We start from the raw sequence: 72,089 nt of genomic DNA, 5'->3' as shown, positions 1-72,089 counted from the left end.
TCATAGCGCATTCGGGTAAGGTGCGCGGGTGCGCGTGCATATAAAAAAAATATATAGAAATAAGTAGGCTACATATACATACAATGATATTACATGAGAACAGAGTTATTATATGCAATTAAACAATGTAATATTTAAGAAATGGCATCTAAACGAATGTGGCAGTGTGTTGTGCGACATTTTGGGAAGCCAGGACTATGCACAAATTAAAACGAGTTTCTGGAGTGAAACTTTGAATTTAGTCAGACCTGTGTGATAGAAGAATATGGCAAGGCTCTATTTCTAGCTCATATCGAGAAGAACGCACGATGGAAATAACTGTGACTAACTGTGGATAACTTGTAGCCTAGAACATAAAGGTAAGAGTTCATTGTCCTATACGTTTAGCTATGTTGGAATGTAGGCTAATTTGTGGTTTTGTATACGACTGAAACACGTTTGCTTCGATGTTCGTTTGCAAAAATATAAAACACATCTCATGCTAGATGAAGTTCATCGCGGGATGTGAGCCTGGGTCACCTGCATGACAGTCACGCACCCATACACTAGCCTATGTCCCTGCTATTGAAATCATACTACAAATAGCGTCACATCACTCTAACTGTTAACAGTGGTAGACGGAGTTTTTAGGAAATAGACCAAAGTCTGGATTTGTTTATGTATTGTATGGTCGGACTAATGAGATGTCGGACCAATGGGCTTCTTTTTTTCGGACCAATGGGATGTCGGACTAATGGGATCTCTGGTCAATGGTTCATTTTCGGACTAATGAGATGTCGGACTTATGGGATGTCGGACCAATGATACGGAACCTGCCAGATAGCCTGCCTCCCCTGGGTAAGCCCCACTCCGGTTAACTTTCTGGTTCTGTTATTCGTGTTGGTCATCATCCATACTGTGTATTTTCTCTTGTGCAGAATAAACTGACCATCTGCTCTATTCTAAAGTTATTGCCTTTCTGACGATTATACATGTATGCTCTTGGAAAACAATAAAAGCAAGTATTTATTGATTTATAGAATTCTGTCTCTGTCTCATAATTGCAACGAACCTGTGTGCCTTTCAATCAAACAGTGTTTCCTGGCTGTATTGGAGCCAATCTTTCTTTACTTAATTCCTGGGGGAGCATAACTCCTCCAGGTGGCGTAGTCGACACCAAAAATACCATCTTTACCCCCGCCATGCTACACCTTCTTGGTAGTATGTTGCTGTGTAGTGGGGTGTAACAGTGCAACCCACGATCACAAGAGGAAAAGAATAAATCGCTACTATATTTCTGCTTCTTGTCTTGTGCATCTGAATGAATGGATATTACGTTCAGTGCGCTACCAAATGGCGGCGATATTCCTAGAATGCAAGGCGTGTGCCCGAGCCCTATTATGTAAATGTAAAAATGTGTGTGTGTCTGTGTGTGTGTGTGTGTGTGTGCGCGCACTGAACCACGAATTCACATATTAACTTTTCTTTTCAGCAGACATCGCAATCATAAAAAAATCGCAAAACTGTTTAATAAAATAATGCCTCTTGTCTTAATGGGTTGCGGAGGTTCGTAGAGTAAGTTTTGAACCCCTGTCGCTGACGTATGATTAAGATGCCTCAACCAGTTACGCCACAGTTCGAGTGTCAATTTCTTCGCACTTAGCCAAGAAATATAAAGGATTCAGTCAGTCGAGTTCATTTATTCGCGGCATGCACTTGAAACGCCGATCAAAAGTTCTGACATGTTAAACTGACGTTAGTCATTAATTCACCACATGATAAAATGCTGTTATTGACGCACAGTAGCCCACGGTAGTCTATGGCCCAATCCCAATGTCCGGACTCACAAACTCACGGACTTCGGTGCGCGTTCTCGCGAAATTCGTAAGGGTTTAGGGCTGTCCCAATGCCGAATTACAACGGGCGGGAGGGTTTGAGTACAGACTTACCGAGCCCTTTCCGTGAGTCTGCATCGGTGCAGACTTAACCTAAGGGAATTACCCACAGTTCAAAGTGTTGTGACGTTTACCGCGGAGATCATAGAAAAATCCGGAAATGAAGGTAAACAACAGCACGCACGACACACGTGCATGGTGCAAATGTTAGCAACGTCTTTGTTAGTAAACATCGCCAAGGTACATGTGATCTCGTGAAGTGCTGTCCCAAACCCAAATACCTATCTGAGCCTATGTGGCCTCACACACTCACTCACTTAGCACCTGAGATCAATTAAGTCTGTGAGTCTTTAGTTCTTAGTCTTTAGGGCTGACATTGGGATTGGGCCTATGTCTATCTCTGAATCAACATGAACATGCATAACGAGATCCATATATTCTAAGTTGCTAGAAACTTCTTTTGCGGAGCTAGGCCTACTAGTCGATGGTTACAATGAATCACACTCACTGCCCTATCGCATATCTGACCATCCATTGTTACAATGTTACAAAATGCGCGATCTTCTCCATGCATGTAGCCTACGGTTATAAGTAAAGTGACATGATAGGCATGTAGGCCTATTAAAGATATTTCTGTTAAATACATTTTATTTTCAGTTGTCAAAAGTGGTGGGGACAAAATCTGTGATAAAGTGCTGGGTAAGCTACCCAGCGTCGCCGGTTAAAATGAACATGCCTCCGTTTTAAAATAGCCTATAGGCCTACACATTTCTAAGTATTCCTAGCATAAATGTAGCCTAAATGTCCATCTTGTCCATCTCTTTCGTCTTCGCCTTGACAGTAATAGCCTATTCACAGAAATGCGGTCTTGTAACCGTAATGAATTAATGAATTAATCTAAGGTTGCCTAGGCTATATCGAGTCTTTCAGGTTGAATTGAAGGCTTCTAAAACCATTTTCATTAATTTCAACAATGGTTTATTGAAACGTCGTTTGATTATAATTTCGCCAGTCATCACCTTCATTTTAATGATTAAATGAGACGGATATGCGGAGCATTTCTCTCCCTCTCCATTGACCAAAACGTTGCTCTGGCATCTCTGCTGGACTGACTGAGTTATAGGCTACGTCGAGTGAGAGAGCCAGCTGTGAGGTACGCTGTAAAACGCTGTAAAACGAGTCCACTGACTGGAATGTACTACAGAATGGTGATTTGGAGGAGGCCACACATTGCATGACTGACTACCTGAACTTCTGTATGGATGTTGTTGTTCCCACAAGAACTGTGCGCTGCTTTCCAAACAACAAGCCTTGGATAACCAGCAATGTCAAGGCCCTTCTAAATAGGAAAAAGATGGCGTTCAAAGAGGGGAACCAGGCAGAGCTGAGGCAAGTGCAGGGGGAGCTCAAAGTCAGGCTGAAAGAGGCCAAGGAGGATTACAGGAAGAAGGTAGAACAGAAGCTGCAGGAGAACAACATGAAGGAGGTCTGGGATGGAATGAAGACCATCACTGGACTTAGGAAAAGCAGCAGCTCTGTGGAGGGCGATCTGGACAGGGCAAACCAGCTAAACCAGTTCTACAACAGGTTTGATTGCCCTGCTTCAGTGGACAATGGTCGTCCATCATCACCATCACCAGCACCATCAACTGCTACAGTGGACAATGGTCGTCCACCATCACCATCACCATCAACATCACTAGCACCATCAACTACGGACACTGCTCTTGCTGGCTTACATGGATTAAAGTGAAAAAAAATCATCTGACTGAAATTTTTTTGTCCAAAAAAAAATAAATAAAAAATTGACACACGCAAGTGATACAAATCAAAGGGCCTTAGCATAGACCTACGTAAAATAGGGCCATACAGACTAATTGTACCCTCCGTTTACAAGTAACACATTTTAAAGTAGGCCTAGCTATTCAATACTGCAGACTGTTGCTTATTAAGAGCAACTAAAAAAGTTAAAGGGGGTTGGGGGAGAAAATTGGGGAGATTAGGGCCAGCATTATGCCTAAAATACATGTATGTCTCCAAAATATTCGTCATCTGTTATCAGACATGCATGAAAACAATTAAAACTCACAGCCATAGGTTATTTACCGTCAGATAGGCCTCTGTTATTGAAGATTTGGAATAATTGATTTGAAATGTAATATGCTAAAGAATTCTGATGTTTTCTGATGTCAGTATTAGACCGTGAGCCAGGGCCTCAAATTATGGAAACCGTTACCGAAAAGGTGGCAAAGGCTACCATACCTTTCCTGAAAGCTTGGAATCTCAGCTTTCCAGTGATGTATGATGGCCATCTGACAAATGTAGCTGTTTTGAGTTATGACACATAATGTAAACTATAGGTTGAAGAAATAATGTGTATAAATCAAGCAGAACACTGACCAATCTGATCATGATATTGGACATATAGGAATATTTTATTTTGTTATGTTTGGTATCATTTTCAAGGGGAGACTCTGGGCTTTCATTTAAATCCTTTTGTGAACATTTTGGATTAGTACAGCCAACCCTGGAGCTCTTCAAACCTTTAATCACACACATTTTCCTGCCATTTCCGCCTAAGTAATCTTTTGTCTTTTAATCCTGTGGCACCAGGGAGCATCAGAGAAACACAATCCAAACACTGAAATACTGGCATGACCCTAAGGATTCAGGAAATGTATCATTTACCCATATTTTCTGATTTGGAGGGGGTGATTTTCAGTCTTATATCAGACATGCCGTTTTTTCAAAGTACTATTATCCCTAGGCTAATTTGTTGATATGTCGAGTTGAAAGTCTGAGTAAATATTTTTTTTAAAAAAAGTTGTTATTCTGCATTTTTAGATAGTTCAAAAGGTCCTTAATACATATGTTATACAATTTTAATACATATTTACATAAAAAAATGAATGCCTTGTTCTCAGGCAAGAAAATACTGGTAAATAGGGTAATTTTTTTTTTTTTAAATATATCACCACAAAACTTTCCCAGTTCATCACAAAGATTAAGACAAGTATTGCTTGTATTGCAGGTTTTCTTAAAAGTAATGACTAAATATGCAAATGAGGATTCATTTCTGAAATAGGCTAGCCTGGGTGTTCCCGTCCTGCCTTGCGCTGTGATTTCATTCATGCTGCTAAGGCAGTCTGGAAACTACCGCCCTAATTTTTGCCTGAGATAGGGGACCAATCACAGAACAGGGGGGAAAGCAAGACGATGATGAGCTATGCACAGACGCATTTGATAGACATCCGTGGTGCCCAATGAATGGATCTGGGCATTTTTTCAAATACAAAAAAATGAACGTCTGGTTGCCAGACCAAGTCTCATTTGAGAAGTGGTAGGTGCTAGCCAGGCTAAAAATAGGCGCTAATTTGTAGAAATGTTCAAACTTGACATGTATACAGTGCCTATAGAAAGTCATCATACCCTTTTGAAATAGTTACTTTTTTTGTCTTACAGCCTGAAATCAAAACCCATTTTTAAAAAAATCTTTTCCAGTTTTATTAACAAATTTAGCTGTACAACATCAAAATAATGAAAAAAAAGTAAACAGTTCTGAAAATTAATAAAAAATGAAAAACTAGAATAACAAGGTTGGAAAAGTCATCATACCCCTGACTTAATACTTTGTAAAGCTTCCTTTTGCTTTCATTACAGCCATCAATCTGTTTGGATATGTCTGTATTATAGCTTTGCACACCTAGATAGGGGAATATTTGCCCAATTTTCCGTACAGAAATGTTAAAATTTAGTCAAATTCTGTAGGGAATGGCGATAGACTGCTCTCTTCAAGTCAATCCACAGATTTTCTATAGGATTTAAGTCAGGGCTCTGACTTTGCCACTCAAGGATATTCACCATCCTATCCTTAAGCCACTGCTTTGTTCTTTTGGCAGTATGTTTAAGATTATTGTCGTGTTGGAAGGCGAATGACCTCCCCATCCTCAGCTGTCTAGGAGAGGGACGCAGGTTTTCCTTAAGAATGTGGGTGTACTTGGCAGCATCCATTTTCCCTTCTATCCTGACCAATTGCCCAGTTCCTGCTGAAAAGAAACATCCCCACAACATAATGTTGCCCCCACCATGCTTCACACTAGGTATGGTGTGTTTTGGGAGGTGTACTGTGTTGGTTTTCGCCAAACACTGCGCTTGGAGTTCAGTGCAAAAACACATCTGGAATATTCTGCTACCATGTGGAAAAAGCTTATATGGTCAGATGAGACTAAGATCGAACTTTTTGGAGACTAAGATTGAAGTTTTTGGACTGAGCTCCAGGCGCTAACCAAACACAGTATACACACCCAAACACACCCAAAACACACCATACCTACTTTGAAGCATGGTGGGGGCAACATTATGTTTTGGGGATGTTTCTCTTCAGCGGGGACTGGGCAATTGGTCAGGATAGAAGGGAAAATGGATGCTGCCAAGTACACCAAAATTCTTGAGGAAAACCTGCGTCCCTCTCCTAAACAGCTGAGGATGGGGAGGTCATTCGCCTTCCAACACGACAATAATCTTAAACATACTGCCAAAAGAACAAAGCAGTGGCTTAAGGATAGGATGGTGAATATCCGTGAGTGGCAAAGTCAGAGCCCTGACTTAAATCCTATAGAAAATATGTGGATTGACTTGAAGAGAGCAGTCCATCGCCATTCCCTACAGAATTTGACTAAATTGTAACATTTCTGTACGGAAAATTGGGCAAATATTCCCCTATCTAGGTGTGCAAAGCTATAATACAGACATATCCAAACAGATTGATGGCTGTAATGAAAGCAAAAGGAAGCTTTACAAAGTATTAAGTCAGGGGTATGATGACTTTTCCAACCCTGTTATTCTAGTTTTTCATTTTTTATTAATTTTCAGAATTGTTGAGTTTTTTTTTCATTATTTTGATGTTGTACAGCTACATTTGTAAATAAAACTGGAAAAGATTTTTTTAAAAATGGGTTTTGATTTCAGGCTGTAAGACAAAAAAGGTAACTATTTCAAAAGGGTATGATAACTTTCTATAGGCACTGTATATTGAAAGAGAATATGGCCCTTAGGAAGAGGATAATTAATCTTGAAAAAACAACCGTTGGCGTTGGAGCTTCATGACAGGTTGTTGCAAAACAAATCCATCGAGATGTGAAGCATCTCAATTACGACCAGCCATGGTGACCTCTACCAACAGAGTTGGACTCCGATTCCTCTGTGCCTTCTTCTGTGAAGTCATTGCTATCTTGTCTTTTACCAAGCACTGATGAAAAGGAACAACGACTAAGAGACTCATTTGGCATGGATCTACTGTAGTGTATGCCATATCTCATGGCAATGTGAAGACTTCCAAGCATATCCTTTTGACTTATGCTGTGAAGTCGCTTACTGGTAATGTCAATCTCATCAGAATATTACTAATACTAATAGATTTAGTCATTGTGTACCCTACAGTATGCTAGAGGAAATTGACATCTCATTATGCGTGCACAAGCTAGGACAGGATGGTGGGGTTACTCCAGACCAAGTGAAGCCATATGTGCCCACAGCTCTAGCCTGGGACAATATTGACAGGCTGGAAGAGCCACTTACAGGCCGTGGAACATCCCATAGGGTCAATGGTATAGCAGTGCAGCCTCGGATGTTAAGTCCTAGGTGTGGTCCTCCAACTAGATCCTATGTTGAGGTCAAGACAGATATCTGTGCTGATGCTTTGAAGAACTCCTTATGGTTGCAGACTGCACTCTGTCACACATCAAAGCGTCCCTAGCTGGACAGGTTACAACATCTTAGCATCAAACTCTGTGGATGTTATTCCCAGTGTTTTCAGCTATCTGCCAACCATCAATGCCCCGGCCAGACTGATGGCAACTGTTCATGAGCTTCTCCTTCAAAGTAAAAAAAACCTTCCTTACGCATTAGCATGTCAGTTGCCTTTTATCAGGCTCTTGCCAAGACTTGGAGTCTTCAACACCATCTGTATGTTCTTGGGAGTGATTGGGAAGTGCTTCCAGGCTGCAGGCCTAAGGAATATGCATTGAATCTGGAGCTGTGGCCGAGGGATCTGCAAGTGGTGTTAGTACAATAGATCTCTGAGATTCCATAAAATCATGTATGAATCCCTCCCTAAGCTAGTCTGGAATCAGTTTCACCAGTGGCTCACAAATAACCATCCTGATGCCCACGGTCTCCTAGATATCCTGCCCCTAGACTTGAGTGTCTTTTCTGAGGTTATATCATCAACCACTGTAGAAGAATCACTTGACTGTACAGTCTTCAGAAAGGTCCGTCAGTACTTCTGTGAATTCCTGCAGCATCTCAGGTCCCAGCAAGGTCTACTGGCCAGCTTTTGGATGTCATATATTGACATGGTGGAGGTTGTACTAAACCTTGTGAGGGCATCATGTGAAGGAAACTGGGCATTGCACATGGCTAGCATTCGATCAATCATCCCCTGGACCTTTGCCTATGATAATCTGAATTATGCAAGGTCACTCACTGCTTACTACTCAGAGAAGAGCCACATTGAACATGAGAAATCAGATCTTTACATCTTCTCTAGGCTTTTCGGCCTAGCTGAGTGCAACACACACATTTGGCAGGGTTCTGATTGACCAGGCCCTAGAGGGACACTCAGACAGCTTGAGGCACAAAAGGGTTCCGCTTGAAGGCCCAGCAGCTGTCTCAAGATATTACATTTCTGCTGAGTACAAAAGCACTTACCTGTCTATATTGAAAAGCTCCCTGGGACTCCAACAAAGTGACTATTCTCACAAGGACCTTGGACAAAGCAGAATTGCCAAACAAGCACTGTGGATCTGATGGATTCTAGTTGAATAAGTCCATTTGCAGGTGGTGAGTCCCTCATTTCTCTGTCTACTGGAAGTACAGCACCAGCAGATGTTGCTGAAGACCTCCTGAATGCACACACCATTGGCAATAATGCCTACAGAACCTTCTCTGCTAAGCGTGTTGAGAATAATCCACCTGCAAAGCAGTTCCATGCACCACTCTCCAAGATGAAACTGAAAACGTTCTCCTAAATGCAGGGAAAGGCAAAGACATGCACAACTGGGAATAAAGAAGATATCCTCAAAGCTGATAATCGAATATTTGCTCAGATGGTAGCCTACTGACTGCACAGAGTAGACAGCTCACCTGTGTAATAGATGGCATGGCACTTGTACAGAAGTTGAACGGTGATGGCAAGACATTTGCTGATATTGCAGACTATGCCTTGTCCGCTGTGCAAGCTGAAGCAAGTCACAGCACCCGTGTTGACATTGTTTTTTATGTACACTATATTATATCAAAAGTATTCGCTCACCTGCCTTGACTCACATACGAGTTGAGGTCAGGTCAGGCCAGTCAAGTTCATCCACACCAAACTCTGCCATCCATACTTTTATGGACCTTGCTTTGTGCACTGGTGCACAGTCATGTTGGAACAGGAAGGGGCCACCCCCGAGCAGGGCTTGGTCCCTTAGTTCCAGTGAAAGGAACTCTGAATGCTTCAGAGTTAACTAAGAGATTTTGGACAATTCCATGCTCCCAACTTTGTGGGATGTTTGGGGATGGCCACTTCCTGTTCCAACATGACTGGCCTGGACAGAGTCCTGACCTCAACCCAATAGAACACCTTTGGGATGAATTAGAGCGGATCCTGAGAGCCAGACGCCTCATCCAACCACAGTGTGTGACCTCACAAATGCGCTTCTGAAAGAATGGTCAAAAAATCCCATAAACACACTCCTAAACCTTCCCAGAAGAGTTGAAGCTGTTATAGCTGCAGAGTCGACCGATGTCATAATAAACCCTATGGATTAAGGATGGGATGTGACTGAAGTTCATATGTAAGTCAAGGTAGGTGAGCAAATACTTTGGGCAATATAGTGTATATAATGAGGCTTCTATCAAACACTTGGAGAGAGTGGCCAGAGGTGCAGACTCCGGCACAGAGGTCAAACAGATCACTGCATGTCACAGTTCAACAATGTAAGAAATTCCTACAAAGCAACAAAACAAACCTTGCTACCTTCTTGCTCAAGGATTGGGGCAAAGAACAGTCTAGAACAAGATTTTTCGGTGAAAAGGTTCTGTACACTACAACCAAAGATTACAAGGTGACCCAACAGGAGGTGCACAAGGTAGCAGACCTGCCGTCCACTCATAAAGAGGCTGAAACCTGTATGCTACTCCATGCTTGCCATGCTTCAAGGACTGATCACAAACCTGTCATCCTTGTGACACTGATGTCTTGGTGATAAGCATGGCTACCAGTGACACACTCACATGTGGCCTGTTCCTGAGGACAGGGACAAAGAATCGCACCAGCTACATAAACATCTCACAACTCACTTGTGGTCTGGGTTCACAGGTGTGTCAAGCTTTGCCTGGTTTACACGTATACACAGGCTGCGACACTGTAAGTGCATTTGCTGGCTGTGGTAAAGTGTCAGCCCTAAAACTTCTTCAGAAGAATGAAAACTTCTGTGAGACATTTCAGAAGGTTGGGGCAGACTGGCAATGACACCTGAGTTGTATGCAGCCTTACAGGAGTTCACATGTCAAATGTACAGCTCTAAGTCCAGAATCAGGCATTTACCTCCATGCTCAGATTCTCTCAGGAAGCACGGTCTCCGAGCTAACCATCAAGGTGCTATCTGGAGAAGATGCATCGAGAACAACCCTGAAGTTCCTTCCCCAGTTGAGCATGGGTGGTCTAAAGTGGACCAAGATGGTGACTTGCAGCTCTCCATAGACTGGTTCAATGTCTCCATTGGTCCACAAGCAGTACTTGAGTTGCTGTCCTGCTCATGCAAGAGGGACTGTGTCACTCCATCATGTCAGTGTGTTGCCAACAACTTTCCCTGCACTGACCTATGGCGTGCAAAAACCCGAAGGATGACTTTGCTGAACAATCGTATTCCTCTGATGAGGATTCCGACGAGGAGTTTGATTAGTGTTGTGGCCTTGAATGATGCAATCTGTGCGAAAATGTCATAAAATGTCATTGACCATGCCTAAAGGTCATGACCTTGACCTTTTACAGTAATGGCAATGTCATAGTTGTGTTTACCACATCTCAAAATATAGGAATCCATGTCTCATTTGTTAATTGTTATGTTTTCTGCTTAATTTATAATATTATTTCCTCAAACGCCATGTCTGATATAAGACTGAAAATCACCCCTTCCAGATTGTATAAAATATGTATTAAGGACCTTTTGAACTATCTAAAAATGCAGAATAACAACTTTAAAAAAAAATATTTACTCAGACTTTCAACTCAACATATCAACAAATTAGCCTAGGGGTAATAGTACACTACTGTTTCTGTCTTTGAAAAAACGGCATGTCTGATATAAGACTGAAAATCACCCCCTCCAAATCAGAAAATATGGGTAAATGATACATTTCCTGAATCCTTAGGGTCATGCCAGTATTTCAGTGTTTGGATTGTGTTTCTCTGATGCTCCCTGGTGCCACAGGATTAAAAGACAAAAGATTACTTAGGCGGAAATGGCAGGAAAATGTGTGTGATTAAAGGTTTGAAGAGCTCCAGGGTTGGCTGTACTAATCCAAAATGTTCACAAAAGGATTTAAATGAAAGCCCAGAGTCTCCCCTTGAAAATGATACCAAACATAACAAAATAAAATATTCCTATATGTCCAATATCATGATCAGATTGGTCAGTGTTCTGCTTGATTTATACGCATTATTTCTTCAACCTATAGTTTACATTATGTGTCATAACTCAAAACAGCTACATTTGTCAGATGGCCATCATACATCACTGGAAAGCTGAGATTCCAAGCTTTCAGGAAAGGTATGGTAGCCTTTGCCACCTTTTCGGTAACGACCAACCCCTCTGGCTCACGGACTATATATAATTTGGTGTAACTTTACTTAGTGTGATTAGGCCCTAGGTGACATGTTGTTTAATTAGGTGCATGTCACTTTAAGAGGTTTTAGTTTTTGGGTAAGAACGTGATGCACGGCATGAATGTTCCATGGTTTTTCTGACCGTGTTGGTCGTGTCAATTATATGAGTATGAACTGTGCTGTTTGTTACAATAAACATTCAAGAACATTAACTGGAAGACAAGACGTTTTTATAAGAACACGCGTCAGTAATAGGACTCCTATTAGATAAGTTTCGTTAATTGGAAACGGACCTACGACTTTCTCTTTGAAGAAGACAAATTAGGCAAACTTTGGGCTAATAGCCTGCTACTGGATCCTTTTGAATTGTATAAGTTAACCTTGTTGGCTTATTATAATTATTTTTAGAGAAATTAGCAGTTAAACGTAAACAGTAGGATAGCCTAATAGTGGCGTGGCGCACCTTCCCGTAGTCTGTCTGCGTTTCGGGCGCACCCGACTCTATTAGAGATAATGACCGAAAGTAGGTTATAGCCATGTTCTTTTTGACAATTCATCTTTAAGCTCCCCAACACTGCCGATCTCTAAGTAGCCTAATTTGATGAGATCGGGGAACTACACAGCAAGTGCGGACAAGAAGTCATTGCAAACAACGCAGACCTTTGCGCGGCTAGTGCGTGGATGTCTGTCCTGATGCTATTCTATAGCCTACAATTACAACTGGCGAAACAACTGTTTATTTTAATTTTACTTTTATGAAGAACAATTAGCCCAAATCATAGACTAATTAAACTGAAAAAACAACAGCTTTCCTGAACTTCTGCATAGCTTGTTTAACCTACAAAAGCCTAATAGGCTGCGGCTCCAATGTAGGCTATAGATCAGGACTGTTCTTTCATCTGTTTCAATAGGCCTTTCTTTCGTTTATTATTGTATCATTATGATGATGATGATGATGATGATGATGATGATGATGATGATGATGATGATGATGATGATGATGATTATTAGTAGTAGTAGTAATAGTGTTAGCAGCCTAATAGTGGTGGTAGTAGTAGCAGCCTAATGTTCATCAACGCAGGTGCACCAACACACTTATTTATTTATTTATTTTGCGCATTGACATCTAGCGCCTCCGGTTGACGGAAATCCGTCGTAGCGACGGAAAACTTTAATCCATGGGCTTAACTGCCCAACTCACACCTCCCCCCTCACCCCCAGTGCAGCACGTCCCCTCCTCCCCTACCCCCCGGAGTGACCAATGCCTTGGTAACTCATCACCCCCTCCCCTCCCCTCCCCCCTCATCATAACGGCAGATCAAGTTAGAGGACAGCTGAAGAAACTCCATCCCAGGAAAGCAGCCGGACCTGACGGACTGTGTCCAAGACTGCTCAAGGCCTGTGCTGCTGAACTGGGAGAGCCACTGGAGCATATCTTCAACCAAAGTCTACGTCTCGGGAAAGTCCCAACACTGTGGAAGACATCATGTCTTATCCCCGTCCCCAAGAAACCACATCCACGTGAGCTGAATGACTTCAGGCCAGTTGCTCTCACATCACACCTGATGAAGACCCTGGAGAGACTGGTTCTGGGGATACTTAGGCCACAGGTGCGCCATGCACTAGATCCGTTACAGTTTGCATACCAGGAGAAAGTGGGCGTCGACGATGCAATCTCCTACCTCCTACACAGGACACACTCTCACCTGGACAAGGGGAAAAGTGCTGTGAGAATCATGTTCTTTGACTTCTCTAGTGCTTTTAACACCATCCAACCCCCCAGATTGAGTGACAAGCTCCTGCAGATGGGTGTGGATGCTCATCTAGTATCCTGGATTGCAGACTACCTGACAGAGCGGCCACAGTTTGTCAGACTGAAGGACTGCCTCTCCAACACTGTAATCAGCAGCACAGGTGCTCCACAGGGAACGGTGCTCTCTCCAGTCCTGTTCACCCTGTACACGTCCGACTTCTGCTACAACACGGAGTCATGTCACATGCAGAAGTTTTCAGACGATACTGCAATTGTGGGATGTATCAGGGATGGGCAGGAGGAGGAATACAGGAGCCTGGTGGAGGACTTTGTGCAATGGTGCAGACTCAACCACCTACAACTCAACACGACCAAGACCAAGGAGATGGTGGTAGATTTCAGGAGGTCTAAGCCTGCTCTGCTGCCAGTCACCATTGAGGAGGTCAATGTGGAGGTGGTGAACACATACAAGTACCTGGGCGTACATCTGGACGATAAACTGGACTGGTCAGTCAACACTGAAGCAATATACAAGAAAGGGCTGGTCAGTCAACACTGAAGCAATATACAAGAAAGGGCAGAGCAGGCTGTACTTCCTGAGGAGGCTGCGCTCCTTCAATGTCTGCAGCAAGCTCCTCTGGATGTTTTACCAGTCTGTTGTTGCCAGCGTCCTCTTCTATGCTGTGGCATGCTGGGGAGGAAGCACTAGGAAGAGGGATGCTGGGCGACTAGACAGGCTGGTAAGGAAGGCTGGCTCTGTTGTGGGAGCTGATCTGGAGGGCATCACTTCAGTATCAGACAAAAGGACCCTGAACAAGCTACACAGCATCCTGGACAATGACTGTCATCCACTCTACAGCATTATCATACAGCAGAAGAGCTTGATCAGCTGGAGACTACGCTCCATGACATGCACAACAGACAGACTGAGAAAGTCATTTGTACCCAGGGCCATACAACTGTACAATGCTTCACTGAAGGGAAAAGGAGAGTTGGACTTCTATGCATAGTATATCTGCACCTCCACCCTCTTATACACTTACATGGCATGACTTACATGTCTACCCTCATGTCTAACTCTTATATTATTACTATGTTAAGTTTATTTTAATTGTCCATATATTTATATTAGTACTGTTATTATTATTACTATGCTTACATTTTGTACTGTACATATTTATTACTGGTCACTAGAATTTTATCTTGCACTGTTGCACTGTTGGACTTATTTGCACTACCAACTTGACACACACCTCAGACTGGATCACAGTACCAATCCTCAGTACATTCATGCATACCTTATCTATAGTATTCTACTGCTCCTTTAGTCATTGTTGATTGTTGATTGTTGATTTGCTTTTTAATCTTCCTGTTTACATTGTTTACATTGTACTGTATGTTGTGTGTGGTGTCTTAAGCTGCTGGGACCTTGAATTTCCCCTTGGGGATCAATAAAGTATCTATCTATCTATCTAAAACATTCGCTTGTCACCAGCGCGGTGTCTTCGGGTTTTTCCGTGTTTTCCGGTATGAGCCGAACCTTCATTTTATTAAGGCGGTCTTATGTTGCCCCCTTGCGGTTGCAGTTTTAATTAAAGTCCCGATGCTTCGGGAGTCCCGATGTACGGGAAAGAAAGGAGCATTCTCAACCCGTACCATCTGTAATACAATGTGATTGCATTGTGTAGGCTTTACAAGCAACGATTAACTAGAACCAAAGTGTAAAAATTGGGTCAGTTGGACACAATCTGATCATGTGGGACCGATGTACACAATAAAATCATGTAAATTCAACGATTTTTTTTTTTCAGTGTACTTCGAGTGTCAGGGGTGTGTGCTGGTATCATAGTACTTCAGACATGCATCCTCTGTGATGGCTGATTTTAAGTCGTCAAAGCACTTCTGGTGGTCTGCTTCCCATATCCACATCGCATCCTGTTTCAGCAATCCTCTCAAGGTGTGCGCTTTATCTGCAAACTTGGGTATGTACTGTATGTTGCAAGGTAGGTCAGCATTCCAATGAATCTGTGCAGTTCATCCTTGTTTTGTTGCCATTTTCTGTATGTCTCTTATTTTTGCAGGGTCTGGTTTTATTCCACTGTCTGTGTACGGTTTGCCAAAGAATGAGATACAGTTCTGTTTTATCTTACATTTGTCGCTGTTAAACACCATACCTGCTTCTGCAGCTCGTTCCATCAGGTTTATCAGGTTCCTGTCGTGCTCTTCTTCATTTGTTCCGCACACAGCTATGTCGTCCGCATACTGACCACACCGTCCAGCCCTTCTAGGATCTGGTCCATCTTAGCCTGGAAGAAATCTTGCGATAAGCTCAGTCCAAATGGCAGACGTTTCCAGCAGTATCTCCCAAACGGAGTGCGAAATGTTGTCAGTACTTGTGAGTCTTCATCAAGATGTATTGACCAGTATCCTGCTTTCGCATCCAGCTTGCTGAAAATCTTTGCATTTGTGAAGTTTGGATTAAGTTCCTCGACTGTAGGTATCTAGTGTGGGCATCTTTTCAGGCTGCTATTCAGTTTTTGTGGGTCTAGGCATATCCGTAAAGATCCATCTTTCTTTGTACTGTATGACAGGCTGGAGCACCAGTCAGTGTGGTGTTCCACTTTCCGCAGAACATCTTGCTCCACGAGTTTGTTCAGCTCACCTTGGAGTTTATCTTTGATGTGGATGCTGCATTTCCGTGGTGGGTCTATGAATGGCTCGGCGTCAGCCTTCAGGATAAGCTTTGCAGTTCCTTCAAAGTTTCCTATTTTATCAAACTGATTTGGGTATGCTCTTTTGAGATCATCACAAGTAGTTATTTTCAGTAGTTTTGCTTTCGGTTTGTTTTCCTTGCTGATGTCTATTTTTCCTTTGTCCACATGCACAGTCACCAGATTCAATAGTTCACTTGTGGGTAGTCCAACTACAGCTGGCCTTGGTACATCCACAACGTAGAACTTGGCATTTATCCATTTGGACATCTTGTGTTGGCATGGAATGTTGATGGCCAAGCTGGAAGAATGTGAACATCCAGAGGATGTAGAGGATCCAGGTCATCTGTCCCCTAGCACATTTCTTCAGTGGCTAACCGGACAGGGTCACATTCCTGTTTTACCCGAAGAGAAGAAAAACAAAATCTTCATGGAGTTCAATCACAACTGTGCCATCCAGTTTAGGGAGCACACTGTTTGCTATCCCACAATTGCGGCATGCAGCAACACTTTGTGAAGCATTCCCGTGCGTCACCTGAGAACAAAGTCCTCCTGCTCCTGGACAACCATCCCTCCCACATAACACCAAGGGGCATTGACTACTGCAGGGACAATGGGGTGGTTCTTTTTTCATTTCACCCCCACTGTACGCACAAGCTGCAGCCACTGGACAGATGTTTGTTTAGGCCCCTGAAGTGATACATCAATCAGCAGATGGATACGTGGATGTTGGAAAACCCTGGGAGAACACTGGGGATCTACGACATCTCCAGTGTGGTGGTACAGGCGTTGCCAAGTGCTGCAACATTCAGCAACATAGCCTCTGGGTTCAGCTGCAGTGGAATTTGGCCATTTAATCCAATGAAGTTCACCACACACCCCACTGTCACTGACAGACCTGAAGATCCGGTCTCTGCCCAGGCTGCTGGCTCCTCCCTCTCTCCAGGTGATGCCACCCTCACCTCTGCCCAGGCTGTTGGCTTTTCAACAGGTAAAAAACATGTACATTATCATTATAGACTAATTTACATGATCTTTTCAATGATTATAGTAGTATGCATTACATGAAGATATAACAGTGTAGGCGTAACTAATCATGAAAATACTTATTTTTAGACCCCGTTGCTGGCTCCTTCCTCTCTTCAGGTGTGCAGCAGACCACTACTGGCTACCCTGCCACTCTCACCTCCCTATCCACCTGTGCCCAGGCTTATCATTTTTCAATTGCAGCGGGTAAAATAATAATAGTAATAAAATTGCACCAGTACACAGTCCATTACACTGGAAAACAACACCTGTGACCATGTAATTAATAACGTAATTAAATACCAGTTTTAGGTCCCACTGCTGGCTCCTTCCTCTCTCCAGGTGGTAGTACCGTCCCCACTTCTAACCACACTGCTGGCAACCCCTCAACCTCAAACGCCATAACTAGATGTGTCTGGAGTGGTGGGTGGGTTTCCCGGGACTCCCAACCTCCTCCACTTACCTCCACTTTCGACCCTCTAGCTGTCCACCCCTTCCCCAAAGCTGGCCCACGAAAGGCCGTTAGAAAAGGGAGAAGGAGGAAATCAGAAATACTGACGGACAGCCCTGTCAAAATACAAACATCCCCCATCGAGTCCCCCATGACACAGAAGAAGCCTGGGCTGAAAAAAACTAAGTCTTGCAAGAAGGCAGTATCTAACCAGAAGGAGGAGTACTGTCTGGTTTGTGACGAATCCTTCAAAACCTCCAAGCCAGGGGAAATGTGGGTCCAATGTTGGTCGTGTAAGGAGTGGGCCCACGAGGCATGTACAGAGGGAGGAAAAATGTATATATGCCACAACTGCTGATAATATTTAATTCCTGCAAAGTAGCCTAATGCTGTTACGTAACGTTATGTGTAAGCGACATTGAACATCGAACCTCCAGCTCCTGTTTAATGCTGTTCAGTTGTGTTTTCTTTAGCCAGTTCATCAATTTTGTTTGTGATTATAAACTGTAAACAAATAAACTTTGTTACAACAAACAACATGTCTCATTACAGTTTTTTCCAATCATTTACACACTAAAATTAAGATTAACAGACAGTTAACAATACTTAACACTTAAGAAGCAAAACGCTTGCACAGAGTAGTACAACAGTAAGCACAAATTCAGCTTCACACTTTTTGCGAAACATGACACACAGTGAATGTCAAAAAACGTAAAACACATTTTCACACCTTAGATTTTTAGATAAAGATTGTTAGGTACTTCCTTCTCATTATAAAGCCCTTGCTTGCCAATGACCACACTAATGAACAAACTGAATAATCACATCCACCAGGTGTGTAAGCACACATGTGCAAAATTGAAAATGCAGCACTCAGGTGTGTTATGCTCAATCCTCGAGGGGCGTTTCCACTGATCTATAAATAACACTGGATAGACTATCCCATTGTTTTCGCCCCATCATTCTTTATGTCGATCAGTGAGGATCGAGGCCAGAGGAGCGAGGGAGGACGTATAAAAGCCCAAATGAGAAGCACCCATAGCCTTTGATGTAGTGAACTCTTATGGCCTGATCCAGCTAGACAGAGAGATGATTAGAGTATTATGTTGTTACTTGTTTGTATTGTTGCTTTAGTTTTTTCTCCAGTGACTGTAAGTGTACAGTACTTTTTGCTTGTGTACAGATTTTTATTTTTCTACACTTTACAGTAGCAAGAACTATAATTTTGCCATTTTCTGTTGATTGACTTGTCACAGTAACTGAACATATGGTACAGTGGAAGAAATAAATATTGCCTGCAGCATCAATTTTGTGCATTGCTTGATGAGGGTTCATCAAAATATTTCTAAATTATCCTAATGTTCTCAAACAATATGTCTGAATAAGATTCACCCAGCAAGCAAATAACGTTCTGCTAACTTTAAGTAACGTTAGCTTTTGGTTCCCCTATGGTTCGTTTTTCAGCAACCTACTAATAACGTTTAGAGAACGTTATCTCCAGGTTGTCAAAACAAATAATGTTCCCCTAACATCTTTACAACTAAAAAAAGAAACGTTATATTTTGGTTGAATCCCAGCAAGCAAATAACGTTAGCCGTTGGTTCTCCTGTGGTTAGTTTATCAGTAACCTTCTAATACCCTGGAGAGAACGTTAGTTCCAGGTTATCAAAGTTCCCCGAACGTTATTACAACTAAAGAAAAAAACGTTATATTCTGGTTGCATTTCTCTTTTCACACAACGTTGCTACTTAGTTGTTTTTTGGTATCTTATTTGTATAACCATATCGGTATTCTCTGGTTATGTGCGTGGGGTTGATTATTGTTGATGAAAATCGCCCCAGAGTTTCTGAGTTCCCAATTGAACACGGCCAGCAGCCACACTGCAAAGTCGGAATAATTTGTTGCAAAATCGTCATATAGCCCTATTCTATTCTCCCCCCCTCTGTTGGATTGATATTCGGCCGACCAGAGCCAGCCCGTCAGCTAAGGGGCCAGCACGAGAAGAAGCTAGGTTGAGAAACTTCCATCTCGGGTCCGTGAAAAAAACAGCCAGTTCTGGGTTGTTGGTGTTTTAGCAGACTCAACCTCGCTAACTTTAAGACATTTGGATAACACAGAGATAAAGTTACTCACGTAGGCTACTGGCTGTATGGTATCGATCACATTCTTCACATCGTTCTCCATGCACTTGTTCCATTAAGTCCATCAGTCAACAGGCTTTTAAAAAACACTGTACAGGGCAACCGGGTGGAAGAGCTAGCTAGCCATAGTCCCAGGCACACAACAATTTCATGCTAACTAATCTGACGAATAGTGTTGGATTAATCCATTATCGATTAGAGTGGCACCTGAAATGCATTCATGTTTTTAAAGCTTTATTTGTTATGAAAATATGATGATGAGGACTCCAACGAATTCTTTCTCAAACGTTGAGACTGCATCTTAAACAGCACAATGTTCCCCGGGGAGAATTGTTTTATATTAACAGGTAGTCCAAGTTATAGCCTATTACTGTGTTGTTCACTCAGCCTATCCCACAATTCCCAGTCCCAATTTTTAAAACAAAATAAACCAAAATCCATCATAATTCTGAACCGAGGACTTTTAATGGCATACGATGCAATAAAAACAGCCAGTTTTGAATTTTGAAACAGTGTGTTAGGCTAGCGCCTGCTCTGCTGATGTTTTGATCTGACTAATCGTTTATTATAGGAAAAAGACACCGTAGACAAGAAAGTATTAGACCTAACCGCATTTAAATATTTAGCTGACACATATCAACGGGCCGTATTCGTCGCAGTTCAGCAAGTAGCTAATGGTAAGTGAAATTACATACATGTAGTACATTGTCAATGCCTTATTCATCAGTCAGGTTCGCTCTCCCAGGTCACAACTAGCCTGTCGTCGCAGCCGGCGAGTGTACAGTGGAGCCATATGTCTGGATGTCACGATAAATCTACATATTTTTTCCCTTTTACACTTTGTTGCAGGGAGGTTAGGGGAATGTTAATGCAACCAAATATTGTAAGGTTCCCTAAAGGGTAGGAGAACGTTCTGCTAACCAAAATAAATAACCAGAAAAAAACGTATTTTCGTCAAGAAAACTTTCCTGGGGAACCTTGTGGCAACTTTCGCAACTTTCAGGCAACGTTCTCCTAACCAGGAAAAAAACGTTCTAAAAACTTTCTCCTAACCAGAAATTGTTAGCTGGGTAGGTCTTGAAAGCCAGTTAGCTAATGCTAGGTGCCCGTTGCACCTGATGGCACACCTGAGTTGGAAATGGCTTGACACTTATTAAACTACATCTTTTGTATGACTTAATAGTACAGGTCACGTGGATATTACTATTCATGTTACATTAATCTTAACACCGAGAAGCAACTTTAGGTCTTGGAAATACAGTTAATTAATGCTACGTTTTTCTATTAGCTAGGGCTAGCTTCCATTTTGTTGTAACGTAAACGTTAACGTTCGCTTGAGATGTCAGTAAATCCGTGTTTTACGACTATATACATGTTCTATTTCTTAAAATACAACCCAATCCATATTGAATCAACAATGAGTTGCTAAAGAGAGGTTCACTCACCAAAAAACGGACTTCATCCTTTGGGAATTTTCCATAGATTTTTTTTCAGTCAGGACAGGATCATAAATTGGCTGTCGGTTATCTTCGCAGCAGACCAACTGTGAAGGTGAAGGTCATCCTCACGAATTCGAACCTCGAGGTGTGGCTGTTAAGTGCCTGCGCATGCGTCTTTTCATGACGCATCGTTAGACGTAGATGAACTATGACAACTAGTCGATATGACAAGAAAAAATAAGTTGTCCCAACTGTGTCGTTGGTTTTCACCACTAAAACTCAGGTTATATGAACGACATAGTTAAATTTAAGTCAACTTGACTTAATATTACAAGTTGATATAACTAAAAGGGAAAATATTTTTTTACAGTGTATATGTTGCACAAATGTGACAACAATAATGTGAATGCTTACTCGAGGAAAGTCAAAGTAGCCTATGCAGTCAGTCAGGGAAATTGCTTCAATTCACGCGCATCATCTTGTCCCATTTGTATTTTGTTTTACTGAAAACTATCGGAAATATGTGAAAACACCCAGAAAATGTTTAAGGCATGGACATATTCGTGAAGCCGACCCCATTCATCGCAGATTTCGAGGAAGGAAAGCTCTTCGAAATCTGAAATGTTTGATAAGCCAGTGAACAATCATGGAACTAAATATAGGCATTATATTTATACGTTTCACATTAGGCTACCTAATTCTTGATATCCTCTGATAGGACTACAGTTTTAATTGCAGATATAGGCTGTTGCATAGTTTGGTAGTATTAACGCACATTGCATGCCCATTTATCTAGAAACATATGCCGATTTTAGGCCCCGGCAGTGGCGCAACTGGCTGGGGCACCTGCACCGTACGCTGGCGACCCGGGTTCGATTCCCGCCCCGTGGTCCTTTCCAGATCCCACCCGACTCTCTCTCCCACTCACTTCCTATCATTCTCTCTACTGTCCTGTCCAAATAAAGGCATAAAAAGCCCAAAAATAAATCTTTAAAAAAAAAGAAACATATGCCGATTTTGAAGTGTTATTTTTAATAGCCCACATTTCACAATATGCTGTACAAATAAAGGCCTTGATTCGTGATCAACTAATGTTGTTGCGCTGCATTGCCTCTACGTGTCGCCAACTGACGATACACACTGGAAATGTGCGTACGCCAGGCATGAAGCTTGCGTGGAGGACCGCACATTCTCACGTTCAAGTCAGTCTTTGTACATCCGGACGTGAGAGTTAGCGTACACAGCATTTTAGTGCGTACGCAAGCTTTGTACATGAGGCCCCTGGTTATGTTCAATGAGATTTGTAGTATACCCCACTGGTGAGGAAAAAGGTCACAGCATTCGGTAACCTATATCGCCACTAGAACTACTCACTTTCGGCTATTAGTACTGAAACAGAGAGGGGTGTGGACTAGGATTACGGACACACTCACATACAAAGTGTAACAAAGTAAATCAACAGACAAGACAAAACAAACTGCCACACTAAGAATCAGCAGCTTTCCAGCCTCCACTTAGTGAGGACAACACAAATGAACAAAATATGTGCAAACAGAAGAGAACACAAAGAGATCAAAGTTGGCCATCAGCAGCACTAGAACAAGGCCTCCAGTCAAGCGTGTAAAGCCTACCTTACATTGACAGACTTTGCAAAAAGACTTGGAAAAGATTTTTGAAAGACTACAGTCTCAGACCCTCTCACATCTAAAGACAATTCATTGAGTTTTTAGTCACAGTCTAGTCACAGGCCAGTCTCAGATTAGGATTTTGCCAAGACTGTGGGTCACTATTTACAGGAACATTAGGCTGGCTTACATTGCACGATTTTGGTCTGTTTTAACAGTCGGCGACTAAATTTCCAAAATCTTGGGAGTTGTACTGAAATCGCAGCGCGCTCCCGTCATCTAAATCGTTTAGTGTAAGGTGCCAATCTTAGCGGTTTTAAGTCCGTCGGAGGCAGTCTTTTTCTAGTTTTGCCGTTACGACAATATCAAACATGTTTTATATTATCGGAAGTCTTTTCAGTCGTGGCTCATGCAAATAGTGACGTGAACATTAAAAACCAATAGTAACCTTGCGCGAACATGAAACAGGAAGGGGCAAAATAGGCGACAGCTGTATCCTTTATGATTATTTGTTAGTTCATTTCTTATAATTTATTAGTCGGTTGTTCTACGTGACAGAACAGCTCTATATCTGTTAGTGATGTCACACATCAAACAATGCTGCAGAAACGCGAAAAAATTACTTTGATATGAGTAGGCTATCATGTGATTTCCTGTGAATGATGACGTGTAGCCTATTGCACGATGGAAATAATTTGAAGGAATCTAGCAGCAGTCTTGTAAATAGTGACCCACAGTCTTTGCAAAATCCTAATCTGAGACTGGCCTGTGACTAGACTGTGACTAAAAACTCAATGAATTGTCTTTAGATGTGAGAGGGTCTGAGACTGTAGTTTTTCAAAAATCTTTTCCAAATCTTTGCAAAGTCAGGCAATGTAAGGTAGGCTTCACATGATGGCCTACTTATATCAAAGTATTTTTTTCGCGTTTCTGCAGCATTGTTTGATGTGTGACATCACTAACAGATATAGAGTTGTTCTGTCACGTAGAATAGCCGACTAATAAATTATAAGAAATGAAATAACAAAATCATATAGGCTACAGCTGTCGCCTATTTTGCCCCTTCCTGTTTCGTGTTCGACCGAGGTCACTATTGGTTTTTAATGTTCACGTCACTATTTGCATGAGCCACGACTGAAAAGACGTTCAATAATATCAAACATGTTTGATATTGTCGTAACGGCAAAACTAGAAAAAGACTGACTCCGACGGACTTAAAACCGCTAAGATTGGCACCTCACACTAAACAATTTAAGCCTACCTTACATTGCCAGACTTTGCAAAGATTTGGAAAAGATTTTTGAAAAACTACAGTCTCAGACCCTCTCACATCTAAAGACAATTCATTGAGTTTTTAGTCACAGTCTAGTCACAGGCCAGTCTCAGATTAGGATTTTGCAAAGACTGTGGGTCACTATTTACAAGACTGCTGCTAGATTCCTTCAAATTATTTCCATTGTGCAATAGGCTATACACGTCATCATTCACAGGAAATCACATGATAGCCTACTCATATCAAAGTAATTTTTTCACGTTTCTGCAGCATTGTTTGATGTGTGACATCACTAACAGATATAGAGTTGTTCTGTCACGTAGAACAGCCGACTAATAAATTATAAGAAATGAAATAACAAATAATCATAAAGGCTACAGCTGTCGCCTATTTTGCCCCTTCCTGTTTCATGTTCGCGCAAGGTTACTATTGGTTTTTAATGTTCACGTCACTATTTGCATGAGCCACGACTGAAAAGACTTCCGATAATATTGTCGTAACGGCAAAACTAGAAAAAGACTGCCTCCGACGGACTTAAAACCGCTAAGATTGGCACCTTACACTAAATGATTTAGATGACGGGAGCGCGCTGCGATTTCAGTACAACTCCCAAGATTTCCGCCCGATTTTGGAAATTTAGTCGCCGACTGTTAAAACAGACCAAAATCGTGCAATGTAAGCCAGCCTTTAGATGACGGGAGCGTGCAGAGATTCTAGTACAACTCCCAAGATTTCCGATTTTGGAAATTTAGTCGCCGACTGTTAAAGGTATACTATGCAACGTTTTTCAGTTAATCAATTCGTTTCATACTGTTATATATGATTAAATGAGTCAATACCGGTCAAACAATGTTTTTTTCGGCCGCCCTAGTGGTCTATAGCCGTAGAACCACACTTGCAACTTCAGGAATCCTCGGGCACGCACCCATGCTCTATTCCAGGAAGTGTCATGTAAAGTCTCATGAAAAGGCACGGCAGACTGACCGATTGAGGAGTTTTGTAAAATATACACGCTAAAGCTGTAGGGGAAGCTCTGCAGAGAAATATGCAAGCATAAAACGAGCGAAAATTAAAAGTGAAAGCGAAACCGGCGATGAAATCGCCAATCCTGCATAGTATACCTTTAAAACAGACCAAAATCGTGCAATGTAAGCCAGCCTTAAAGGGATAATCCGGAGTGAAATGCACTTTAGATCAATTTTTCGGACTATTGGGAGTACATACGTTGAGTTGAGACCAAAATCATGTCATTCGGATGTATTTTGAGAAAGTTCGAGCTCACCGCTTTTAGCCAAAACTGGAAGCCAAACCGAAGTATCCCCACGTCTTTATGTGGTCGGATAGAGAGTCCAGAATGAATTTAATCGAGTCCGTACCTTTCCGGAAATGTTAATAAAGTGTTGTTATAGCGTTGGCAGCTGCAGCAGCGACATTTCCGGAAAGGTACTGACTCGATTAAATTTATTCTGGACTCTATCCGACCACATAAAGATGTGGGGATACTTCGGTTTGGCTTTAGGGACCCTCTACTCACTACCACTTAAGTGTAGTGTTGTTTGGAACAGTAGAAGAGGTATAAAAATAGCGTTTTGTAGCGGCGAAAGACATGCCCGCGTCACTTCTAGGCTAACGAGTTTTGGCTAAAAACGGTGAGCTCGAACTTTCTCAAAATACATCCAAATGACATGATTTTGGTGTCAACTCAACATATGTACTTCCAATAGTCCGAAAATTGATCTAAAGTGCATTTCACTCCGGATTATCCCTTTAAGACGCAACGGAATGGACACATACAAAAACGTACACACAACGACATTCACATGAAACGCGAGCAATGTCTTTCTACATAATCCCGGTAGCATATGGCAAGATAGCCGCGGGACTCCTTGACCGTGGAACCAGTGTGGGTAGACTGAGCACACAAAGTTGTGAGCCACGAAAGGTGCAGGCAAGACGGACGTAGGCAAAGCAGCAGGAGTTCTATGTAGCCTATTGCCAGCCGCTCCCCAGCTAAGTAGCGATCCCTGGAACACACAACGTAGGTAGGCTACTTAAACATGACTGTCAGGTGAAATGCTATATTTTCGTAAATGGATACAACATACCCGGGGGTTGTGCTGGACGCGCACCCAGCCGGCGGGTGGCCGATGCAGCACGGGGAAGGGACTCTGCGAGAAAGCACTTTGTGTAAGTATCAGTATTAGAGACCCTATGCAACTTTTTCATAGTCATAAAATCGCTCAGAAATCGTTGTTTTGCTTGACTGACCAGTTTCATCGAAAACAGTAATATTTCCTCCCGCCCCAAGTGTCCCTATCCGCTATTGCAACCTTGCTGTTTCTGCAGGAGACGATCGTTCCTTGTTTACATCTGGAAGTCTGAGACGCGTAAGGAACAAGAAGAACCACGCTTGCAATTTATATATTTTTATATAACCTGCTGCGTTCTGTTTTTTAGTAAGAGCTTGATGGAGTAACGTGTTCTGCTGCACTTGGCCCTTTATCTCCTCCAGTATCTGGTAAAGCCTGAGTTCTTCTTGTCTGTAGCTGCGTTTCCATTACAAATATGCGCAAAAACTTTGTCGATATTGTCTTAATGTCGAATATCACAATTTTCGCAATTGCGGTGTTTCCATTACATTCGGCTAACTAAATTAAAATCTCGTGTATTCTCGCGTGCTGAAAGTCATTAGGAGACATGGTGGTTATCAACATTACCCAGATTTAGCCATAGGGATTTAGCCTACACTAAATGCATTCAAATTGCCACCACGGCACGCTGATTATCAGTCATTAGGCTATAAGCCATCAGCGGAGGAGTAGCTACGTTTTGGTGGGGCAGAAACATAAAATTAAAAATGACATATTTCACAGGAGTTTGTTGTAGTAGGCCTATGCTTAAATCATGTCACAGCCATGTCAGTGGAATATTTCGTAGATCAGCCCAGTTGATTAGTTTCTAAAACTAGAATCTAGATTTCTTTCAGCACCGTTCTCATCACGTTAAACCAGTAAAGCATAGCAACGTTGTTGCTATGGGTAAACAAAACTAGTTGAGCGGTTGCGTAGCCTATGCAGCGTTTTTGAGAAAGTGTTGTCGGCAAGTTCACAGCTGTGGATTCAACATTTTAGAATGACACGAGCCACTTTTAATGAAAAAAAAAATATTGTTTTACATTATTCTCCCGGTGCCACTTCCTGTCGGCAGTCTTCTTCGTCGATTTCGTTCCTCCTAACATCCTGTTGTTGGATCACGTGACTCGTCAGATGCGAAAAAAGTGTTTCCATTGCAGTTTTGCGAAATATACAAATTTCGATACGCTCGAAATACCACCTCACCCGAGCGCAAAAACTTTTTATCGAAACATGTGAGTTTTTTCGAAATGTGTGTGTTTCCATTAAGCACATTTCTTTTCGCAACTCTTAATTTGCGCAATTTAATGGGTAATGGAAACGCAGCTTGTGATTGCATGGGATTGTAATGGGCGGTGGAACAAATGGAGGAATAACTGGCAGTGTCTGATTTCTGGCTCCTTTAAAACCCATCTCATCCTGTGGTGTCCACACTTGCAAGAGCAATTTATATAATCGCTCGATTTTCTCAACCATTTTTTGTGTGTCTTCATCACACTCGTATGGGCAGATGGATTTGCATTCATATTTTTGATTTTGTTCAGTGTAAACAGCATAGAGCAGGAATGGACGCAGTCCAAGGGCCTTCATTTTCTCAACATGCACATCAATGTCCTCCAAAAAAGTTTTCAGCCCATTCACGGCTGTTGCCACTGAAGCTTTGCAGCCGCTTCTCCGCTCTTGTCTCACTCATTCTTGTCTCTCTTCATGCAAATTTTCTAAAACGGATAGTTCCGGTCCTTGATTATGATTGGCTGAATCGCGTTCGATGCCGTTGTATATAGGACGATAAACACACACCTTGACCGCATTTCGTTCTATAGTAATGCGCTAGCACAAAACTAGCAGTGGCTGCGTCTTGTTGTTGCTTGGCAACCATTCAATATGGAGGGAATATATTTCTTGGCGGAAGAATGATTATCTATGAATACATCGTTACTTTTTCGTTGCTGTGCCTTTGTTTCATGAAATCTTGCTAGATCGACGTGGTAACCGTTTTAGAAAAGCAATAAGCCACTCGAGTCCGTGCGTTATACTGTATAATCGAACAGCTAAGGGGGTTTTAGGCACTCCGCTTCGCGTCGTGCCTAACAACGCCCCTTAGCTGTTCGATTATACAGTATAACGCACGGCCTCTCGGGGCTTATTGCTTAAATATATGTAGTTGACTAAAAAGAAGTATAATAAATCATCTTTTGGAAATGTATCTTACTGCCTTAATTGAAAACTTAAGGAAAATCCTATTGAAATATGTATACTTACGTATACGGACCCTGTATTTTGTTTGGTGTCAACTTTAGCATGTGAATGTAAACTTATGGCCATGACTAATTTTGGGGTGCTGATTCTTAATAATGCATTGCCAATGCGAGAGAGGCAAAATATTCAAAACAGCCACCCAAAATGAAAGTATAACAGCCTGTCTACCAACGAGAGGGAAACTGAGAGAGCAGCTTCAGATTCTCCTGGCAAGGCCTGTGGGACTGTTTGCTACAGCAACATGGCTGTACACTGAAAGGAAGGAATGATGTGGTACAATTACTGTCATATCAGATAATGTGTACCGTATGCCGGTAAAGGATAATAATCAATAAGGTCATCTTGCTTAACACAGCAGTGACATCTCTGCACTGGAGTAAAGCCATAAATTCCGACATCTTGAAGAAACAGTCCTACATTTCTCAGTGACAAAATATACTATTGAATGATTCTCTATCAGTATAATGGCAATCTTTCCTATGACAAGACCCTCCGAGTTCTCATCTATTGACACAAGCATGATTTCTTGTATTTTGTGCCTTTGACAGTTGCCTCATTTGCAATGAGAATATTGTGAGGGCCAAAATCATAGTTTGAAACAGATTCTCTGATGTATAGTCATTAAAGTCCTCAAGAAAAAACTCAGTTGACTTTTCTGCTACAAGAGTTCACTAATGACGTTATTACACGGCTCCGAATGCTCATTCACTTCAACGGGACTTCCTATTTCTGATGTTCTTTGATGGCAGTCTTGCTAACGTTAGGTCCGGGTGTGACCGATCCTCTCGGGGTGCCTGTTAACCTGGGAGAGATATGTCTATATTATGTCTGTGCTATATTCACGATATGGAATGGATTGAAGGGGCTTATTGACGTAGCTCTCATCTATACATCGGCATCGACCGCGATTCAACCAATCATAATCAAGGAACGGAACTATGCGTTTTAGAACTGGATATTCCAATGTAGTCAAAATGTTCCTCCTGATATTTCCTTGAATATATGTATTGTGGTATGTAGAGTAAAGTTTGCTGCATTCCTGTTTTATATAGTGCCTTTTGTTAGGCCGCTAGATGTGAGACAGTGAGATCTCTAAGCAGAGGGGAGCTTGGCCTCCTTGTATCGGCTTCACATGTAGTTTAGTAGTAGTAGCTTAGTTGTAGTAGTCGTATAGTTTTTTACTCTGAGATGTCATGTACATCAGAAATGATGAGTCCCTATTATTAATGTGCTGATCTGACTCCTCTCTACCCAACAGGAATTGAGGCAGCAACTGATGGCCAGACTCCTGACCAAGCTTCAATCTGTCCTAAACCAGCAGCCACTAAATTTGTACTTTTTGGACTTCTTGACTCAACATGAATTGTTTTTATTTCAATCCTTCGATCGTCAGATAGGTGTGTCACACATTGTGGAAGCATACAAAACCTCTGCCATCTTCTGCAGAGATGCGCATAGCGAAGAACTCATCTGAGGACTACAAATTTACAAAACAGTCACTTTAATTAAAGAAACATGCCACTAGCTTTCCATACTGGACATAACGGTGGCGTGTTCCTTTAAACATTACATCTCTTCCTGTCAGTTTCAAAAAGTAATATAAATTCTACAAATCTTACCTGCACATCTGTATCGTTAGTGGACTGACCCGTGCATGTTTTAATATGTACCGCTAACATCTGCAAGGGCATTGCTTCATTGCACTGGTAGCAGGTCTTCTTTGGTGTTTTTGAAAACTGCCCTGAGTCCGGAGGCAAAGGAGAAGTATCCAATCTCTCCTGCAATGGTACTATGAAAAGTATTGCTTTCCCGCCTGTAGAGACAGCTCGAAGAGCTTTTACAGAGTATCCTTCCGCTTCTGGCAGCATTACAGTAAGTTTGCGTCGGCCACTGCCACCTTTGTGAAGAAAAAAATGGAGGTAAAAACATTTTACTATGTTTAATGCTTACAGACGGTACAGGGGGGAATGGTTAAATGGTGGCGTGTTCCTTTAACATATGCCCATGTTAGTGTTTGGAATGGATGCAGCCTATTTTTTTCCACGTTTTCCACTGAGTTTGAAATAGCCAGGAACAAAGTAATTTCATGAGTGTAATGTCAATCAGATATTAAAATGTAGCCTATGTGACTTCCAAATGCAATTTAATTAGGAATAATTTAGGAATATTTCGGTATTTTACACTTTAAGCCCGTTTTCTGTATTGCCTAGCATGAAAACGAGTGTTTGACACCGACATCTCGACAATTGAGCGTGTGTGATGAACCTCCTGATGAACGTCCAGTAATGGATTCTGAAACGGAAATAATGGATGGCTTGGAAAATACTACATTTGATGTTGGCACTCAGTGGCCAGATGATGTTGACCATAATTACTGTTCAAGCAAATCAAAAAAAGATGAAGGTCCTCAAACGGTTCACACACCGTCACTGCCAGCTAACGACCTGGATGACAAAGTGTCAAAATTTTACACTGGCCTAGATACTGCAACTTTTGTACTCAGTCATGGCTTTTCTCCCACAGGCCAAAATGTTCAAATTAGCAGTCCATGATCAGCTGTTACTAGTTCTAATGAGGCTTCGTCTTGGTTTAATGTTTACAGACTTGAGTAAGGTTTGGCATAATATGACTACAGCCTCTTTGCAACGTGGAGACCTATTTGCAGATTTCATGAGAGACAAAGTTATTATTTGGCTCCCTCGAGATACTCTGAAAAGAGTAAGACCCAAGAGTTTTGTTGAACATATCCTAATGCAACATGTATCAAAGACTGTACAGATATGTTTGTTGAAAGACCAAAGAACCAAACATCACAACACTAACAAAGTTCTCTATTGCATAGCCCCCAATCGGTTTGTAATGTATGTGTCAAAACTGTTTGGTGGCAGAGCTAGTGATACTTTTATCACAAAAAAACTGTGGTTTTATTTCCCATTTTGTCAGACCGTGGCTTTACAATTGCAGATGCTCCTCCTCCAGGAGTGACGTTGGCTAGTCCGGTTTTTACACGAGGCTGTAAACAACTCCCAGAACATGAAGTTACAAGAACACGCCGTCTGGCCAATGTCAGAATCCACGTTGAACGTGCAATAAGAAGGTTAAAATGTTTCAAAATGTTGAGTCATGTAATCCCTGGTCGTCTAAAACATGTTGATGATATTTTAAGTATTTGTTTACTTCACTTACAACACCCAACAGATCCTGCCCATGTCCAGAAATTCAATCTGATGTATGATGAAATGTTTATCAAGGTCTGCGTTAATATTGGACCCTGCCAGCCAGTATTTTCATTGTTTCCAAAGAATGACGAAGGACGCTCGTTTCAGAAACAATGGTATGACAGAAATCCATGGTTAGAATATTCGCCAAGTGCTGATGCCATGTTCTGCTTCAGTTGCCGTCTCTTCTGAAACCATGAAAAACACACAGGTCTCCCAAACAACTGGGCCCGTATTCACAAAGAATTTTAGGGCTAAAAGTAGCTCCTAACTGGCGAATTTAGGGAGGAACTCCTAAAAATAATGGGCGTGTCACGCCTAACTTCATGACTCCTAATTTTTTTCACTAAAAGTTATTCACAAAGCATTCTAAGCCTAAAAGTAGCTCCTAAGTCTAGGACAGCGTAAAAGAACTCGAGAGGACTTCTAACTCACTAAGACCTATTCACAACCCGCTTTTAGTGGCATTTCACGTCGCGATGTTTTGAAATGACCGTGCAGTGCAGGAGCTCGCTGTCATGCAAGGGAATAAATGTGCATTGCAACTAAGGATACAAATGCAATAATGCCACCGACAACCAAAACCACCATTGCATGTAAACTAAATGTAACGTCTTATTGTGCCTAATTAAATTAAATCGCTTCTCCTCTTTGCAAATATAGGCTACGTGTTTTCATACAGATTAATTTAAAACATGTTGCAAATATACTGCTCCAGTCCATAGTGTTTCATTAAGCCTAGGCTTGCTTTACTCTTTATTCATTAAGGCTATGCCTATTTATTCATCATCTTCCATCCTTCACAGCCCGACATAGCGCACGCATTCTCACCAGCTAAGACCTAACACCTGTCACTCAACTCGTCATTGTAGGGGAGGTTTGCCATCATTCCCGCGTTATAATCACCAGCCAATCAAGGTGGTCACTTTCATCAAGCTCGTGCATGAGTAATGACGTCAACCATAGCAACGAAGACTCACTTTTAGTTTAGGAGTGGGCGTTTCTCCTTACTAAAAGTAGGTCTGAAAGGCTTTGTGAATAACTTTTAGGGGAAAACTCCTAACTAAAATCTTCTAGCGCGATTTAGGAGTACTCTTAGTGGTAAGATAAAATGCTTTGTGAATACGGGCCCTGGAAAATAGCTGGGTAAACAAGTGGAGAAAGGCTTTAGAAAAAATTAAAGAACACAGTGCATCAGAATCTCATATGTGTGCTATGGTGAGGTGGAACACATTAAAGAAAAGTGCATTGCAGGCTGCTTTTGAAATAGCTGATCTCCAGGGGCAAGACAACAAGAGAGGGAAAGAAACAGGGAAGTGTTGTCTCGATTGATTGACATAACTCTGTTCTTGGCAAGACAGGGATTGCCATTCAGGGGAAATTATGAAACTTCATCAAGTGAAAATAAAGGGAATTTCATAGAATTGGTGGAGCTGTTCAGCAATTATGACAGTGTAATTAAATCACACATTGATGCTGTCAAAGAAAAACAGGGAATTCAAACAAGACCAGTTGTCTCACTACTCTCAAACAGATCTCAGAATGATATAATAACAGCTCTTGCTATATCAGTGAAGCGTGAGATCCAGAAAGAGAGACAAGAGACAAGACAGTGAAATATTTTCCATATTAATGGATGAAACCACAGATGTTGCACACAATGAACAGGTTTCCTTTGTTGTCAGATATGTGCATAACATGGAAATCAAGGAGCGCTTCCTGCAGGTCTGTAATGTGCATTCTACAAGTGGAGATGCTCTTGAAAATGTAGTCATGGCTTTGCTGGAAGAAAATGGCCTCAAAATGGAGAACCTTTGGGGTCAAGGTTACGATGGGGCTGCAAATCTGAGTGGTCGATACAAGGGCCTTCAGTCAAGGATTCTAAAACAAAATCCAAAGGCCTTGTATGTGCATTGTCAAGCTCATTGCCTTGACCTGGTTTTGGTTGAAAGTGCAAAATCAAACATCTCTTTTCTCACTTTTTTCAATTGTAACTGTATGCATTTGTGGCCAACTCTTCAAAAAGACATTCAGCATTCACTGAGACTCAAAAGAGAATGTACCCCAATCAACACCTTCTGGAGCTGCAGAAGCTCTCAGACACTCGGTGGGCCTGCAGAGAAACAGCTCTCAAGACTCTAACGCCGGTGATCCACTAGCACGCAATGCGAACTCCGCGTCGCACTACTCAATCGCTACGCTACCCTCCCCGCAGACGCTTCGGTGGGCGTTCCCTTTTTTGATGGGTGAAGAGAGGGCAGGTACCGCAACAACCAATCAAAAGGTTTCCCTCTTACAGTTGAAATTATAGAGGGAAAATCACGTCTATAAATAAGTTTGCTAGTTCGGCAGTAATTTTAATCATGAACCGAAGACAGCGGAGGATTTTGCTTGTTGCGCTGCTGTACCTGAGGAGGAGATTGAGAAGAAAGCACCGGTATTGGGTGCACCCCTTTCGTCTCGCCCGGGATCAGCATGGGGAGTACCATCGGCTGGTGATGGAGCTTCGGCTGGATGGGGACCTGTTCCAGCGGTATTTCCGCCTGTCCGTCCCGTTGTTTGACGACCTGCTGGCACGAGTTGGACGAAGGATCACCAAACAGGACACCCGTTTCCGGAAATCCATCTCTCCGGCACAGCGGCTCGCTATCTGTCTACGGTAGGATCCATTGATAATTCATTTTATAGTGACCTATACGTTTTTATTGTAGCTAGGTCTAATGTACTGCGTGTGCACGGTGCCATTGACCAAGCTTCTTATTTGTAAGATATTTAATGTTTTAGCCCATCCAATGTGAATATAATGGCAACTTGCTTCCATAGCTTATTTTAAAATAATATTAATGCAATGTGGCCATATGGCAAGATAGTGTACCTCATCTGACAATGTAGTCAGCTTTTATAAAATGCTCATGCCCATTGATATACTTTTATGTTTTCCACAGATACCTTGCAACAGGTGACTCATTCTCTACAATAGCGTTCAGCTACAGGGTTGGCCACTGCACTGTTGGGCGAGTGGTGTGTGAAGTGGCAGCTGCCATCTGGTGCCTGAGTTCATGCCTGCTCCCTGCATGGAGGACTGGCTGGAGATTGCTGAAGGGTTCAGAGATCTCTGGGACTTCCCCAATTGCGTTGGCTCGTTGGACGGCAAGCATGTTGTCATCCAGGCTCCAGACAACTCAGGCTCCATGTATTACAACTACAAGGGGACCCACTCCATCGTCCTGTTGGCTGTAGTGGATGCACACTACCTGTTCCGGGTTGTCGACGTCGGTGGGTATGGCAGGGCCAGTGACGGTGGCTCGTTGTACAACTCCGCCTTCGGTGAGGGCCTCTGAGACGGGACCCTGGACCTCCCTGAGGACGCCTTCATCCCGGGGTCGGAGCAGCGTGGATGTATGCCGTTTGTCTTCGTCGGAGATGAGGCATTTCCCCTCCGCCGGAACCTGATGCGGCCTTTCCCTGGCCCCCATGTCCCTGGAGAGCGGCGGGTCTTCAACTACCGGCTCAGTCGGGCCAGGTTAGTAGTTGAGTGCGCTTTTGGCATTTTGTCTTCTCAGTGGAGGATGTACAGGAGAGTGATGGGTGTCAACTCCACCACTGCGGAGACCTGTGTCAGAGCCACCTGCGTCCTCCACAACTTCCTGCGGGTCATGACCCTAAGGAGGAGGGGCACAACATCTGCTGGTTCCCGTCGCCCAGGGGTGCGTTTCTAGAAAAGTTAGCAACAGCGTTGTTTAACCACCGTGGTGCGACGCAACTTGCTATCAAACAACGACAGTGTTACACCTGTTTCCAGAAAGCATCGTACCTGTGTCGCAATTCGCTACCTCCGTTGTTCGAACACCGTTGTTCCAACAACGTTGTTGAGGACCCAGCGGCACATTTCATTGGTGGAAAAGGTGTCAACGTATAATACCCCACCCACTAGAAATGCTCCGTCACTGGATGCCTATCACTTGTCTTTTATAGATTCTCCTTTCCTTCCTCGATCCTCGTCCTCACTGAATGATAGGGCGGCAACAATGGGATAGAGGACCGAGGATCGAGGAGGGATGTTGAGAGGCACCCACTATGTGTCGACGAGTCTAATTTAAACCCAAAGTGATTCATGCTGGCATTATATTGCTATCAGAAAAAAACGTAAACCTATGCAAGCACATGAAACAGTTTGCTTAAGCTGTCCAATATATGTACTTATTTGTGTGAAATATCTAAAAAATATCTGTACAAAATATATATGGCCTAGACTAATTACAAATTATCACAATACTAAATCGGTGTCTGGTGGTTCAGCTGTTGCATGTCAGTACATTGCGCGCGCGGCCCAAGTTCGCATCTTACCTCTCCATGTCACTTTTGAGTAAGAGCAGGCATACCACACACACAACAATAGGTTAGACCCTAAATATATTTAATTGCTTTACATCGAGTGGCCAGGAACACGACATCAGTTTAATAGTTCCACGACATTACTTATTAGGGTTATTTCCACGTTTCACTAGTCAGAAACAAAAGCATGTGTGATGCATACGGGAAAAGAACCTGCGATGTTGTGATGATAAGCCACCTGCCTTAACCATTATACTAATGAACGGTGTGCTTGACTCGAGGGTTTGTCAATATCATAACAGTAGCCTACCAAAACGCAAACCAACACACAAATGAACGCAAGGTAACACACGTAGCAAGAATGAGCCCAACGGTATTTTACTTTATATTAGCCTACAGTATAGCGCAATCATTGAGTCACGAGAAAACAACAACTTAGTGATTTTTGGTTGGGCGCTTGTGATTTTTGGTCAGGCGATCTTGCACTAACGACATCACCAACTGGAACTCCCAAGGTACGACACAGGTGCGACTGCCCAGGGGCAGTAGTTTAAACGACCAAACTTTGCGTCCTTGTTTGCGATTGAGAGTTTGAACTACCTTTTCTAGAAACACCAAATTCAAGAACGACGGAGCGAACTCCCAAGATTGCGACGCAAGTTAGCAAACGACGCTTTCTAGAAACGCACCCCAGGTGAAGTCGACTGTATCAGAGGGGTGTCCAGGATGGCAGCTAACAACGCTTCACGGGAGGCACTGAGAGTGAGAGCTCAGTTAACCTCCTTCTTCAATGAAGAAGACGCTGTTCCCTGGCAGGTCCAGCCATGACGCGGCTGCACAGCAGCTCCACATCACAACGGCTCTTTTAAGAGCCACTTTCATGGTTCATAAAAAGGCAAAATTCCAGTGTTGCACAAGCATTACCACACCAACACACACACACACACACCCCCAGACAGTATATGCCCAACTTCCTACAGCATTCTATGCATTTTCTACACCCCCCCCCCCCCCCCCCCCGGTCCAACACACATCCACATCTTAGCAAAAATCTCTACACACCCTGGTCACCATCTGTTCAACCTCCCTTCCTCTGGGAGAAGATACAGGGCAATGTTTGCCAAAAGCAGATGTCACAAAGACAACTTCTTCCCCCAAGCTGTCACTCTGTTGAACAAGCAGAGATAGCACCCACCCATAAAACAAACAAGTCAATCAACCTGTTCTGCTCATCTACCTCATATCATGTGCACTTCAATATTACAGTTATTATTAATACATTATCATTTAACTGAACTGCCTTGCACTTAATTTATATTTGATCTTAAACCTCAGCCTATACTGATATTCCCACCCTCTTTCAATTGTATATTGCATCCTGCGTCTTGCTTGTGCCTGTTGGGGTGTAGGCCTATATGTACATACTGTATTCGTATACATAGCCTTACTGCCCTTATTCTATTCTTACTGTTTTTTAATGTTATTGTTGAGTGTTGTACCTGAGAGCAAACAAACTAATTGTTTATTTATGCAAAACTGGCCAATAAAGCTGATTCTGATTCTGATTTCAATACATTTGTGTTATATCCGTTGATGAGTGCCTCATGCGGGAAGCAGACCTCTGATAATGTAACATGCCATTGACAGCATTTGCAACCTAAAGCCTTGTTGGAGAATCACGTCATTAAATTTGACATATGTAGACAAACTGACAGAGGTCTGAGCTATACGTAAATAAAATACTTTTTTTTATTATTGCACACAAACATATACAGCATATACAAAGGCATAAAACAATGAGAAGAACGTCTCAACACGTCTTAACACACACTACTAAATCTATCTACCCTATCTACTGTATCTATCATCTATATTCTTAATTCCATTTAGGTTGAGGAATCGGCCTCTCTGCAGGCATCTAAGACGGATTTAAAAAAATTAAACTTTAGCTCGTCTCTCTTTAGGACTGGGAGACGTTTAAGACTTGGGATGAGGCTTAAAAAAATAGCTCATCAGGGTCTGACGGAGGAGGGGGAGTAGGTGGAGGCGGTGGTGTGGCTGTTACTGTTGGGGCATCAGAAGCAAGGGCATCAATGAGCTCATGCTCAAAGGCACTAAGGCTTGATTTAGCCCTCCTCTTGCGATTAGGCCTAAACTCAATAGAGGCTGGTGGGGTGGGAGCAGGTGTACTCAGAGAAGCACTTGTGCTCGGTGTGGCAGGAGGGTTGGGAACAGAAGATGGGCTGGGAGAAGGAGGTTGGCTGGGTGAAGCTGGATCAGGAATTATTTCTATTTCCAGCTCCACAATCTCTCTGGGATCGGGCTGGAGGAGAGTGGCCTGGGTGGTAGCAGGCTGGAGGAGAGTGGCCTGGGTGGTAGCAGGCTGGAGGAGAGTGGCCTGGGTGGTAGCAGGCTGGAGGAGAGCGGCCTGGGTGGTAGCAGGCTGGGGGAGAGCGGCCTGGGTGGTAGCAGGCTGGAGGAGAGTGGCCTGGGTGGTAGCAGGCTGGGGGGGGGCAGATTGGAGGCGGCGGGGCAGGTTAGACACCGTGGGCCTACACTGAATGAATGGGGCCAAGAACCCCATCACTGCCATATAGCGCCACTGGTGCTGTGACGGGGCCTCAGCCCCACAACTTCTCTTCTCCTTTTCTTTCTTTTTCTCCTTCACATACACATCGCGAAGGCTCTTCCACCTACTTCTACACTCTTTCTCTGACATAAAAAAAAGAAAATACATTTCACATCATTAATGAAGGGGTTAATGACTAGGCACACACACACACACACACCTGAGCTTATTTGACATATTTAGCGGTGGCAGCTAGTGCAATTTTCCCATTGACAACCAAAGAAATCTGAACATAGTAGCAAAGAATACTTTCGTCTGCTTCATAACACCCACCATCGTCACCAACTATCTCTGCAATTTTCCTCCATGCCTCGTTCCTCATCAAATTGTCTCTATATGTGTCCAGAGACACATCATAAATGCAGGGGAAACTTGACACGGCGATAATAAGTTTTTCGTCCGACATGTCTATGTTTCTGGCGGAAAAACCTGGACTACCAGAAAATGCAATGTTGTTGAACGTCAGGAGCGACCTGCTCTGCTATTGGATACTCGCCTCGCGATGTGCTCGCGATGGACGGATTAATTTGAAAAAAGTTGGGGATTGCTGAACTTTTCCGACGCACCGCAACCACAGCTCTAGACGCAACGCGTACCCAGAATGCTATGCGGGCTGCGAATTCGCTTCTCATTGAAATGAATGGGGACAATGCGATGCGGAGTTCGCATCGTGTGCTAGTGGATCACCGGCGTTAAAGAAGGTCCTTCCAGCTGTTATGATGTTCCTTGAGGAAATGACACGGCAAGATCCCCCTGATGCTTCAGCTGAAGATGCAATGAGTCTTCTCAATGGCATCAATTTTGAGGTTTTTCTGTGTCTGGAGATCACCTGTCCAGTCTTCCAAGTGACTGCAGCTGCTTCTGATGCATTGCAGAAGAAAGGCTTGGACCAAGCTGCAGCATTCAGGATTGTACAAGTTTTGCAAAGGTTAGCCCACTGCAGAACAGAGGAAGAGTTTGAAGACATTTACCAACAGACAACAGTGAAGGCTGCATCAGCGGGGCTGGACCCCCATCTGAAATCCCTGGACAAGCTAGCTAGGAAGAGGAAAGTGCCAGCCAAGTTCAAGTATGATGCCTCATCAGCTGTTACTGACTATGCCTTTCCAACTTTGCAAGACTACTACCGTGCTAAAGTGTACTAGGGTTTTTTGGACACAATGACACAAGAGCTTCACAGGCGCTTTAAAGGAAGAGATAATACCACATGGGATATTTTGAGTGCTTTTCATCATCTCATAGTGCAAAACAACTGGCAAACACGAAGAGGTCCAACAGAAGCACTGGAATCTGTTGGGAAGCTGTGTGAGTTTTATGAAATTGATGAAGAGGAGAGGTTATTGACTGAACTGAAAGTCTTTCATTCCTCATACTCTTGCCTCCCCAGTGTGGCATCCATGCTTTCCGGTAAAAGAATACAATGCCAACTTATTTTTTCCAGAGTTGACACGGCTGCTAGAAATATATGGGACACTGCCTGTGTCAACTGCAACGGTGGAGCGTTCTTTCTCAAAATTGAAGCTAGTGAAGACAAAACTCTGCAGCCTTTGTCATGAGGAAGCCCGTTTTCTGTATGTCTTAGAAAATACTACATGTGATGTTGGCACTCAGTGGCCAGATGATGTTGACCATAATTACTGTTCAACAAATCAACAAAAGATGAAGGTACTCAAATGGTTCACACACCGTCACTGTCAGCCAACGATGACAAAGTGTCAAAATTTTACACTGGCCTAGATACTGCAGGTTTTTTGGCAACTTTTGTACTCAGTCATGGCTTTTCTCCCACAGCCAAAAAAATTCAAATTAGCAGTCCATGATCAGCTGTTACTAGTTCTAATGAGGCTTCGTCTTGGTTTAATGTTTACAGACTTGAGTATATGGTTTGGCATAAGCCAGACTACAGCCTGTGATATCTTTGCAACGTGGAGACCTGTACTTGCAGATTTCATGAGAGACAAAATAATTGTTATCTCTCCATTGACTCCCGTTCATAAAAAATCGTGAAATAGGTCCCATAGACCGGAGGTAGAAGGGCGTGACTTCGACTCTCTATTGGTTGGCAACTTTGGCACAAATGTAACGCTGTCGACAGATTTTGAGCGAGCGCAGAGATTAACTTGGGCGAGAGGGAGAGATAGCTAAAGCGAGCAAAGGGAGCTGTGTGAGAGGGCACTCAGTGAAACTGAATGAAAGGGGGGCTGTTGTCACGCATACATTGTGACTGTAGCGAACACACAAAGGCCGCGATTCCCAGATTCGATCTGTCTTAAGGACTTAAGAAGGCTCCAAAGAAGGAATCGCTAAGAAGGAGCGCTAAGATACGGGTGTTTTTCCCAGATGCGTTCTTAACTGCCTTCTTAGGAGAACCTTAAGATCAAGCCATAGAAGGTTCTTAACAAGTTCTTAACGAGAGCTGTTCACCACGGTGGTGCTGAAACTGAATCACTCGATGCCAGGCAAATCGATCACCCACCCCTTTATCAGCGCACAAGTCACACACAGCGCCCCGTGTTCCCCCTACAGGTGCAATTAGGCTATGCATGTATCGTGTGTGCGTGGGCCGTTAACATTTTGGGCCGGTGTGAATATATGTAAACCGGACTTTTACATCGCGGACTTTGGCAACGCCTAGAGTAGCAGGTGAAGCCTCATTGGATTAGGTTCAGCTGAGTTCAATTACATCTCTTTCCTTGATATCTGTGAAATGCCACAGGGTTGTTGATGTTTATTGTATGTGTAATACTATAAACTCATATGCAGATGTGTTGAAAACTTAAACGTGTAATTCAATATTATTTTTTCCCTGACGCAGCTTGATCACTAAAGCCTAGAAATCTACACGCCCCTAGCGGCAGGCTATGCTCACTGAGCATTTGATCGCTAAGAAGACTGTTAAGTGTGGGTCAGCTCGATCTTACGTTTCCTTCTTAGTGAAAGATCTTCTTAAGCTAAGAGCGACTGGGAAACACATTCTTCTTTCACAGCGTTCTTAAAGAGACCCTATGCAACTTTTTCATAGTCATAAAATCGCTTAGAAATTGTTGTTTTGCTTGACTGACCAGTTTTTATCGAAAACAGTCACATTTCCTCCCGCCCCTAGTGTCCCTCTCCGCTATTACAACCTTGCAACTTTCTGATAAACGATCGTTTGCTGTTTACATCTGGAAGTCAGAGACGCGAAAGGAACAAGAAGAACCTGCTATTTATATATAGCCTATATATGTATAAATATACACGCTAAAGCTGTCGGGGAAGCTCTGCAGAGAAAAATGCAAGCATAAAACGAGCGAAAACGAAAAACGAAACCGAAACCAGAGACGAAATCGCCAATCCTGCATTATTCCTCTTTAAGAGCGCTCCAAAGATCTTAGTGTTAAGAGCTTAACGAATGTGGGAAACGTGGCCAAAGACTTTTGTTGAGCACAGAATTGATTCTCGTTTGCTCAGTTACAAATTCTTTGTGCTCAAGTTGAATTTTTCCTCAAAATATAATTTGTGCGCTTGCTCAAAATATGTTTCTGCACTCAATATTGCTCCACTCTGCGCTCATGATTGTGGCACAAATGTAACGCCATACAAACAGTATGATGATTGTAAAAATGTATTGTACATGACAAATAAGTAATGATTGTAATGATTGTACATTTCCATTAGTAATTGCCATTTCAGAATGTCATCTCAGCTCAAGGATGTACCAGCATAACTTAGGTAGGACATTGTTGTGATTCAAATTATCATGTTGTCTATGGTGTGATGTGATGAAATGATGTATTTTTGACTTGGTGTTTTGCAGAAGTGGCAAAGCCACCTCATTTCTCTAGAATTAGTTCTTTCTTTTACTTGTGGTATGACAATCACAAAGACTCTCAGTTCACTAATGGCCATAGAGGGACCAGCTAATAGCACAGAATTCTATGAAAGGCATCAACTGCAGTTGCGGAGTTGATGCCTTTTCTGCTCTTACAAATGCACAGCACCAGCACAATAACATCACAACGGTAGACTGGATTGTACTCTCTATGATTTCAGACAGAACAAGATATGCTTTTTAAGGTGTTTTTGAAGGTATTTTTGGTACATTTTCTCCTACATCTAACAGGTACTGTATATGCAGAGTTACATACAATTCACACAAATAATATGTATGTTTGTGCATGTGGGATTCATACAGGAAATATATATTGTTTATTAGACTTGTGCTTCCTGTTGAATTAACAAAATCCGGTCAAGTTATTATTTGATTATTTGTGTTTGTTGTGCATGTTTGTCATCTCCAGAGCATTTGTTGTGGTTGTGTTACAGTGGTGCAGTGTGAATGGTGTGTGAGCTACTCCTCTACACGAGTCTGTGGTCTTAAAGGGGCATCAGTGGTCCTGCCCTGCACATACCAGTATTCTCATGTAGACACATATCTGGGAGGAGAGTGGTATGAAGAGAAGAGTGGGAGAGTCATAAAACACAGTCACTCTAATTATCCTGACTGCAGGCTGAACATAGACACACTTTCAGAAGGAGACTCTGGTGTGTATCAGTTTCGGTTTTATACGGTCTTACGCCTGTTATGGATAACAAGGAAACCTGGAATTACATTGTTTGTTACAGGTAATGTGTAAGGGCTAGAAATCATTGTTTCATTATTACCTCCGCCAAAGAGGTTATTATGTTTTCATCAGGGTTTGTTTGTCTGTCTCTGTTTGTTTGTCTGTTTGTTCGCAAGATGACTCAAAAAGTTATGGATGGATTTCGATGAAATTTTCAGGGAAGATCTGAAATGACCCAAGAAAGAAACAATTGAATTTGGGAGTGGTCCGTATCACCGTCTAGATCCAGGAGGCGGTTATGTTTTTGCTTGGCAGAGGATTGCACTGTCTGAGTGTTTTTCTAGTTTTATCTGTATTCATTATTTCAATCTCACTCCTGCCTAACCATGAACAGATCTGAGAGTAGAGGAAGTTTCTGCACAGGAACAGAATCAGACTGTAGTGACCTGCAGCACCTCCTGCAGTTTGGATTCTGAACTTGAATATGTCTGGCACAAGAACGGACAGATTCTACAAGACAGAACCACAGCCTCCATACCAGTCTATGAAGTGGCCAGTTACTCCTGTGCAGTGAGAGGTCATGAAGATCTACGATCCCCAGCAGTGTGTGAGTACAGATCACCTTCAGTGTCTCACATCAGAACTTCTTCAGTTCTACCTGAAAAAAATCAGAGAGCAGAGACATTGAAATAATTGAATCCAAAATTGATTTTATAAAGTACTTGGTTGTATTTCCTCCATATTTAACAAACAAAAATGTGCACGTTTAACCTGTAATTTAATGCAAGTGTTGGTGCTGTGTGTGATTGTAGGTGTTCCAGATAAACTGTGCTGGGGTGTGACCTACTCCTATGAGAATATCTGTGTATTAATGGGCTCATCAGTGGACATCAGGTTAACAACAAAAGGGGGGCAAAATTACTCTGGATCACCTGGCGTCACCATTTCTGTTACAGGTAAATTTGTACTGAAGCTTAGTACAGTTTAATGATTTTAATGACGTTCATTTACATACTGTACATTTCATTGTATTGTGTTTATTCTAGATCTACAGGTGTGGGCATCTCTTCATACAGTGAAAGAGGGGGACAAAGTCACCCTCACCTGTAATACTACCTGTACTCTGAGTAACGACCCCATCTTCATCTGGTACAAGAATGGGGAACCTGTGACCTATAAACGCTCAACCAGAGACAAAAAGCTGCATATAAACCCAGTCAGCAGTGAGGATGCAGGCATTTACTCCTGTGTTGAGAAGGGACATAAAGGTCTCTCTTCAACAACTTTCTCTCTAAATGTCCGATGTAAGTAAATATGCCTGAATGCACACCCACTTCACTTAATGTTGCAGTCGGTGATTCTGATGAGAGTTTGTTGATATTGGAGCTTAACCAGATACTTTCTAATGAGGACACACGGTACTAAAATAATCTCCCATAGAATGTCGGGTTCATGCCCGTCGGGCTTCGGTCGGGTTTCCATGCTCTATTGCACACACGCATAAGTTGCAATGTGCCCACCGAGTGGAGGGACTTGTCTAAAAGGACTTTTGCCGCCAATCAAATTCCAACCCACCCCTTTCGAGCCCCTGAAGGAATCTGTTGATTGGTTGGCTGTTTATGGTTCACTCACCTGTCACTTGTCCCCTCAAAAAAAAAGTAGTTTTTTGTTTGTTTTACGTTGTTCTGTGATGTTTTCCCTTGCAAGTTATTATCTCGCCTTTCTATTTTATCACAGAACTACTTTAATCCTGCATGGTTTCTTATCATTAATTGACACATCTTATAACAGACAAGCCAAAGAATGTCCTTGCGTCCATCACTGCCTCTAGTAAAATAGAGGAGGGCAGTTTAGTGACTCTGACCTGCAGCAGTGATGCCAACCCACCAGTGTACACCTACACTTGGTTAATGAAGAATGGAGTTGAAGCTGTGAGGGGCACAGGGGAGAGCATCAGCTTCAATGTGACCTCTGATACCAGTGGACTTTACTACTGTGAGGCACACAATGAACTTGGCTCTCAGATCTCTTTTGAAGTTGCAGTTCAAACAGGTTAGTGTTTATATGATCTGTGGAATTAATAACATGTCTTTGTGGCCAAAGAGGTTGTTACTACTACAATTCTGCAGTTGACTTACAAAATTCGGAGGTAGATATGACTGCTAGAATGTTATATTCAGTCAATTGCGCTTGTGAAGTATATCTCAATGCAGTTGATCATTTTGTTTAATTAAAATGTATTTAATCTCCCATGATAAAAATGTCTCTTTAGATGCTGATATCCTCTTGCCAGTCATTATCACCACATTCATCATTCTTGGCGTCCTGCTGATACTTGGAATTGTGCACTTGAGGTGATTCAACAAAGTGTACTTCCTCTGAGATCATTTAATGCCCATCCAGGCATGACATGTAGAACAGTTACAGCATGTAAATATGGATCATAAAATATGACCAAGACATGATTAATATTTTCCCTGTATCATCAACTAATCATGCATATGACTGTGCTGCCTACAAATCAGGGAGAAGATTGCTGAAAGTACAGCAGACACAAGGGCCCCAAATGATACCACACAGGTGAGGAAGTTGGAGCTTAACTGTTGTGATCGTACCTGTATCTCCACATTAGACACACATCTGTCACCTTCTGTAATCATCTATTTCCTGATCAGAGTGACTCAGGTCTCCTGTACAGCACCATCACAGCAAGAGCCACGACCTCTGACCCCACACAGAGAGTGACCTCATATGATCAAGACGACATTCAGTATGCCAGTGTTCAGATCAATCCCTCCAAAAGACAGGAGGTGCCTCTAAACTCCACTGTTAACACACTTCTGACATCCACACTGGACAACATTGTCTACACTTCAGTTCAGCTCCTCAGAGGGAGTGCTGCCGCCAGGTGGGCATTTCTGCTCATTACAACTTGCTGCCTAATCGACAGTCTGTGCAGGCCTTGTTTAAGTGCTCATGATTACTGTAGGACTGTCTGAACATGAGCTGCACAGACAAGCACAGTATTCAAGGTCAGGATGACAAGCAAGCAGTCTTAATGTGCAGTGTTCCCCCCTCATGTTTAGCAGAGGGTGGCACTGTGTTGCTGGTTTCCATCACAATCCAACCGTCTTTCTTATTTCTCTGACTGTGTTCTGCTGTGTGTGTGCAGAGCTGTGGATAGCAGTGAGATCTACAGTGCAGTCCACAAACCCTGACAGAGGGAAAGAGCCGACCAGAAATACACTGGTGATCTCATCATCAGAGCACAGCAGACATCTACATGCTGTACAAGTTCTTTTTTGGTATTTAGTGATGTTATAATCTAGCCTTCTAATCAGAATGTATAGGAGGAGACGATATGTCAGTCACCTGAAAGAGATGAATGTCACTGAAGAGTCACTGAAGAATTCATGTATCTCCTGCTAAAATCAATTAAATGATTTACTGTGAAATTATTAAATCGGTGTGCCATTCTTATATACAAGAGAGATATGTATTTGGTGAAAGTACCAACACTACTTTTGAGTTTTCCAGTTTTGCTGGTGATGTAGTGTATGTTGTCTTACTGGCAGATGGCCAGCCTGATAAAATTTGAAATTCAGGTTCTGTAAATATCTCCACAAAAAGAGGAAGCCTATGCTACTCTGACCTGGAAATAAGAAGATTTTCACAAGTAAGAATTTTTGGTAACACTTGACGGGGGAGTTTCATGAAAACATTCATAGCTGACATAAACCGCACATAAAGCATTCATGACTGTTTCATATGACTCAACATTCATACCAAAACCTTTCAGGAATGTGGAAGACAGAATGATGACAACTTGTCAGAACTCAAGTCCAACAATCGCGAAGCAGCACTGCCTAAAGCAATAGCCTAATTAGCTTGGACACCAGACTCTCTGACTTTGCAGACACAATACAACAATCCAACAAGTCAATTAACTGATTCAGTTCAATATTGCAAATGTCTCTTTAATTTGTGCCACCCCTGATAAGTGAGCATGCCTGGTGCACAAGAAGCACAGTACCCCCAGTACCCCCAACTGAATATGAAGCTTATATACCAATCAGAGTTTCTGTGCCTCTCACACATTACACATGCCCACCAACCAAAAGGGGCCAAGTCAAGGAGGTTGAAATGAATATAAAAAAACAGAGATGTGACAAAATGAACTGTCCACAATTTGTGTGGCTTTTGCGATTAGGTAGGAATTGCGATGGTCCTTGTGATTATTGTGCAGCTATTCAGAATGCTGAGTGGAAGGTGATGGACCATTAAACTCGACTGGAAGGGAAGTTTAGGACAGGGAATTACAGGAAATTCAGATAGATTTAAAATGTGCTTTCCACTTACAGATCTGGAAAAAAAAACATTAAGACTGCTGCACATTTCTGATGTCATCCTGGTTGGTGAATGACATTCAAATGAGTTGACGGTGACATTCAAATTTGTCTCTTAATTTTGAATATGACTGTCAACTCATTTGAATGTCATTCAGCAAAGGCTATATGTCACTCAACGCTTTCACAGATGACCACCATTTGCCCAGAGGAGCTAATGCTGCAGATGTCCGTTTGTCCATCAAGGCTGCAAGGATGGCTGTTCCTCTTGTTATTCACTTCAAAAGAGACAACGAGGCTTTCTTCCTCCCCAGCCTGAGAAATGTGGACGTTTTGACATTCCATCTGAAGAAATACATTGGCATTTCAAAGCAGCTATGTGAAAGGCTGAAGAAAAGGTCAGGTGTCAAGTAATGTTAAAACAATACATGTTTAGAGATTTTAATTATATTTTTAAATCCATATAGTTGCAGGAGTAGGGATGGAGTGGACTTGGGAAGTGTGTCTTCATATTCTTCCCAGGTGGCAACACCACCATGCAGTTGAACTGGTCATTGCACAGTATGTCCATGTGTTCTAGACTGCATTAGCCTAGAAATGTAGATGCCCCTAGCGGCAGCAAATGTAATTTGGCTGGCGGGGCAGTCTAGGCACGATCCATAGAGCCAGGGAGCTGAGAACTCGAAAAACCAGCGGGCCAATCACAGCGTGTATAGAGTCGGTGGGTGGGCTTAACATAATGGTGACTGACATGCGACCAGAAGTTGCGACGGTAACGCATCTTGTTATTTGAAAACAAGAAGATGATTCGTTTAGCGTTATCCCATTGCGGGGAGGGAATTTGAAAGACAACTGTTTCTCCCACCCCTCCGGTTGAGCCCTGTCTACGGTGAGTGTCCAGACCCTACATCTTGATGTGGGTCTGGCTCGTCAGGCTAAGACTGCATACCTCCGCCCAGTGCCTCCTGGATCCAGACGGTGATCTGAATCACTCCCAAACAGACAAACAAACCCTGATGAAAACATAACCTTCTTGGCAGAGGTAATAATATTCACAAAGCTCCACTGAATTTTAAATGTGATTTACATTTGCAGAGAGAAATATCCAAACGTCTCTGAAGACAGCAATGGAGAACTCATTCAGGAAGAGTTCATTCCTGACCATTTGGACCAGCTAGTACTCTTAAGGTAAGGGCATTTTGGTATGATTTAAATCCAGGAACAAGATTTCAAATGGCTTTATTTAACTTTTTTGCAATGAAAGGGAGATATAAAGACCCCAAGGCTTTTGGTACTTTACAGGAACGACCCGCACCTCAGGTTGACATTCCTCTTCCAAGAAAAAGCTGAAGCTTTCATCGACGAGTTCAGCCAGCGCCGCACCAAGATGGAGCAGTTCCTCTCTGATCTGGAGGAGACTGAGAAAAAGCTGGACAATATGAAACGTGGTGCCAGTATCTCCAATGTAGCTGGCAGTTCAGTGGGGGTGGCAGGGGGCATATGTTCCATTGTTGGTCTGGCCTTGATTCCAGTGACCGCAGGTGGCTCCTTGGCTCTCATGACGGGGGTTGGTCTCGGGCTTGGCAGCGGTTTGACCAGTCTGGTCACTGGCGTCACAGAAGTACTGTTCAACAAACATCATGGACAGAATGTTAATAACATATTCAAGAATTTCATGGAGGATATGCAGATGCTTATTGAGATATTGGAGAAGGTAGCAGATGGCAATATAAATGGTTCAGAGAAGACAGTTGGGACAGATAGGGCAGATAACATAGGTGCTGCAGTAAAGACAGTGAGGGCTGGAGGTAGAGTTATTAGAATTGGGAAGGGCATAGATACATTAGTAGATGACTTTGGACAGGTGTTCAAAGGAAATCCATTGGCCCTCTCCAAGGCTGCACGGTCTGGCTTCATTGCTCTCAATGTACTTTTCATTGGTTTAGACATCTTCTTCATCTGCAAAGAAGGCAGGAATCTGTCCAAAGGAAGTAAAAATGAGTTGGCCCAGACCATCCGCTCCAGAGTAGATCTGTGGCGCTCCGAGCTGGAGTCCTGGTCCAGGATCTACGAGTCCTTGAAAATAGGGACCAAGAGCCGCAAGAGGAACCAGAGTATTCTGAACAGCCGTTTTAGCCCAAATGCAGTGTTTACTGAGGAGTATTAAAACTGACAGAATAGAATATTTTTGATGTCACTAATTTTATGTACTAGGAGCTCAACTAAAATGGCTTTACTGTTCTTGACCTGGCACTGGCACCATGTAATGGCACAATATTAGTCTCACATCAGTTTAATAGATCCATGAACATTGAGGTGAAGGGAAGCTTATCAGATCACCCTTTTATTGTACTGACACTGACCTTTCTCTGACTAACGTGTTACTACTGTAATTCGGTTATTACAAGCAAAATGTGATCCTTATCTAACAGCAATGTTCAATGATCTTCCGTACATTGTATGAACGTGCCCAACACATTTGTGATCACTTAGTGAGTGCTGCTCTCCCATCAGAATAACCTATTCACTTTTGTATCGCCCATTGCAATAATTTGACTATACTGTATCTAGTGTCCACTGTTTGTTCAGGTTATTGTCATGTACTCAAAATGAACTATAAGTACTGAAATTCTTGTGCTCAAGAACCAGCTCAACTTTAAAGAAATTAAAAGTACTAATTGAAAAGTTATGTTTTGTGTGTGGGGGGGGGTGTGTACCTGCGTGTGGGAGGAATGATGAAGTGTGTGTGTGTGTGTGTGTATAAGGGTGGCGAGTGGGGGGGGGGGGGGCTAAGATGTAATGGTGTGAGTGAGTGAGCGAGAGTTTGTGTGTCTGTGTGTGTGTGTGTGCGTGTGTGTATGTTCTCAACAGAGAATGTAATTATATTAGGCCTGCTGTTTTTCAAAATGATTTTCTGAAACTTGATCTTGGTTTTTAATACTGTATCCTTCCAAGAACCTGTAGCTTATGACCATGACCAAAGTTCACAAAAGTGATGTGAACTTACAGACTTACAGTATTTGTATTAAATATTAATTAAATAGTAGCCTATATGAATATTAGTATTCAATATTAAATAGTAATTAAATGTTGATACAGACACATTATTAGGCATAATAGAAAATAAACTTTTACCATGGCCAGAGTAGCCTACACATATATTTAGCATCTTCCATTTGGGGTGTAAAGCAGAAGTTTCATCACTATTCAAATGTTGATTCTTCAAGCCAACGATTAGTTTCTTTTCGACTTTTTTCAAAATTTAACGAAGACTCTATGCACAGAGGGACCAGTGCAGTGCCAGAAATGTGTGAGAGTGAAATGTTTTAATTTTGTATTTTAGCAGAAATACACACCCAGATAGCAAAAAACTTCTGGGCCGGAATGGAACGGATTGAAGATCACAGCCAGACGAACGACATAAGAGATTCCCCTAATAAATTACTAAGTCAATGGTCATATCTGGTCATTTTATTGTTCAAAACATCAGTGGAGTAGGTTAGCCTATAAGCTAAAATGTCCCAACCACATTATTTCAAAATTCAATACTAATATTTGCCCACACAAAATATAATTAAAGTTATCAGAGAATGTGTAGGTTATATCTTATATCTAAACCATGACGTTTATAAAGTCATACAATTGTGATAAGCATTAGGGCCTATCCTTAATTCATCTGCAAAGTTTTAGCTTGAATGATCTATTTTAGGAAAAGTTCGCTATAGAGACCTGTTAGGGAATACGTTTATCAGTGAATTTTATTATTTGTGATTTGCAGTAAAATTGGCCAATCTTATTTAATTTGACTATTTTGTTTGTATTTTATTTGTTCATATCTATTTCAATGTATATTGTCAGCACTTGTCAGCATTGGTTTTCCACTTGTAATGTTGACTTGCTTTTGTAATAACCCAATAAAGATCATTGTAAAATTGGCTAATCTGAGTAATGATGCAGTCTGACCCAGTTTATTCACTGACATAATTTCTTGTCTGTGGTAAGGGTGAGCAAATAGTCTCCCTCAAAGGCACATTCATCATTAGAAGAGAGGAAACAGTCATGACAATTTCATAACCCCAGCAAATCAACTAATGTGGATGTATAGCAGAGAGAGTAGGCCTAATGGAGGTCAGTAACCCTCTGAACCCTATAATAAGTCACCATCATAATAAATCATCATAAGCCATGAGTCAGCTTGAAATATGGCAAATATAGTTCATGATGGCTTTTTCTGCACAGTGGCACCTGTGTCATATGTTCTTGGCCCATTTCTACCCCCTGCTGGGCATTTTCATGTTTACATGTGCCCTTGTGTCCTCACAGCCGGGGTGAACCGGAATGAACCTTGTAGAGAATCTGAATTTGCTCTGGAGGTCCAAATTCATTTGCTCTGGAGGTCCAAATTCATTTGCCCTGGAGGTCCAAATTCATTTGCTCTGGAGGTCCAAATTCATTTGCTCTGGAGGTCCAAATTCATTTGCTCCAGGTCAAATTCATATTAGGTTAAAGATGAACTGAACTGAAATTTGAAGTAAATGTGATATAACAGATGTATTGTATTTCTTCTCATTGGTACAATGATTAAAATGGCTGGATTTGTTAAAAGGGACAAAATGATACGGTGAAAGTGGTGTTGTTGTTACACGGGCGCCGCCATGTTGGATTTCAACAACCAGCTACGTCACTGGCATGGTAGGTCAGTCTAGCGCCTATGACTAGCACTAGTTGCGCAGCATCGTAGATAGTGAGTCTGTGGCTAACAAGAGCCCATTTGGGATAACTGACATGGCTAAGGACACGGAAACTAACAGGACTTGGCCCCTGGCTGCAGTAATGAAATGTATAAGGTAACAGCTGGGGTTGAGTAACCTTTTCCCCGCAGGGTACTTTGACAAGGAACCAGCCCTCAACGCATAGTTAGTCCTATCTGCCTAAACTGGCTAGCCCTCCGACAGCCAAGGATTTCGAGTCTGAAGCAAACAAGTCAACAAACTATTTAGAGAGCTGTGCTTTTGACACAACAGGGTCGGTGACAGAAAGTCACTTTACAACATCTTACAAGCCCAAGTGGATTTTGAAAAAAGTTTCCACGAGTCAAGTGATGCTACCTTACGTGCGGTGTAGAGCAAACCACCGATGCTATCTGCCGCAAAACAGGGCGCTGAAACGCAAACGCCAGGCAGGGGTTTAGTTATCCCCAGCATGTCTACTAGGCAAAAGGCTGGATGTAACGTTGTCGTCAAAATACAAAAACGTATAATCGCATACACACACAAATAAAGCTAACTGTAGGCTTTAGCGTTCAATAAAACAAACTGACACACTGGGATAGTCACAAAACAAGCTAGCTAGACAACAAACGATCCAACCTAGGGAAAGGGCTCACTTCCAGCCTCTAAACACGTTAGAAACACGTCTTATGTCAAACTAAACAAGCCAGCACTTTGACCATAGACTCCATATTAAGTCATGACTCCGACGATATATCACGATCATAATGCGTTTATAAGCTGCTAACAACCACAGCGGGTCTGTTACACGATGTCCCTTTCTACTCACCCTGAAGCTAGCTGATGTTCACCGTCTCAGGGCAGATAATGCAGTTCAAGTTCAATTTCTGAGTTCAAATCGCAGAAATAGCTGTCCATAGTACGAGGTATCCGTGGAATATCCATCCGTGCAAAATCCATCAGTGCAATATCCATCAGCATCCACAACGAACAAATCTGCCAACTCTGCACTTGCCTACAATACATGGCAAAACTTCTCCGTGCACTCGGGTATAAGTGCAGATCTTAGCAAGCGATTTCCTTGTCGGTCAGTAGGCCTACGTGTTGGCACAAATACAATAGCTGAATGCTTAACAATAAACATAGCCTTAACTCGACAAAGGCGTCTGCCAAATCCCATAACCATAATTCAAAACAGCTGTGACATTTTGATCAGATTATGCAGCATGCCTATTCTGCTTACTGCACATTAAGGCTAATATTATAGGCTACATCAGTATTCCTTATTGACTAGCTGGAATTATTTTTTTCCCTTTCATCCTATGTTTGAAGCAGGCATACGTGGGCATATAATTGGGCTACGGTTTTTTTTTTTTAATATAGCCTATAGGACTGCACGTTGAACAGGTAGGCTAGGATGAAAAGTTTGAGAACCAGTTTCAAGAATAGCCATCAAACTGCTATATGATGACGAAATTGATCATCTGTATTTTATTCTCTCTACCCCCTGCCTTGTCAACAAAATTATTCTAGTCGTGATTTCTGTTTAATCCTGCATAATGTTGTATTATAGCGTTTATCGGCGCAAAGTGACTATAGGCGTGCGTCTGATTGTGTCAACGTTTTTTCTTAACCTAAGGGGTGCTGGGGCCTGAAACTGATCGTCCCCCATCTGGTGATAGTCAGACACTACATGCCTGTCCATCAGATGCTCAAAATGTGTAACCCATGACATTAAAATAGCTCATTTTCGTGTGTATGTTGCAGCTGTTGCTTCTGAGGCCCTACCATGCCAGTGACGTCATTGGAATTGAGCGTTCTAATACTAACAAACGCATTTTTTTTGTGTTGCTTAAAAAAGGCTATGTATTGAATTTTTTTATTCAAATTTTTAGTGCAATTTAGTTGTAATTGTGATAACCAACACGTCTTCAACGTTAATTATTTCAGTTCAGTTCATCTTTAAGGCCACTGCACATACATCCAGCGTGTTGTGCTTTGTCCAGCTACTCTGAAACCTCGTACTGCTGACTAATGCAACCTGGTGCAGCACCTGAGCAGAGGTGACAGCATAAAGCAAACATGCTGTGTATCACAGAGACAGCACAGTGTTATTAAGACTTTAATAAAGGGTTTCATCTGAGTCATAGCACAGTGTTATTAAGACTTTTCTAAAGGACTTTATCTTTATAACTTTCAGTTGATTGGTGCCCCGAGGTGCCTTGAGTTCTTTCTACACCTAAACCACAACATCTGAGCAAGGACAAAGTGCACAAGCACTTCTGATTCTCTCTGACGAGGTGATGACCATATAAAACAGCTTATGCCTCAAAGAAATGAAGTCTCCTTTCCCAGGCCATCATCACTTAGCTCAAACAGCAGCAGAAACCTGAACATAAACATGTCATTGCTTGTTTTTTTTTTGTTTTTTTTTTTCAATATTACAAAACATTAGTATTTCAAATAGGCTTACATGTTGAGTCTCTGTCAATCAAGCAATATCCTGCTATGAAATAAATTAAGACTAGGAAGAGCCATTGCTCTTGTGGTAGAGAGATAGATAGATGAGAGGAGTTATGTAACATTTTAGGACGGGATGCAAAGGAAGCTCCACTATATTTATTTTCATTTTTAAGAAAACATCAGGTTTAGCTTTTGAAAAGGCCCCAGATGTAGCACTTACTTGTGGGCTGAGGTCTAGAAATGAAGAACTGGTTGCACTACATCTTTATCTTAACCACAATATGAGCAGAGACAATGCATTTGTCACCCTATGACTTTATGGGAGTGAATAGACAGCTCACTGAAAAGCAGTTTCATGGCCAGTTGTGGCCTGTTGTCTTGCTATTAAGCAGATAAAAGGTCTGGAGTTAATTTCAAGCGTTTACATTTGCATGTGGTGTTATGCTGTTACTGGAACTCGCCGTGTGTGTGTGTGTGTGTGTGTGTGTGTGTGTGTGTGTCCAAATGCACTCCTGAGCAGCTCTCTACGGTGAGATGAAACAGGGTACCAGGCTTAGGAAGTGAAACCGCATCATCAGAAGTTACAACAATTTCCTCCAAATGTTCAAGTGAAATCGTCTATGTGCTTCACTCACCCAGAACACTGACAGGAGTGCAGATGCCTTAGGCCTACATGTGCTCATCAATCCTCTCCGTTCGGACCTGGATATGACCCGTGAGTATCCATAATTTGCTGTATTATTGATATCAAATATAAAGTTTAATATAGTACATTGTTTACTCAGCCAAACATCAATAGCAAACTCATCATCAGCATTTCAAAACTTTTCCAGCCTTCCGTTGGTCCCGTTTCAACTTCTTGAGACGTGTAGCTGGCATTAAATTCAAAACAAGTGTGTATATTTCCTGAAATAGTAAAATAGTAAAATATTACAGTTTCAATGCTTCATGCTGTCTACATAATTTTGGGAACTACATGGGCTTTGCATATTATCAGGTTATGTTTTTTACATATTTTACACAGTGTCATAACTTAACTTGTAGATGTGGCTAATAATATACAGGAACTTGTAGTCCTTTCTACAAGCCAGAGAACCCTACAAGCATCATATTCAGTGCAACTTTCAGTCAACCCATAAACTATGCAAAGTACTGCAATACAGTATCTGTCAGAAAATGTTTCCTCCTTTCTGAATAACAAGCATCTTTTTCTACTTCAGCCTTATGGGTGAAACATAATAACTTTGTAAATATAAATGTTTGAACTCATGCTCAGCCATGGCTAGTTTCTAAAACAGGATGTCTTAAGAGAAGAAGTCTCTGCTGTGCCTTGTCTTATGTGCGAGTGGGAGGTGTGAGAGTTTTAACTTACCTTGTGGTGCATCAGTCATCTGTGACTCATTGGTGGTTACAAGGCAAGGCAATTGGTCATCTCATACACAGGGGCAGCTCAACGTGCATCAACTCAAGTAAAAGTATACTGTGACAAAACCTCTGTCCGCCTTTGAGTATCAGCATACAATAATGCCCTTTATGAAACTCACACAGATTCTCATATTTTGCCATAAACAAGAAGATTAGTGATGAGCACTCTGATTAACTGATATCATCCTAACAGTTTTGGGAGGGGGGGCTTTCAAACTAGATAAAATAGAGTAAATATAAAAGACATAAAGTAGAGTGGCCTACTGTAACTCAACAACTTCCCATTTCTGAAGACAACTCAACCTTGTGCTTCATCACGTCTCCTTTGGCTGTGGCCTTAAATTTCAGACCAGCCAACCCAAATGATCGATATGCAACACTACAAGCAAAAACTGCTTATCTAATCAAAATCTAGTCTAATTAATCTAATATCAAGATAAAAACGTCTACTTGGTATGTTTTCAGTATAAAGAGACTTACCTATAGCACTTTCTAATAAAAATCATTTGACTTAATTTAAGAAGAGTTTGGTTTAAGAAGTTTCATCCTGAAAACAAGCAAATTTGTCTGCCAGTGTGTTCATCAAATTTATCCTAAAAACAGGCACATTAAGTCTGCCAGTGCGTTGAGTAAATTCGTCTTGATAAGACCTGAATGATATGACCTTGATAATACAAAACGTTCTTAAATTAAAGTCGAAATTGTCTTTTAAGTCTCTTAATACTAAAAGCAATACCAAGGAGATGGATCTTAATTAAAAACATTAATAACACTTCGTTAGATTTATTTATTTTTTGCAGTGTAGCCATCAGACAGTTTCTCACAGTTATTAATACTGTGAGAAAACCTCTGTCTGCCTTTGATTTTATATTGGCATACAACCATTCCTTTCACCTGTATGGCAAAAGGCTTCACAAAACAGAAACATGCATGACCTAATTGTATCAGCATGCATTACTGTCAAATCTAAACCGAACAGTTCAAAATGTATTTTCATGTACTCATAAATAACCATTTATACAGTAAGTATTGAAAGTCCTTGTGCTAGTTTTAAAAAGAAAAATAAATAGATAGATACTATATATTAAAAAAAAAAGAGGGGTTGGGGAGCACCAAGCGACACCCAGGAGCAACAGGGGCAAGGAAAAGCTCTCTTGTCCAGGAAGAAACCTTGGGCAGATCTACGGCTCAAGGGGTCAACCCAATTGCCTGGGGCCGTGCTAGTAGAGGAAGCCTTTAAGTGTGTGTGTGTGTGTGTGTGTGTGTGTGTGTGTGTGTGTGAAGCCCTAAGGGCCGGCATGTGTGATGTCTTGGGTGGAGTGGTGGTGGGGCAGTTAACCACTTCCTAACCATATGCAGAGTATCAACACTCAAATCACCATGACAATATCAAAAGGTGGTGGAAAAGACGTTCTGATGAGATTTGGTGACTAAACTGACGACACCAGAATCAGGAGTGAAGTCAAAAATCCCCCAGAGTAATAAGAATGCATAAATCTTTATTCGCACGCCATCTGGTCCAGATCCACGGTGTTTCGGTGAAATCAGGCAGGACTCAGTGTTATTCATAATGATAACAACGTTCCACTCTGCAGCTTACGCCCACTTTTTTTCCAACACCAGCATCAACAGCGTCTTTGTAGCCCTAAGTTCAATGCTCCAAGTGTGTGTGTGTGTGTGTGTGTGTGTGTGTGTGTTCACAGTCACACTACCCCCGGATGGGTAAAATGCAAATTTATCTAAAGGACAATAAAGTGAAACTTCATTTGAGTTGGTAATGCTGCTGATGCTACTATGGAGCATTAAAACACTTTGATGTTGACGCGCTATTTTAATTTTGGAAGAAACTCATCATTCATTAAATGTTGCCATTATGTCTACATTCGCCCCAAGGAGATTAGTCAAAAGTACAGAATGTAACTTTTTCACAGGTTGTAAAATTACAGACTAAGGCAACAAAAATGTTTAAAAATCCCTATAATCAATTTGTTAGTGATATTAATACATAATTGTATCTATTCAGTGAAAAGTGTATTTAGTTGGTCAAGAAAAGAAATGTCTGTTGAATTGGTTCCTTCACCTGCTTGTGCAACAACTCAACACTACTGTAATTTACTCACAGTGGAACTTACCAAACTCAGGAGAAAGTATAAATAAATAGCTTGTTAATTTTGTTAATCACATCTCTTGAGATCTTCGGGTCTGTTGGCTAGACCCGATCCTAAAAAGCATTATATTGCATGAAAATTAATTGTAATTGTATGTAATATATATTCTTTGATAATTGCATAATTGTCATGCACGGCGGCTTCATGAGCAGTTTCACACTTTTATTTTATTTAATTATCAGAATTATCATCAACTCATTTCTGAATGGTGTCCTGTCTGGTCTTACACGACACACAAAACAGCAGTGCAGTGTAGCAATAATGGGTATGGTTTGAACTTTGTACGATTGCAGGCACAACACTCGCTACAGGCAACAGTCATGCGTTTAGAAGACGTGGATGTATTTTGGGTGCATTTGCTTCTAGGTCTTACAGGTAAGATGCAAAGTAACACTGTCAATCCAAAACTGATGCATGCATGCAATGTGTGATGCCAACAGTAAACATGTAGATGTACAGTGCCTATAGAAAGTTATCATACCCTTTTGAAATAGTTACTTTTTTTGTCTTACAGCCTGAAATCAAAACCCATTTTAAAAAAAAATCTTTTCCAGTTTTATTTACAAATGTAGCTGTACAACATCAAAATAATGAAAAAAAAGTCAACAGTTCTGAAAATTAATAAAAAATTAAAAACTAGAATAACAGGGTTGGAAAAGTCATCATACCCCTGACTTAATACTTTGTAAAACTTCCTTTTGCTTTCATTACAGCCATCAATCTGTTTGGATATGTCTCTATTATAGCTTTGCACACCTAGATAGGGGATTTTCGGTGCAGAAATGTTAAAATTTAGTCAAATTCTGTAGGGAATGGCGATGGACTGCTCTCTTCAAGTCAATCCACATATTTTCTATAGGATTTAAGTCAGGGCTCTGACTTTGCCACTCAAGGATATTCACCATCCTATCCTTAAGCCACTGCTTTGTTCTTTTGGCAGTATGTTTAGGATTTTTGTCGTGTTGGAAGGCGAATGACCTCCCCATCCTCAGCTGTTTAGGAGAGGGACGCAGGTTTTCCTCAAGAATTTTGGTGTACTTGGCAGCATCCATTTTCCCTTCTATCCTGACCAATTGCCCAGTCCCCGCTGAAGAGAAACATCCCCAAAACATAATGTTGCCCCCACCATGCTTCAAAGTAGGTATGGTGTGTTTTGGGTGTGTTTGGGTGTGTATACTGTGTTTGGTTAGCGCCTGGAGCTCAGTCCAAAAACTTCAATCTTAGTCTCCAAAAAGTTCGATCTTAGTCTCATCTGACCATATAAGCTTTTTCCACATGGTAGCAGAATATTCCAGATGTGTTTTTGCACTGAACTCCAAGCGCAATGTTTGGCGAAAACCAACACAGTACACCACCCAAAACACACCATACCTAGTGTGAAGCATGGTTGGGGCAACATTATGTTGTGGGGATGTTTCTTTTCAGCGGGAACTGGGCAATTGGTCAGGATAGAAGGGAAAATGGATGCTGCCAAATACACCCACATTCTTAAGGAAAACCTGCGTCCCTCTCCTAGACAGCTGAGGATGGGGAGGTCATTCGCCTTCCAACACGACAATAATCCTAAACATACTGCCAAAAGAACAAAGCAGTGGCTTAAGGATAGGATGGTGAATATCCTTGAGTGGCAAAGTCAGAGCCCTGACTTAAATACTATAGAAAATATGTGGATTGACTTGAAGAGAGCAGTCCATCGCCATTCCCTACAGAATTTGACAAAATTTTAACATTTCTGTACGGAAAATTGGGCAAATATTCCCCTATCTAGGTGTGCAAAGCTATAATAGAGACATATCCAAACAGATTGATGGCTGTAATGAAAGCAAAAGGAAGCTTTACAAAGTATTAAGTCAGGGGTATGATGACTTTTCCAACCCTGTTATTCTAGTTTTTTATTAATTTTCAGAACTGTTTACTTTTTTTTCATTATTTTGATGTTGTACAGCTAAATTTGTCAATAAAACTGGAAAAGATTTTTTTAAAAATGGGTTTTGATTTCAGGCTGTAAGACAAAAAAAGTAACTATTTCAAAAGGGTATGATGACTTTCTATAGGCACTGTATACTACTATTGATTATTAGATGCTGCCACTTGTAACATTAGTCAATGTCAGGAAATAGTAACTTCATTTGTAACAATTCTTTAACTATACTTAACCTGAATCTTTTTTTTTTTTGTTGTTGTTAGATTTATTTAGATTTTGTATTTCTATGTTTCAGCGGTGCAGTGTCAATGGAGTGTGACCCATTCTTCTAGACGGGTCTGTGGTCTTAAAGGGGCATCAGTGACCCTGCCCTGCACATACCAGTATTCTTATGGAGACACGTATGGGGGAGGAGAGTGGTATGGAGAGAAGAGAGGGAGAGTCATGAAACACAGACACTCTAATTATCCTGACTGCAGCCTGACCGTAGACAGACTATCCGATGGAGACTCTGGTGTTTATCAGTTTCGGTTTTATACAGCTCTTCACTTGATGTGGATAACAGACAAACCTGGTGTTCTTCTCTCAATCACTGGTAATGCACAACTTAGAAAAAATCCCACTGAAAATTATTTAGCAAATGTTTAAAACGAGCATCAGATCTTAGTGACCTCTCATCCACCCTTTCTCCTCTCAGATCTGCAGGTGAAGGAGATTACTGCTGAAGGGAATCAGACTAAAGTGACCTGCAGTACCTCCTGCAGTTTGGGCCCTCAGTATGTCTGGTACAAGAATGGACAGATTCTACAACACAAAACCACAGCCTCCATACTACTGGACCCAACCAGACCCTCTGAAAAGGGAAACTACTCCTGTGCTGTCAGAGGCTATGAGGCTCACCGCTCCCCTGCACTGTGTGAGTCATGATTCAGATCAACAGCAGCAGCACAGTCCTCACAGTCTGTAGTTCTAAAGCGTAATTACTACTACTGTTCTTTTTAGTCATGTTGATTTATTGTTGTTGTTGATCATCCTGTTTACATTGTAGTGTACTGTATGTTGTGTAAGGTGTCTTAAGCTGCTGGGACCTTGAATTTCCTCTTGGGGATCAATAAAGTATATATCTATCTACATTATCTAGCTAATATTGCCATAAACCATCATTCATTTTCAGGTATGTTGCTGACCAACTGCAATTATTATTTCAAACATTGTTTCAGGTGTTCCAAGAGAACAGTGTTGGGGCGTGACCTACTTATCAAACCACCTTTGTGCATTGAAGGAGTCGTCTGTGGACATTCCCTGCACTTACAGATATCACAGAGATCACAGAATCAAAGCAAAATACTGGTTTAACAAACAAAAATCCAATCATCGCCCTGAAGACTTACTTTTAGATAAAGAATATCATAATCATGTGGAGTATCCTGTGAAAGAACATAATGATTGTACCCTGAGACTAAACAACATCAGAGAGAGTCACTCTGGAGAATACGCCTTCAGGTTTGCAACAGGACAGGGAGAGGTTTACACAGGATTACCTGGAGTCAACATCACTGTTACAGGTAAACACTCTAAGCACATATATTTTCAATATCACACATTTGCTGTGTAAATGTCACCACATTTGTATATCTCCTCCAGCTCTGCAGGTCATGGTGAGTTCTGCTGCAGTGACAGAGGGAGAGAGAGTGACACTGACCTGCAGCACCACCTGCACTCTGAGTGACCACCCCACCTTCACCTGGTTCAAGAACTCTCTCGTCTACAAAAACACCACTGACAAGAACCTTCACTTTGACCCAGTCCAAGGACACGACTCAGGCAATTACTCCTGTGCTGTTAGAGGACACGAGAGTCTCGCCTCCACTGATGTTCTCCTCAATGTCAAATGTAAGAGCATTTATTTAATAATCACTTATGCATCTATATCCACTACATCTTCACTCAGGTATATGACATACTGATACGATATAGTTTCAATAAGACAACACAATCAATTCCCTATGAATTGTGGAGCCACAGCTCTTTCCACCTCAGTTACAGTAAACATGCTTTCCAGTGAGAAACACTGTTCATATTTCAATAGATGAGCCAAAGAATGTCTCTGTGTCACTGGTGAAATAGAACAGGGCACTTTGGTGACTCTGACATGCAGCAGTGATGCCAACCCACCTGTTCACACCTACACCTGGTATTTCACTACACCTGCACGGTGGTCTGTCATGGGCACAGGGGAGAGTCTGGCCTTCAACATGACCCCCGTTGACAGTGGACTTTACCACTGTGTGGCACAAAATGATGTAGGCTCGCTTAACTCCTCTGAGGTGTCTGTTCTTTTAGGTCAGTGCAGAGTAATCATCATGTCAATGCAGAAATTGAAAGTATTTGTGTGTGTGTGTGTGTGTGTGTGTGTGTGTATGTGTGTGTGTGTGTGTGTTTTCCGTGTAATTACATTATGCCCAATTGTGTCCCGTAATGTTTTATTGCTTGAGTGCACTTTACATTCTTGGTAATTCTGTTGATGGTTAATTTTTGCAATCACTTTATTTATATTCTTGAAGATGTCAAAAGGGAAGAAGATGCTGCTTGGCCTGTGAATGCTGGAATAATCATCATTATGGTTATCATCCTACTGGCTCTCGGGATTGTGAGTTTAAGGTGACTACATGTATAGGGTAGATTACAAATGCATCAAAAATTGAGCTTCAAAAACGCATTTGTTTGTCGTGTTTGTTTCCACTGACTATTTGTTTACCGTTGACACAGGAAGTGGCGTGCTAAGTCGGCGGCAAGTACACCGCGTGCACTGGAAAACACACAGGTCGGCCAACTGCTTTTTGCTGTTGTTTGCTGTTCAAGGACTAAATATAGACTACACGTCCTTTCACATGCATACTGTAACAAAGTGACCCAGGCAGTCTTTGACACCGGATGTAAGACAGAACACAAGTAGCCTACACACTTAGACAACACTCTTATACAAGCACAGTAATATGAGAGACTTCACTTTAAATACACATTCCCTTTGGTAGCCTATTCTGGGATAAATGCAAATCAAGCAATAAAAACAATGTTTGGTGTCTTGAAAGGTACTTAATAAATTAATTATTATTCATATTATATTATTATTATTATTATTATTATTATTATTATTATTATATCTGTGATGCTGGAAACCCAACAAAATGCACTTGTTGTTGCATAAACTGTGGTAGTGGGTGGTAATCGTGGCAGTGCTGATGTGATGTACTTCCTGTCCTGTCCTGTCCAGAGTGACCTGACTACCACGGTGTACAGCAGCGTCTCAGCACGCCCTTTGACCTCTGACCTCACACCGAGAGTGGGCGCCGAAGATTTGGGTGACGTCCAGTACGCCAGCGTTCATTTCAGTCGCGCTCGCCGACAGGAAGCATCGGCCAGAAGGTACGCAGTTATTCCTGCGTTCTCTGCCGTTTTTAATGCAAATCTCAGCATAAGGGACCAGTTTCGCAAACCCACATTCTGTGTGAATATACGAGGCTATGCAACAGACTGGAATACACATGTGTGAACAAACAAGAATGCATTTATTTTCATCTAAAATACATCTGCCAGAGATGGTGCCACATCTCCAATTTAAGTGTACACTACTTTTCTGAATACTGCATGTGAAGATGAAAACAAAATACACTTAAGAGACTAAACAGACACATTCGTTTCTCTCATCTGCACTGCAAGTGTTTTCTGCCTGTTACTTTCCGTTACAAATACACCCTAGGCCTAGACTTTATGTTTGAAGTGTACTGGTAAGGACTAACTACTGTATGTTTGTTGTCCTCTCTCTATAGACCTAAAGAAGACTGTGTTGTGTACAGTAGTGTGATGGAGCTCTCGCAGTACTGAGAGTCAGAATACTAAGAGTGCTCTCCTACACATTCTTGACCATCAGGACTAGTGCCATCCTACACACTCATATTGACCATCAGGACTAAGTCTGCCATCCTACACATTCTTGACCATCAGGACTAGTGCCATCCTACACACTCATCTTGACCATCAGGACTAAGTGTGCCATCCTACACATTCTTGACCATCAGGACTAGTGCCATCCTACACACTCATCTTGACCATCAGGACTAGTGCCATCCTACACATTCTTGACCATCAGGACTAGTGCCATCCTACACATTCATCTTGACCATCAGGACTAAGTGTGCCATCCTACACATTCTTGACCATCAGGACTAGTGCCATCCTACACACTCATCTGGATCATCAGGGAGATCACATGTTCTGTGTTTTCTGTTGAGGACGCCTGTGTCATAACACTGAATTAATTGGACAAGTAGATAGCAGGATTTGTGTGCATGTTACACTACACAAAATTGTTTCTTAGAACTTTCTGTATTAAGTGTAGAGTATTAAAATACTGGTAATTACTGGAGTGGCATCCATAGCAATAGTAGTTGATACTGGTGGACGGGAGCAAAATATGCTTAATCTGCGTTATCATTTTCTGTGCTTAAGTATTTAAATATGTTGAATCATTTCATTTTTTTGCTATGTATACATAATTCTTTAATTTACATTGTATTATTCTACTGCATTCAAAAGCACGAAAATAACTTATAAGTCTCGTCATAAAACTGACTGTACAGGTTAATTGATTCTGTGGTTTTAAGTCACTAGACTCACTTGCAGTTCTCAGTTTCCCATGAGCACTGTGTTGCCAGTGCAAATAAACCATTTCTCAATTCTGAATCAACATGGTTAATGTGCAATTATTTAAGCCTACAGCACTTCACTATATTTTGGGGTTTTCTGGTGGCGTTTCCCCCCCATTTTAACCTCTTAATACTGAACGGTCACTAGGTAGGCTACTTGCCTGTATTTCACATAGTAAAAGATGTGTGCCTTACAGTTTTGTAAATCAGAATAATTTCATGTGTATGCAGATTGTAAGGTTTGGGCATACGCAATGTTTCAAATTAGAAATGGAATATACACTCAGTTTTATAAATGAAGCCCCAGGTCTAGAAAACAGTCATTCATAATTCCATAATTCAGACCGGTACGAAGACTATGCCTCAAGGTTGAGATCAGGGGGTCAGGATTTGACTGGTTAGCTTCGCCGATTAGCAAAGCACTTCCTCGTCGCCATTTTCCAGAAATACATCATGTCCGGTGCCGTTTTCCCTGCGTTTTCCTCATGCTGATTGGTGGCTGTTCCACTCTCAGCTCATGCACGAGCTCTCCTTCTGTACCTTACGTCAATCGGTAACCTGGCACTTAATTGGCTAAAGTAAAACGGCACCGGAAACAAGCCCCTTGAAACGCCATGTTGAAGCCTGAAAAAATCGTTCAATTTTGGCAATTTTCACTAGCCTAGCATTCCCATTGAAATGAATGGGGGCGGGACTTGTTCACTTTCTCAGTTGAGATGCAGCAGTAAGGACCAGCTTGTTGACTCTTTTAGACCAGAGAAGGACTCCATGAGAAATTAACATAGTCAACAAACGGAATCAAGGTTGTGTACATTTATTTAAATGAGGCAAAATGTACATTTACTACACTTCACAACATGGCAAAACACCATACAACCACTTTAAAAATAAAATAAGTTTAAAAAAAAAATAAACAATAATGTTCTGACCTGACAAGCATTTGATTCAAACCTATATAAGTTTGTCAAAAACACAAAAGCAAAACCTTTTGAGATTCAAATTTCTTAGAAATGCTCTATAATAAAAGTAAGTAGACAATTAAAAAATAAAATAAATCTCAGATGATACCCTCAAAGGACACGTCTTAAAATACCTGACCCATATGCTATGTATTTACGATGGGTCTATAGCAGCAACTGCTTGTGGGTCATCTGACCAAACAATCATATATACAAATAAAAATGTGCAAAAAAAAAGAGGGGATTTACAAAAATGTACATTGTACAAATATAAATATGTGATTGAGAATCTCATTCAGTGGAGTAAGGGGTGCGTTCAGGCGTGTTCAGGGCAGACCTGCCATCAGGATGCTGCCCAGGAGAGCTCGGTCTTTCAGAGCATTTTCCACATCCTTCTCCTCAATCTTCAGAGACACCTGAGAGACAAGAATGGAGATCTATTAAGATTCTGTCGATTCAAGGCAAGTTAATTAAGCGTGTGTGTGTGTGCGTGTGTGTGAAGCCAGAAAACTGAGTGTTCGAGAAGACATTGACATGAAAATGAGAGTGTGAGTTTGTTTGTGTGTGTGTGTGTGTGTGTGTGTGAGTGTGAGTGTGTGTGTGTGTGTGTGTGTGTGTGTGTACCTTGGTGAGGCGGGCCTCCTTGGCCTTCTTGAGGGCGAAGATGCCGCGGCTCTCCAGCAGGCTGCAGAGGGACAGGCACTCGCCCTGCCCCACCCCCCCCACCTGCCTCTGGGCACACAGCCTGGCGTACGCCTCCGACAGCTGCACACAAACAACAACAGTTCCCATTAGCTACTGGAACACTCAAGCACTTTAAACACTTCAGCCAAGAGCTTTAATATAATCAACATTCATGCAATGTGTTGTTCACATCAGCCAATAAATAATAACTGCTAATCAGTAGTTTCTTATTGTCTATTGATGCACAACAGGTTACATATTCATTTTCCACCACATATATGATGCGATCTACAAATACCAATCACATGGTGCACTCCAAAATCCTTGATTTTTGCTCCGTTTCAACCCTCCCTGGTGAAGCTTGACCAACTTAAGTTTCTGATGTCATCCTAGCAACATTCTTGACACGGACCCCTAGCAAAATCCTGGATAACATCCTCCCAAAATCTTGGATTTTGCTAGGATGGCATCAGAATCATAAGTTGGTCAAATTGCACCGTGTGATGGGTTTTCCCAAATCGTATCACACATACGTACACGTTTTTGAACATGCTGAGCCACCATTAATACCAATCAAGAATCATATGAAGTTAGCTGCCGCAATACCAGCAGCATTCATATCCAGGAGGACCAGCCCAGCCCAGCCCAGCCCAAGCCCCACAGGTGTGCAGAAGCGGCCCGCTCACCTTGCCGAGGGGGACCTCGCGGCTCTTGCCGTTGCGCGTGAGCAGCAGCAGGCAGCAGACGAGGAGTTTCTGCTGCAGGGGGAAGCTCTCTCCGTCCGCCGCGCCGCCCCCGCCGCTGCCCATGCGGTCGCCGTACACCTCCGACAGCACGCGCGCCACCTGGGGCACGCTCACGCGCCCGCCTCTGGCAGCGCCGGCGCTCGAGTCCGAAGACTTCTTCGAGCGCTCGACAGACTCCACCATCTCAACCGCTCTCCTGTAAGAAAGAGAAATGGAAAACGTTAGAGTTACGTCAGTCTTCTAGCGTGTAGAACCAGCCTGTTTAATATCAACACCTACGAGACAACTCAAGTCACGATAATGTGATCTATTCTCCAGTAATTGGAAACAACTTTTTTTTTTTTTTTTTAAACGAAGATTAACCGCTGGTATTTTAATGTCGATGACCTATTTAGCCGTGTAACGTTTGGCCACACCTGGCCGGTGGACTCACCTGCAGATGTCCAGGGCTTTCCGCGCATCTCCCGACACAGCAGACACCTTTCTGGCGCAGAACTGAACAGCTGACGCGTCTAGGACGCCATCGCCACCCGCCTGCAAGAGGAATCAAGTGTTAATGGACATCTGTGATATGAAGAGCAATCCTGCTCTATCTGCATCTATCCGCATTGGCTGAACAGCCACCATACACCCATGGCAAATAAGTAACGCTAAAAGAATGAATTGATAGACCAATACAGGCAGATAGATGGATAGAGAGAGATAGAGATAGAGATAGATAGAGATAGATAGAGATAGATAGAGATAGATAGACATGGGTAGACAAAGAGTATTTAAAAGCACAATGAACTAATATCTGTGTGCTGTCCCATAGAGCTTCCAAAAAGAAGAATGCATCAAGACAGTTGCACGGCAGACAGTCCACAGTACTGAGCTTTAGTTTGACCCCTCGGGCTTGCCGTCCGTACCTGTGCGAGGCGGTCCTGCACGATGGCGGTGAGCTCCTGCCTGCTGTAAGGAGGGAAGTGCAGCAGCTGCGGCCGGCAGTGCGGCTTGGCCTGGAGCCGCGGCAGGATGCGGTCCGTCAGGTCCAGCGCGTTGGCAATGCCTGCCCATGAGAACAGTTATTAGAACCGCATCTCTACCGTACCGTATCGTACCTAAACACAGTCCCCAGAATGATCTAAAGCAGAACCCCCAACTGCAAAGCCCACACACAGTGCGCTGGACAGGACACTCACCGATGAGGCACAGGCGCGATTTGGGCAGGTAGGGCCACTCAAAGATGGTGTAGAGAACATCCTGGCTCTTGCTGTCCAGCTGGTCCATCTCATCCAGGACCAATAGGCTAATGGGGGCACATCAGAGAGAAACAAAACAGCAAGGAAGATTAGAGAAATGTTGCATCTATGAGATAGATATATCTATGTGCACTTTAGTTAACGGCCATTGTTTATAAAAATATATATATATAATGTATTCAGTGATGAGTAGAAATGTATTCATTGGTATTTATTATATGTGGGTCCCATAAAAGTTGGCATTGGCATACAGTAACTGTGTGCCCTGTGTGTGTGTGTGTGTGTGTGTGTGTGCTTATGACTTACACAGTGGGTCCGGCGCTGGTCAGGAGCTTCTCCAGACGGGCCTCGCTGTGCCCCCGCGCGGAGCCCAGCCGCTCGGCCAGCAGCGGGAAGATGGAGTGGGAGCTGCGCAGCGTCATGCAGTTGATCACCACCTTCTGCACGCCCACCAGCAGATCCTGATAAAGACACAAGGGTCAAGGGTCAACTACACTGGAGATAGTACCGAACTGTATAAAGCTGCATAATAAACTATATAAAACTATAACTGTAATGACCATGAGGAAAACTGTAGAAATAGGATTTGGAGAAATAACCAGCCTCAACGGTTGAAATCTAAAATGTTTTTAGGCTTTCCTACAACAACAAGCAAGCCAATAATCGTTTACATTTAACCATTGAGGTTTCTAGTTTAAGTATATCTACGATATTGGCTTATGAATAAAAAAAAATGGGGGGGGGGGGGAAAAACAGATATTGTTCTGGAGACGATCGTGCGATCGCGGCTGGACGCCTGGCCTACTGACCTCTCGCTCCTGGAGCACGCAGTTGAGGCAGGCCGTCTTGCCCGTGCCGGGGGCGCCGGAGATGTAGAGGCTGGACGGGCGCCCGGGCACCACGTTGGACTCCAGGAAGGAGACGATGGCGCCGCGCTCGGCCTCGCGGGACAGCAGCCGCTCGGGCACGGCCGTGTGGAGCGCCTGCTTCACGCTCTGATACTGGGACTCTACGGGGAGAAAAAGGATCGGACGCCGGGGGGTTAGTTTCTCGCGTGGTCAGCCACCAAGGGGATTCAGACATCTTTGTACGCAATGGAGATATGCCGCCATTTTAGAGTAAGTCACTCGAAAGAAAAAGGCTGAAAAGCTGACCGCTGAAATACAACACTCATTGTTACGTAAATGTGAGATATCACGCTGAACACTGGCCATTAGCAGTATCACTTGTTTAAATACTACTTTCTAGACATCTCAAAGACCACATACTGGCCACCACAGTAGATGGACAGAGAACACACAGAAGTATGGATTCACAACGTCGTCAGGGTGGAACTCACTCTGTTCGGGGAAGAGGCGGGTGCTCACGGGCTTCCCCGCGGGCTGGACACGAGGGCTCTTGCAGGGGGTCTCCTGGCGCTTAGGCGACGGGCAGGGGCGGGGGGAGAGGGGGAAGTCCGTCTGTTTGGAGCGAGGCGGCGAAGAGAAGACTGGGGTGTTCTCGTCGAAGGAAAGCTTACGGGGGGAGCCCGTCTTCGTCTTGTAGGGGGAGAGTGCCAGTTTGTGGGGGGAGAGCACAGATTTGTGGGGGGACAGCACCGATTTGTGGGGGGACGTCAGGGCAACTCGGCTCTGTTTTGGGGGAGAGCCCAGCAGAGACAGAGGGGTGTTGCACCCATTCTCATCACCTGAAATGAGAAGGCATCCACAGTGAATTGACAGCCAACTGGACACAGGATCACAACCATCCAGATAACAAGATCTATACAAGCTAGGATGGGACTAAAACAAAGGGTTATATTAAGCTTTATCTGCATATACAAAACACAACACAAACATACAACAAGCAAAACATACATATAAAACATTTCATTGAGACAGGTCATGCGTCTGTGCAGTGCTTTGTACCCACCCATGCGTTTCCGTGGGCTGAGGGGTAGTCTTGGGGACAGAGGGGCACTCTTCAGGGCAGCATGCCTGGGGGAGAGGGGGGTATTCTGGGCCGGGACGGCTGCTGCTGCTGCTGCTGCAGGGGGAACCTCAGACTCGGGCTCGGCGGTGGTCTTGGAGCGGGAGACAACCCTGGAGGACTTGCGGCGGGGGAACTGCAGGGTTGGCTGACTCTGAGAGCGTGTGCTGGGCATCTTTGCTCTGGGCTGCACGACAAAACTTCAAAGAGAGATAAGAGAAACGGAGAATTACAGGATCACAGTGTTACAGGGAGTCAGACACACACTAGCTAAAATGAAATACATTTGTCAATAGTATTACATTGACTATCTAGATATACGCAACACTAATGCAAGTCGTTGGTGGTTAAGTAGCAGCCAGATCAGTAGACAGCTAGGCAGATCTACACAAACGGAATGAGATCTCGAGGGCCAGAACAGTTTAACAACATTAACATGAGCAGAAATGTCTTAAATCATTTAGAATTTGTAGTTAACTGCGACTCTAAGGTCTTTCTGTCCCAGTATCCGGAGTTAACTTCACATTAATGTGTGAAAGTGCTACCACGTACAGTAAATGTTAGCGGGAACGTTCAATGGCGGAAGGACAATGCCAGCCTGGAAAGGTGGCGCCAACTATTCAGTGTGCGTGTACTACTTTGTGCTTTAAATAAGTTATACTTTCAATACAAGTTTGACAATAATGTCTCGATACTGAAACATCTGTGAGGATGTCAATTTGGATCAACAATGTTACGATGATGCAACGCTGACGTTTGCTAGCAACGTTAATGTTAAAGTTGCCATCAGACTTTGGTTAGCAGTCAAAGGCCATTTAAAGTTATGCTGTAACGTCAATTCAAGGAAACATTCACTTCACTACAATTGACACGTATGAAATTAAAGATGTTTGTTTGATCGGATTGGAAATAAATAAAGCCGCAATCTGTCATTTTGCTATGATTCAGTAACTTCTGTATGCTAGTACGCGCCAAATCGGCGCCAACGTAGGCTACCTTTATCGATAACGTTTCTTCCAGAATGATTCATTAACAATAATCTCAAAAGCGCAGCTACATCGCACGTTAATAAACAAGGTCATACTGTTTGAAATGTCTATATGTCCAACACCAAGATCACATTTCTTACCTGTAAGTCAAAAATGTAGTCCTCTCCTCACAATGTTGTATCGAGTCTTGTGTGTTACAAATCGAACTGAGGAAGTGCCGCCAATTTACAAAGTGTGCCTCAGCTGGTGTTACCGCCCCTTGAAGTCCATTTGTCACTCAAATGGGACGTCATTTCTGTCTACCATTCAATTGGCTACAAGCGTTTTAACAGCGAATGGGAAGTACTTCCACCTCACAGCTGTCGTGGCGGGATATTTTGTCTTTTGTCAATACATTTTGGCGGATTTTTTTCCCCGGGAACTCTGTTCCAATACAGCATACGTTCGTTACATTTTAAT

At 42.4% G+C, this 72,089-nt stretch overlaps 3 protein-coding genes and 1 long non-coding RNA gene across 4 annotated transcripts; 3 read left to right on the top strand and 1 right to left on the bottom strand.

Annotated features, from left to right (window-relative positions):
- Positions 1–43,345: 43,345 nt before the first annotated feature.
- On the top strand, positions 43,346–45,338 carry LOC134079039 (B-cell receptor CD22-like). The gene is made up of 5 exons (XM_062535211.1): positions 43,346–43,349; positions 43,676–43,888; positions 44,094–44,237; positions 44,328–44,585; positions 45,073–45,338. The coding sequence occupies exons 1-5, from the start codon at positions 43,346–43,348 to the stop codon at positions 45,336–45,338; spliced, it is 885 nt and encodes a 294-aa protein (XP_062391195.1).
- A 210-nt stretch (positions 45,339–45,548) lies between these two features.
- Positions 45,549–46,183, top strand: LOC134075737 (uncharacterized). Its single transcript, XR_009938463.1, has 3 exons — positions 45,549–45,635; positions 45,807–45,861; positions 45,957–46,183. It is a non-coding gene; the product is annotated as an uncharacterized LOC134075737 (long non-coding RNA).
- Positions 46,184–47,882: 1,699 nt separating this feature from the next.
- On the top strand, positions 47,883–50,114 carry LOC134079030 (apolipoprotein L6-like). Its single transcript, XM_062535198.1, has 3 exons — positions 47,883–48,025; positions 48,723–48,804; positions 48,892–50,114. The coding sequence occupies exons 1-3, from the start codon at positions 47,883–47,885 to the stop codon at positions 49,792–49,794; spliced, it is 1,128 nt and encodes a 375-aa protein (XP_062391182.1). The 3' UTR covers positions 49,795–50,114.
- Positions 50,115–65,922: 15,808 nt separating this feature from the next.
- cdc6 (cell division cycle 6 homolog (S. cerevisiae)) lies at positions 65,923–71,853 on the bottom strand. The gene is made up of 11 exons (XM_062544269.1): positions 71,771–71,853; positions 70,585–70,841; positions 70,013–70,360; positions 69,483–69,682; positions 68,980–69,134; positions 68,614–68,720; positions 68,341–68,480; positions 67,866–67,966; positions 67,373–67,628; positions 66,627–66,767; positions 65,923–66,418 (listed from the first exon to the last, which is right to left on the bottom strand). Exons 2-11 carry the CDS (start codon positions 70,814–70,816, stop codon positions 66,329–66,331), a joined length of 1,770 nt encoding a protein of 589 aa, XP_062400253.1. The 5' UTR covers positions 70,817–70,841; positions 71,771–71,853; the 3' UTR covers positions 65,923–66,328.
- Positions 71,854–72,089: the final 236 nt, after the last annotated feature.

The sequence above is a fragment of the Sardina pilchardus genome, chromosome 1, assembly GCF_963854185.1.
Source record: "Sardina pilchardus chromosome 1, fSarPil1.1, whole genome shotgun sequence".
Taxonomy (NCBI): Eukaryota; Metazoa; Chordata; class Actinopteri; order Clupeiformes; family Clupeidae; genus Sardina; species Sardina pilchardus.
This window is presented reverse-complemented; position numbering and strand designations above follow the sequence as displayed.

Bases quoted from the DNA above. Each gene is read 5' to 3' on its own strand.
- LOC134079039 (XM_062535211.1), top strand. The intron at 43,889-44,093 runs GTGAGTACAGAT...GTGTGATTGTAG, and splicing joins TCTACGATCCCCAGCAGTGT to GTGTTCCAGATAAACTGTGC. The intron at 44,586-45,072 runs GTAAGTAAATAT...ATCTTATAACAG, and splicing joins TTTCTCTCTAAATGTCCGAT to ACAAGCCAAAGAATGTCCTT.
- LOC134079030 (XM_062535198.1), top strand. From the start codon at position 47,883: ATGGCTGTTCCTCTTGTTATTCACTTCAAAAGAGACAACGAGGCTTTC. The intron at 48,026-48,722 runs GTCAGGTGTCAA...TTACATTTGCAG, and splicing joins TGTGAAAGGCTGAAGAAAAG to AGAGAAATATCCAAACGTCT. The intron at 48,805-48,891 runs GTACTCTTAAGG...TTGCAATGAAAG, and splicing joins CTGACCATTTGGACCAGCTA to GGAGATATAAAGACCCCAAG.
- cdc6 (XM_062544269.1), bottom strand. From the start codon at position 70,816: ATGCCCAGCACACGCTCTCAGAGTCAGCCAACCCTGCAGTTCCCCCGC. The intron at 68,481-68,613 runs GTGAGTGTCCTG...TCTCATGGGCAG, and splicing joins ATCGCGCCTGTGCCTCATCG to GCATTGCCAACGCGCTGGAC. The intron at 66,419-66,626 runs GTACACACACAC...CTTGTCTCTCAG, and splicing joins AGGAGGCCCGCCTCACCAAG to GTGTCTCTGAAGATTGAGGA.